The sequence below is a fragment of the Rana temporaria genome, chromosome 9 (genome assembly GCF_905171775.1).
Source record: "Rana temporaria chromosome 9, aRanTem1.1, whole genome shotgun sequence".
In the NCBI taxonomy this organism is placed as follows: domain Eukaryota; kingdom Metazoa; phylum Chordata; class Amphibia; order Anura; family Ranidae; genus Rana; species Rana temporaria.
In genome coordinates this window covers 39196494-39255782 of record NC_053497.1, presented here as the reverse complement: position 1 = coordinate 39255782, position 59289 = coordinate 39196494, and the positions used below count along the sequence as shown (strand labels likewise).

The window sequence follows — 59289 nt, the reverse complement described above, 5'->3', positions numbered from 1 at the left end:
CGACAGCGACAGTGAGAGGGATATCTTGGGGGAGGCCATGCATCAGGGAGACCTTCAGCTCTGTCCTGATGGTCAGGACCTTTTTGAAGGGATGGATGAGGAGGATGGGATACCTGCTGGCAGTATCCCAGAGACATCCCTTCAAACTGGTGCTGCTGTTTTGGTGCAGGAAACAGCAGCACCTAGTCAGACCCAGGCGTGGGTGAGGGGACAGCGGAGCCAGGCTAGAGGCTCCATGTCAGTTGGTTCCCTCAGACCAACACATTTCAGCCCTTGGTCTGACATCTCTGGGGGCGAAGAGGGTGACCCATCATGGTTGCCATCTGACGCGTCGGCTCACTACGTCAGTGACGACGGGGAAGGTAGGCACCCTGGTGAAACGGTGCGCCAGGTCACCACCAGGGAGACCATCATCAGGGTCTCCACTGGTGATGGCAGCAGGAGGTGTCAGGAGGAGGAGCAGCAGCAGCAGCAGCAGCAGGCAGCTCCACCTGTGCGCACCGAGTCCCAGCAGGTGCAAGTAAGCGTCACCCCATCTGACAGGAGGGTGGTGCTGAAGTCACCTGTCTGGAATTACTTTACCCTGGTGGCAGACAACCCTACCGTGGCCATCTGCCGGATTTGTAAAGTGAGGGTGAAGAGAGGGAAGTGTTTGGCTCGGGTGGGTACCACAGCCCTGAACCAGCACCTGAGGATAAACCACTGGGCGGTGTTTGACGAGATGAAGCGTGGTGGTGGTAGCAGCGCCACCACCACAAGTGAGCAGGGTACAGCAGCCCCTGCCACATCTTCATCTCTTTCCAGCAGGTCATGCCCCCCCGCTCCCTCGAGTAGAGGTACTGGTACCGGCAGCCAGACCTCTACTTCCACAGCACCCTCCACGTCTGTGTCCTGCACTGCCGTCCGGCGCCAGGCGTCGATTTCAGACGCCTTTGACCGCACCACTCCCTTCCCCCCTGGAGACCGACGTGTGCGTTCCCTCAATGGGCTCCTGGCAAGGGTTATTGCCCAACATCTGCTGCCCTTCAACATAGTTGACAGCAACCCCTTCAGGCAGATGTTGGAGCAGGCCCAACCCCAATGGCGTGTCCCCAGCCGCCATTTCTTTGCCAGGACTGGTGTCCCTGCCCTACACCAGCACATTGTGCAGAATGTAACCCTGTCGCTGGATCACGCTGTCAGCGACAGGGTTCATCTGACAATGGATGGCTGGACCAGCAGGCATGGGCAGGGGCGCTACATCAGCTTCACGGCCCATTGGGTTTCCCTCCGAGGCGTCGGTGAGGGATCGGCGGCAACCGATCTTGTGGTGCCGCCCCGGGGTGTCCAGGGGAGAACTGCTGGTCTCCCTCAAGCCACTGTCTCCGCAGCTGCTGAGCCTCCCAGCAAGCGCCTCCGTAGCTACTCAAGTGTGGGGCACGTGCGCTGTCAGGCCGTGCTCCAGCTTGTTAGTTTAGGGGACCGGAGACACACTGGAGAAGAAGTGCTGAAAGCACTTCAGGCTCAGGTCCAGAAGTGGCTGACACCCCGAAGGCTCCAGGCAGGTATGGTTGTCTGCGATAACGGCAGCAACCTACTCGCCGCCCTCAGTGCTGGCAGTCTGACCCACGTGCCCTGTCTGGCACATGTCCTCAACCTGGCGGTGCAGAAGTTCCTGCGCACTTATCCAGGGTTGAGTGACATTGTGGCAAAGGCGCGTAGGATTGCCAGCCACTTCAGGCGCTCCCCAACCGCTACCGTGTCCCTGTCCAAGTTGCAGCGGAAGTACAGTCTGCCCCTTCACAGGCTGATTGTGGACAGTGTGACGCGGTGGAACTCCACCTTCCACATGCTGAAGAGGTTGTGGGAGCAGCAAAGGGCGGTGAGGGAGTACCTGATGGAACTAGGCACTGAGAGGGCTTCACCACAACTCCCTTTCATTGCCTGTGCGGAGTGGGGGCAGATAAACCAGGTCTGCCAAGTGTTGTCCTCCTTCGAGCAGGCGACCAAGATGGTCAGCAGTGAGCACATCGGCCTCAATAGCGTGCTGCCAATAGTGTTCATGCTGGAGAGGACACTAGATCGCCTGCTCGAAGCTGGGGAGAGTGCCTTGGTGGAGCAGGAGGAGTCAGCAATGCTCCACCGAGACCAGGGCCAGGACGAGGAGGAGGAGGAGGAGGATGATGATGATGAGGAGGAGGTAGGTTGCTGGTGTCGTCCCGGAGTCAGGGCCTGGTCAGGAGGGAGAGCCGGTGTTGGGGGCACCGATAGTCCGGGGGTTGGGCATCTCTGAGTTTGACCAGCAGCGCCTCAGGGATGAAGAGTCGCACCTCATTCACCTGGCCAGCATTGAGGAATCACAGCGGGCTGTGCTCTTCCCCATGGCTGCCCACATGCTGAGATGCCTCAGGAGGGACCCCCGGGTTAAGACCATCAAGGCGAGGGATGATTTCTGGATGGCCACCCTTTTGGATCCCAGGTGCAAGGGGAAACTGGAGCAGTTCATCCCAGCCAGCCGGAGGCAGCACCGGATGGAGGAACTGCAGGCAGGCATTGTCAGACGGTTGGAGCAGGCAACTCCCCGGCCTCCAGTTGTCCCCCCTCATCTCACCCAGCAGGTGACTGCACCCAGCAGCAGCCGAGCAGGGGACCTAATGGAAGAGATGAGGATGTTCTTCCAAACCGAGCGACCCAGTACCAGCACCAGCAGCAGCAGCAGTCACCACCAGCGGCTGGCCCACATGGTGGCAGACTACATGGCGTCCGTCGGTGCTTCTGACAGTATGAGCACCGACGACCCCATGGAGTACTGGGTTGCCAGATTGGACACCTGCCGCGAGCTCGCTCAGTATGCGCTGGAGTTATTGTCTTGCCCCCCCTCCAGCGTACTATCTGAGCGGACATTCAGCGCGGCAGGTGGGGTGGTCACGGACAAGAGGACCCGTCTGTCCACAGACTCCGTGGACAGACTCACATTCATAAAGATGAATGAGTCCTGGATCGGCGGTGACTTTCTGGCACCCGTCGTCGGTTCAGGGCGCTGAAGGGTCCCTTGTCATGCATTCCCTGATGGAGCCCCGGACCTGATGTATTTACAGTGCTGAATATAACTATTTTAACACCTGAGAAAATCAATGTTAATATTTGGTACAGTAGGCTTTCTTTGCAATTACAGCGGTCAAACCTTTCTTGTAGTTTTACACCAGCTTTGCACACACTGGAGGAGGGATTTTGGCCCACTCCTCCACACAGATCTTCTCTACATCAGTCAGGTTTCTGGGTTCTCGCTGAGAAACACGGAGTTTGAGCTCCCTCCAAAGATTCTCTATTGGGTTTAGGTCTGGAGACTGGCTAGGCCACGCCAGAACCTTGATATGCTCCTTACAGAGCCAATCCTTGGTTATCCTGGCTGTGTGCTTTGGGTCATTGTCATGTTGGAAGACCCAGCCTCGACCCATCTTCAAAGCTCTAACTCAGGGAAGGAGGTTGTTGCCCAAAATCTCGCAATACATGGCCACGGTCATCCTCTCCTTAATACAGTGCAGTCACCCTGTCCCATGTGCAGAAAAACACCACCAAAAAAAAAGATGATACCACCCCCATGCTTCACATTAGGGATGGCGTTCTTGGCATGGTACTCATCATTATTCTTCCTCCGAACACGGTTAGTGAAATTATGATCAAAAAGTTATATTATGGTCTCATCTGACCACATGATTTTCTCCCATGACTCCTCTGGATCAGTCAAGACACCTATGTCAGCAGTTATTTCACACCCTATATACTCTTATTAAGACTGCTGTACATCATGGCAACTCCTGCCCAAGTGATATGACTCTGTGTCAACTACTACTGTTAATACTACTACTGCTGCTTCTGCTGCTGCTGCCGCCCAGTCAATACACCTATGTCAGCAGTTATTTCACACTCTATACACTCTTATTAAGACTGCTGTACATCATGGCAACTCCTGCCCAAGTGATATGACTCTGTGTCAACTACTACTGTTAATACTACTACTGCTGCTTCTGCTGCTGCTGCCGCCCAGTCAATACACCTATGTCAGCAGTTATTTCACACTCTATATACTCTTATTAAGACTGCTGTACATCATGGCAACTCCTGCCCAAGTGATATGACTCTGTGTCAACTACTACTGTTAATACTACTACTGCTGCTTCTGCTGCTGCTGCCGCCCAGTCAATACACCTATGTCAGCAGTTATTTCACACTCTATACACTCTTATTAAGACTGCTGTACATCATGGCAACTCCTGCCCAAGTGATATGACTCTGTGTCAACTACTACTGTTAATACTACTACTGCTGCTTCTGCTGCTGCTGCCGCCCAGTCAATACACCTATGTCAGCAGTTATTTCACACTCTATATACTCTTATTAAGACTGCTGTTCATCATGGCACCTCCTGCCCATGTGATATGACTCTGTATCAACTACTACTGTTAATACTACTACTGCTGCTTCTGCTGCTGCTGCCGCCCAGTCAATACACCTATGTCAGCAGTTATTTCACACTCTATATACTCTTATTAAGACTGCTGTACATCATGGCAACTCCTGCCCAAGTGATATGACGCTGTGTCAACTACTACTGTTAATACTACTACTGCTGCTTCTGCTGCTGCTGCCGCCCAGTCAATACACCTATGTCAGCAGTTATTTCACACTCTATACACTCTTATTAAGACTGCTGTACATCATGGCAACTCCTGCCCAAGTGATATGACTCTGTGTCAACTACTACTGTTAATACTACTACTGCTGCTTCTGCTGCTGCTGCCGCCCAGTCAATACACCTATGTCAGCAGTTATTTCACACTCTATATACTCTTATTAAGACTGCTGTTCATCATGGCACCTCCTGCCCATGTGATATGACTCTGTATCAACTACTACTGTTAATACTACTACTGCTGCTTCTGCTGCTGCTGCCGCCCAGTCAATACACCTATGTCAGCAGTTATTTCACACTCTATACACTCTTATTAAGACTGCTGTACATCATGGCAACTCCTGCCCAAGTGATATGACTCTGTGTCAACTACTACTGTTAATACTACTACTGCTGCTTCTGCTGCTGCTGCCGCCCAGTCAATACACCTATGTCAGCAGTTATTTCACACTCTATATACTCTTATTAAGACTGCTGTTCATCATGGCACCTCCTGCCCATGTGATATGACTCTGTATCAACTACTACTGTTAATACTACTACTGCTGCTTCTGCTGCTGCTGCAGCCCAGTCAATACACCTATGTCAGCAGTTATTTCACACTCTATATACTCCTATTCCTACTGCTGTTCATCATGGCACCTCCTGCCCATGTGATATGACTCTGTATCAACTACTACTGTTAATACTACTACTGCTGCTTCTGCTGCTGCTGCCGCCCAGTCAATACACCTATGTCAGCAGTTATTTCACACTCTATATACTCCTATTCCTACTGCTGTTCATCATGGCACCTCCTGCCCATGTGATATGACTCTGTATCAACTACTACTGTTAATACTACTACTGCTGCTTCTGCTGCCCAGTCAAGACACCTATGTCAGCAGTTATTTCACACCCTATATACTCTTATTAAGACTGCTGTTCATCATGGCACCTCTTGCCCGAGTGATTTGACACTGTATTGTCAATGTCTACTACTACTATTACAGCTCAGTCAAGACACCTGTGTCCCAATTTTTTGGTACACTATTGACTACTATGACCACTACTGATGCTGTAAAGTATTCCCCAAGTGTTTTTATGCTATCTATTACTATTACCACTACTGCTTGTAAATCATGCCTGTGTGATACTTAGTGGGAATGCTTTAATAAGCATTCCCAGTATGGATACCCGTAAATGTATTAATCTTAATTACTGTGAATGCTTTAATAAACATTTCCAGTATTGATATACGTAAATTTAGTAATCTTATTATTCCTTACGTTTTTTGGTTCTGCGTAACTTCGGCATACTTTCAGCTATTGAGACCATTCAACTGTAAAAATGTTCGTCTCGTTCAGCTAATGATGGGACTTCTTCAAGTTTTTTTCTACTTTTTACACTTTTATAAATTTTAAGCTTTTAGACCCTTTTTTTTAACATTGAAGTCAATGAGAACATCCTTTTCCCCTTTGAATTCACATGCCCTGCCAAAAGTTTCAGCTACTTCATACTTTCACTTACAGACACTGCAAAAACTTTAAAGCGGTCACAAAATATTTAGCTATCCGGCTATGACTTTTCAGATCGTTATCGTTTACAATTTTTTGGTGAAAACGCAATTTACGTTTTGCGAATTTTTCACAAAAATGCAATCGGTTATAATGTAATCCTATGGAGGGGATTTAGAGTCTGTCATGTGACCTTAACATTGGAGATCTTTGTAATTAAAAATATCTTTACAAAAAGGGGAAACAAATTGGTCTCACGCCCACAAGATCTACTTATCATACACAATTTTTATATCAAAACGTAGCTATGCTTGTCTGGTTTATGGCAATGTGATCAATTCTGCGATACGTATTTTAGTTTTAGTTATTGGAGCAACAGCCAGAAATTATGTCTCATAGACTCTCATGTTAAATTATCTAAAAAATGTTGCTGCAGAACTCACAAAGACGCTCTTTTCTAAATCGCAGACATGGCCACATTTTTAAGTTTATCTACATAAATTTCATATCGATGCGTTTACAAGGGCCGTGTATTTCAAACGGTGTAGTCGTTGTATCAATTGCATGTACGTTTGAGGATTTATTAAGCTTTGTTTGGAGGCTTAAATCATGTATTAGATCTGTGAATTAAAAGTGTTTGTAATGTTATTTCTTTCCATAAATAACTTTCCTGACCTCAGTGCAATATTCCTCCTCACTGACCTGGGGGGGAGGGGAAACCTATTGAGGGGGAGGGGCGACCAGGAAGTCAGCATACTCTATACTTTTCAGATAGAGAAAGAAGCTGTGTGTCCTAAAGATAGTGTAGTGGTTATGGTGAATGTCTTTGGCAAGGGGCTCACCAATTAAGCTATTCAGCATTCCCACTCGCATTTTCCTCAGGAAATGCATTGTCTAGTTATATTATATTTTAATACTCCTGCTGCTGCCTCCATGCTGAGTAAAGCTTCATGACCTCTCTGGCAGAGCGGATCCACCAACAGCCTCCGCTACAAGCTACCAGACCGGATCTAAACAGCAAGTGTAACTATAACAATGAACCTTACGTTAAACCCTGTTTTGCGGCATTTATACTGCAACCATTGGGCTGTCTGCAAGAGCTCATCTGCATTCTCTCTCTTTCTTGCTCTCCCTCTCTCTCTCTCTTTGTATATATATATATATATATTGTTGCTTTTGTTATGTTCATTTTTCAACAGTTTATTTTGTGTTCGTCGTGTCTGTGTCGTGTGCTTTAGTTTGTCCTAGGTTACTGTTAAATAAAATAATAGTATAAAATGTTTTTGCTTATTATGAAGTTAAATGTGTTGATGTTGATTTGTTTGATGTGAAGTTAGATGTGTTGAAAAACCTACAACTCTATCTCAAAAAGAAATGAAACATTTCCAAAAAATAAGATTTTTTAATACAAAAATAAATTCAAATATAACTATCAATGCGTTTCTGAATGCGGTGCAGTTCCGCAATATGATCCGATAGCTGCTGCTCTAGCAGAGCATTTTGTTGGGTTAGGTAGCTCATCTTCCGCTGGTTTTGCAGGATCCTCTGGTGGGTCTTTTCGATGAGTCTGTTCTGCCTTCTCAGATCTCTTGATGCTTTTAGGATATAATAAAAAAACATTTGGATTTCAAAGAACGTTACCAAATAAATAAAATATTTTTTTTGCTTATTAATCAATCATTATCATGTGTATACACTTGTTATGTGTCTAACACATCCCGGGAGTGCAGAATTATTAGGCAAATGAGTATTTGGACCACATCATCCTCTTTATGCATGTTGTCTTACTCCAAGCTGTATAGGCTCGAAAGCCTACTACAGATTAGGCATATTAGGTAATGTACATCTCTGTAATGAGAAGGTGTGTGGTCTAATGACATCAACACTCTATATCAGGTGTGCATAATTATTAGTCAATTTCCTTTTCTTTGGCAAAATGGGCCAAAAGAAGGATTTGACAGACTCTGAAAAGTCCAAAATAGAGAGATATCTAGCAGAGGGATGCAGCACTCTTAAAATTGCAAAGCTTCTGAAGCGTGATCATCAAACAAAAGAAGCGTGTGGAAAAACAAAGGTGCAAAATAACTGCCCATGAACTGAGAAAAGTTAAGCGTGCAGCTGCCAAGATGCCACTTGCCACCAGATTGGCCATATTTCAGAGCTGCAACATCACTGGGGTGCCCAAAAGCACAAGGTGTGCAATACCCAGAGACATGGCCAAGGTAATAAAGGCTGAAAGACGACGACCACTGAACAAGACACACAAGCTGCAACGTCAAGACTGGGCCAATAAATATCTCAAGAAAGATTTTTGTAAGGTTTTATGGACTGCTGAAATGAGAGTGAGTCTTGATGGGCCAGATGGAAGAGCCCGTGGCTGGATTGGTAAAGGGCAGGGAGCTCCAGTCCGACTCAGACGCCAGCAAGGTGGTGGTGGAGTACTGGTTTGGGCTGTTATCATCAAAGATGAGCTTGTGGGGCCTTTTCGGATTGAGGATGGAGTCAAGCTCAACTCCCAGTCCTACTGCCAGATTATGGAAGAGACCTTCTTCAAGCAGTGGTACAGGAAAAAGTCACCATCCTTCAAGAAAAACATGATTTTCATGCAGGACAATGCTCCATCACACGTGTCAAAGTACTCCACAGCGTGGCTGGCAAGAAAGGGTATTAAATAAAAAAAAGTAATGACATGGCCTCCTTGTTCACCTGATCTGAACCCCATTGAGAACCTGTGGTCCATAATCAAATGTGGGATTTACAAGGAGGGAAAACAGTACACCTCTCTGAACAGTGTCTGGGAGGCTGTGGTTGCTGCTGCACGCAATGTTGATGGTGAACAGATCAAAACACTGACAGAATCCATGGATGTCAGGCTTTTGAGTGTCCTTGCAAAGAAAGGTGGCTATATTGGTCACTGATTTGTTTTTGTTTTGTTTTTAAATGTCAGAAATGTGTATTTGTGAATGTTGAGATGTTATATTGGTTTCACTGTTAAAAATAAATCTTTGAAATGGGTATCTATTTATTTTTTGGTTAAGTTGCCTAATAATTCTGCACAGTAATAGTAGTCACCTGCACACACAGATATCCCCCGAAAATAACTAACACTAAAAACAAACTAAAAACTACTTCCAAAAATATTCAGCTTTGATATTAATGAGTTTTTGGGGTTCATTGAGAACATGGTTGTTGTTCAATAATAAAATGAATCCTCAAAAATAGAACTTGCCTAATAATTATGCACTACCTGTATACTTCTAGCATCAATACCATATTATGGTTCTACAATCTGACAGGTGCGCTTTATATGTTGTCCATTTTTATATCTACATTTTATTGTTGAAATGTTATTAATCATTGTGCACATATTTACCTTCCTGAACGAGGCTCACAGGACCGCTCTCTTCCTCCTGCTCTTCTGCTTGAGAAGTTGGGGTGGTGGGGGGGGGAAGCTCCTCAGCTTGCTCCTCAACAGGAGCTGGGGTTGGGGAGTGGGAGGGCCCTGGCTGCTCCTCCTCATCCATCTCCTCCTCTGCCGCATTCTCCTCTGCCGCATGCTCCTCCTCCTCCTCCTCATCGGCCTGGCGCCTTCTGCGCTTGGCTCGCACAACTGGTAGCGGAGCTCCTATAATAACACAATGTTCATATATTATAAAAATGTTTTCTAATGACGTATGCAAATTCTGTGTACTCTGCTGTATTGTATATGAATACAAATTGATTTATATAGACAGTTAACCAATGGGACAATGTTATATTAAAGGGTCTTGTGGGCACTATAGGGGACTGAGCGTGAGCTGGGATGCCACCATGTTAAAATGAGCTGTTTTTGTCTCCTTTGTTTTGTTCAGACCATCTCATGTTAAAAAAAGGGCCTGATGGAGCACACGGGATTACTATAACAACCCCACTCCTAACACAGGAATTTAGTGGTAATCTATATATATAAAACTCAACGTGTGTGTGCTTAAATGTATGTATGTATGTATGTATGTATGTTCCAGCATCACGTACAAACGGCTAAAGATATTTATATGAAACTTGGCACACAGGTTACTTATATGTCAGCCACAAACATAGGATAGGTGGTTTAAACCTTACCCACCCCCATTTGCCATGGTCGGGGTTTTTCTTTAAAGTCCCATGCAAAGCAATGGGAAAAGTATGTTCCCACATAACTTCTGTGTTCCTGTCTGCTGTCCCATGTCTTTTTTCAACAGTACTATGAATACCTTGGCTGGTGGTGATATATGTTAGCACAACATGGCATCTTGGTTAACAACATCTGACCTTACATGAATTACATATGACCTTACATAACTGTCACCAAAGGACCTGTGGTGGCTCCACGCGATTGCCACTGCGCTGACAAGTGATTCACCTCTGCAGCTAGGGGTTCGGATCCCGCTCTCGGCTACATGTGAATTGAGTTTGGTGGTCTCAGCCCCGCCCCTGGTGGGTGTGCTATGCGAGGTTGGTTTGGGAGGACCCCCTCACACCCGCCATTGCCAACCGGGGCATGGAGAAAGGTGGCAGATTGCCTCTGGGGGAGACCTCCCAACTCCTGCAGGCCGGCTCCTCTCTCTTTCGAGTTCACGCACAAAATACACTTTTGAAAAAAAAACATAACTGTCAACAATAACTTACCTGGATGATATTTAGCCCGAAGACGTCTGACCTGATCCATTTGGCGCCTCTTCAGGTCAGACCACTTCTTCACAATCGCCTTGTGGTCGTGTTGGCCGCCAAAGTCAGCGATTAGGGCGCTGACCACAGCCCTTTTCTCTGGCTGCCTCCGCAGCTCATCGTATCCTGTTTCCAGGAACTTCTGCAAGATGAAGAACAAAGTATATTGTAATACTTCTGTTGACAGCCTTATGGATATATGACGTAAATGTATGCTATTCAACAATTGGAAGCATTCTCGCCTTATTAATCAATGACAGGGGTAACATGACAGATTTTATATCCTGCCATTTCGGTCGCCACCTTTTTTGCATAAATATAGCAGCCATTATCATTTGCATAATTATGAATATATTATTAACAACACAGGATACACGTATAGGGGAGATATGCATTGCTAACTCTTTTCCCTGTCAGGAGCCTAACGCCCCGGGGGGTCAGAGACGGGACCTTTTCGGAGGACCACTGACGTATGTACCCGTCGCAGTTTTTTGTGATGTCACTCTTTAGGTGTGTGCACATTTTTCACTGCATCCGGGTGGAGTTTTTGGGTTGTGTTTTGCACGCTACAGGCTTTTCAACAGAAAAAAACCAGCTGGAGGCAGAATGGTTTCAAAACACTACGGGTTTGTTACCTAACTCTGGGTTTCAAGACCAGTCCACCTCCAGCTGTTGCAAAACTACTACTCCCATCAGCCACGGTCTGTCAGTGCATGTTAAGAATTTTACTTTTGCTGCATCTAGGGTGCCACAGTTTAGAGACCCGTGCATAAAGGCCTGAAAAACGGGGGCCTGCAGAACTTACAATACTAGAAGTGCCAGCATTCCCAGGCATGCTGGAAGTTGTAGTTCTGCAACATCTAAAGGGCAATATGTATTCGAACGTCCTTGGGCCTTGAGGACACTGAAGTCAGGACGTTCGCATACGTCCTATGTCCAAAAAAATGTTAAATTCATTATGCTAAATAATAAGGAAAAGTGCCTAAATACACATTTGCCAACCAGGGTGTCTGCAGCTGTCCAGGCATGCTGGGACTTGTAGTTTTGTAAAAGCAGGAGACACATTTTTTGTGAAATACTAATATCTGATCATATATACTAACTTTTAAACTAGACTAAAATGCAGTTGAAGATGATGAAATAACAGTGGTCAAAATACTTACACAAATCAGCAAATTTTCCTCAGATACAGTGAAATTACTTCCAACCATCTTGCTCTGCGATTGCGTTGCGATCATAAAGTTGGAAACTGGCAAGGGTCCAGGAAATGGTCGCGTGTTGTTCGCGTGTTGATTGCGCTGCTTGGACCGAGATGGGTCCATATGGCTTCGGCTGTATGGACCACAGTAACTCTTTTCCCTGTCAGGAGCCTAACGCCCCGGGGGGTCAGAGACGGGACCTTTTCGGAGGACCACTGACGTATGCAACCGTCGCAGTTTTTTGTGATGTCACTCTTTAGGTGTGTGCAAATTTTTCGTTCCACCGGGTGGAGTTTTTGGGTTGTGTTTTGCACGCCACAGGCTTTTCAACAGAAAAAAAACAGCTGGAGGCAGAATGGTTGCAAAACACTACGGGTTTGTTACCTAACTCTGGGTTTCAAGACCAGTCCACCTCCAGCTGTTGCAAAACTACTACTCCCATCAGCCACGGTCTGTCAGTGCATGCTAAGAATTTTACTTTTGCTGCATCTAGGGTGCCACAGTTTAGAGACCCGTGCATAAAGGCCTGAAAAATGGGGGCCTGCAGAACTTACAATACTAGAAGTGCCAGCATTCCCAGGCATGCTGGAAGTTGTAGTTCTGCAACATCTAAAGGGCAATATGTATTCGAACGTCCTTGGGCCTTGAGGACACTGAAGTCAAAAAAAATGTTAAATTCATTATGCTAAATAACAAGGAAAAGTGCCTAAATACACATTTGCCAACCAGGGTGTCTGCAGCTGTCCAGGCATGCTGGGACTTGTAGTTTTGTAAAAGCAGGAGACACATTTTTTGTGAAATACTAATATCTGATCATATATACTAACTTTTAAACTAGACTAAAATGCAGTTGAAGATGATGAAATAACAGTGGTCAAAATACTTACACAAATCAGCATCTTTTCCTCAGACTTAGTGAAATTGCTTCCAACCATGTTGCTGTAATATTGCGCTGCGATCATAAGTTGGAAACTGGCAAGGCTCCAGGAAATGGTCGCGTGCTGTTCGCGCAATTGCGCATGCGCGATCGAAAAAAATCGCAATCGCAATATGTTTTTGGGTTAAAATATCATAAATATTCGATTTCAGAGTGCTGCTACAGCAGTTTTCGAAATATCTGCAATCAATTTCGCATTCGCATTTTGTGAAATTGCGTTAAAATATCTCGAATATTCGATTTCAGAGTGAGCCAATCAGAGCGCTTCTCCAGCATATCTCGAAATTGCGCAATAAATATCGCATTCGCATGTTGCGATATTTCGATAAAATATCAGGAATATTCTGAGCCAATCAGAGCGCTCCTCCAGCATATCTCGAAATTGCGCAATAAATATCGCATTCGCATGTTGCGATATTTCTATAAAATATCACGAATATTCTGAGCCAATCAGAGCGCTCCTCCAGCATATCTCGAAATTGCGCAATAAATATCGCATTCGCATGTTGCGATATTTCGATAAAATATCACGAATATTCTGAGCCAATCAGAGCGCTCCTACCGCAGTTATAAAAAAAAAATCGCAATTATTTTCGCATTCGCAGTAGCGAAAAATCGCAATCAATTAATTTCGATAAAATATCACGAATATTCGAATTTAGCGAATATATCTCGAATATTCGAATATATATTCGAGATATATCGCGAAATCGAATATGGCATATTCTGCTCAACACTACTCCTTAACAACCTATTGAATATCCCGCCGAGTGCACAGAAAATTCAGGTGCTGATAGCAGAAGAAGGAAACAGCAGACAAAAATTACACTTAATGCTCTTAATTGACAAACGTACACACCATAGAGGGATATGCTTTTTGATATTTCATGTCTGAGGTTTACAACCAATTTAACAGATTTTTTGGGGTGATTACGTGAACATTCAGTTCCTATAATACAAAACAAGCAGATGAAATTTAAGGAAGGGCAGAAACAAGGATACAAAAAAGCAAAATATGTAGTTTGAGACATTTTTAGCATTAGTTTAGCTCAGGGGCGGATCCAGAGGGGGGGGGGGGGCAATGGGGCAATTACCACCTGGCAAACTAAATTTGCTAGCAACCCTGCCTAAACACCAGCGTGCTACACTACTATAGGAGATGACCAACAACTATGAACACACTATAGGTGATGGTCAAAGACTGCAAACTTGCTATAGGAGATGGCCAAAGACTATATTTTGTTTCCCCGTGTACACGCGGCCGGGTTTCCCGTTGGGAAAGCTGCAGGGAGAGCTTTGGCCGGGAATCCGCAGTGCTCCGCAGTGCTCCCTCGCAGTGTTTCTCCATAGGAAAACTGCCGGGTTTAAAACCGCCGGGAATCCCGATGCGAAAATAGGGAGCAGGTTCTCTATTTTCCCACAAGGATTCCCGCAGTTTTCCTGTCGGGAAAACTGCGAGGAAGCATACACACGGCTGGTTTTCCCGGCCAAAAGCTCTCCTGGCAGTTTTCCTGGCAAGAAAATCAGTCATGTGTACGAGGCGTCAGTATTTTTTATCTAGAAAATTACTTAGAACCCCCAAATATTATATATATAATGTCCAATAACGTGCATATAAGCCTTTAAAATGGGGATTTTAGATTTTTTTAAGTTCGTGTCCCATAGCCTTTAATATGGATTGTGGTTTGGGTTTGAACTTTTTCCGTGTTTGGGAGTTCTGGTGCGAACCGAACTGGGGGGTTTTCGGCCCTACTCTAATCCTGATGTGCTGATGGCCTATCTCATTTCTTGAGGCCTGAAAACACCCGGGGGTAGATTCACATAGATTAGCGGATCTTTCGATCCGCGTAATCTATCTGATTTACGATCCGCCGGTGCAATTTTGCGAGGCTAGTGCAGTATTCAGAAAGCACTTACCTCCAAACTTGCGCCGGCGGATCGTAACTCCCCCGGCGGAATTCAAATTCCGCGGCTAGGGGGAGTGTACAATTTAAATCAGGCGCGTCCCCGTGCCAATTTAACTGCGCATGCGCCGCTGGTGAAATATCCTAGTGCGCATGCTCCAAATGACGTCGTTAGGACGTCATTGTTTTTGGCGTGAACGTAAATTGCGGCCATCCGTATTTGCGACCGACTTACGCAAACAACGTAAAAATTCAAAACTCGGCACGGGAACGACGGCCATACTTAACATTGGATACGCCACATATAGCAGGGGTAAGTATACGCCGGAAAAAGCCGAACGCAAACGACGGAAAAAAAAGCGACGGGCTGGCGTTCGTTTCTGAATCGGCGGAAATCGGAATTTGCATATTCGTCGCGTAAAAAAACCGAAGCGCCACCTAGAGGCCGGCGGGAGATTGCAGCCTTAGATCCGACAGTGTAAGTCACTTACACCTGTCGGATCTAAGGGAGATCTATGCGTAACCTGATTCTTATGAATCAGTCGCATAGATCCGACTGTCGGATCTCAGAGATACGACGGCGTATCAGGAGATGCGCCATTGTATCTCTTTGTGAATCTCCCCCCCGAACAGTACACATTTTCCCCTAGATGACTTTTTTTTTGTAAATTAGACCGTTCAAAGGCATTTAGTAAGAGGCATGGCAAGTTTTTTGTCATAATATTTTGGAAAATAAATAGATTTCTTCATTGTCTTTATTTATTCACTATCATCATTCCAGTCCAGCGTTATCATATAACTAGTGTGGCGGTGATCTGGGATACTGACTTTGTGATTGGTGATTTTTTAACCACTTTATCTCCAGAAGGTTTATGGCACTTTAACTGACAACTGTGTGATCGTGAGACGCTGTAGCCAAATACAATTGATTGCTTTTTTTCCCACAAATAGAGCTTTGTTTTGGGAATATTTGATCTCCTTATTTTTTGCGCTATAAACAAAAAAAGACAATTTAGAAAAAAAAAAAAAAATTTTTACTTTCTGCTATAAAACAAATAATAAAATCGAATCTCTTCATCGATTTAGGCCAATATGTATTCTGCTACATATTTGTGGTAAAAAATCCCAATAAGCGTATATTGATTGGTTTGCACAAAAGTCTTAGCATCTACAAACTCTGGGATATTTGTATGGAATTTTTGTTCTTTTTACTAGTAATGGCGGCGATCAGCGACTTATAGTAGGTCTGAGACATTGTGGCAGACAAATCGGACACTGAAGCCCCTTTCACACTTGTGCGACTTTTCTGCGACTTTGGACATCAGAGTTGTATGACAAGTCTTACCCCATGATTCCCAATGATAACCATTCATATCTGTGCAACTTCAAGTCGCACCGACTCCAAAGTAGTCCCTGTACCACTTTGGTCCCTAGACCTCAAGTTTACACAGGCATCCCCTGAAATTGTGTCAAAATCAAGTGACTTTCAAGTTGCTGCAGTGTGAAAGGGGCCTAAGTGACACTTTTTTTGGAGACCAGTGACACTAAAGAATCGTACACACGGCCGGTTTTTATCGGCAAGAAAACTGCTGGCAGAGCTTTTTGACGAGAAAACTGGTCGTGTGTATGTTTTCTCGTTGAGAAAACTGCCCGGGAATCTCGACGACAACCTGCTCTCTATTTTCAACGTTTTTTTCCCGATGAGATTCCCGACCGTGTGTATGAGGCCTAATACAGTGATCAGTGCTAAACAATTTGCACGGTCACTGTACTAATGACACTGGCAGGGAGGGGGTTAACATCAGGGGTGATCAATGGGTTAAATGTGTTCCCTGGGAGTGCTTGCTCATTGTGTGGGGGTGCTTTGACTGGGGGAAGCCAGAGATCTGTGTTCCTGCTTAGCAGAAACACAGGATCTCCATCTTCCCCTCTCACAGAATGGCGATCTGCCTTGTTTACATAGGAAAACCGCCGTTCTGCCTCTCTCTGGAACGTTTGCCGGTGGTTGTACCAGGATCATGGCTGCAGCTACAGGTATGTTATATTACAGCTGGCAATTCTCTTTCATGAAAAAGTTATTAAGTGGCTATACAGGCCAGGTGGTCTCCCCACTTCTGTTGCCACCTTTACCGACACTCCCATTCCACCAGGGAGCTGGTTCTAATGTGACCAGCTGCATACGACACTGTACACAAAGTTTAGAGAAACTTCCATTGTTCCTCCCCTCTGTGATGTCAGAAGCCAGGAGCGAAGAGGATTTTGTCACGTTTCAGTTTGTTTGTTTACAAACTGTTACTGGTTTTAAAGCATCTGATCAAACCATTCTCAAACTGTTCTGTTTCATCAGGTGTTTTGAAGGCCAGAAGAGAGATCTGGGGTTTAATAGACCCCAGATCTCTCCATAAAGGACCTGTCATGGCCCATGCTATTACAATGGATGTTGTTCATCCCTTGTGATAGCAATAAAGTTGATTAAAATTTAAAGGTACAGTGTAAAAAAAAATACATTTAAATTAAATAAATAATACAAAAAATAAATAAAAAATGTAAGTACCCCTGTGCCCACGTGCAAAGGCTAACGTACAAGCAGGTCCTGCATGCATTTGTAGATGGCAATCGCACCACACATGTGATGTATCACTAATCACATCACTATTACTCAGCTCCAGCAGTGCTGGTCCCTGACTGGTTTCACCAATGTCACTCAACAGGGTGTACTTATTGGAATGTTTAAGCCCAGGACCAGTCACCCTGGCACTTTCCCCTCTACCCTTCTTGACTGTCACCAATCTACTCTGCTTTGGTGCCTGCCTCTCATCTCCCCCTGCCTCTGTGCTTGCCCCTGCCGGCACCTGCCTGGTGCGATCTCAACTCTCCTTTGGTATAGAGAGTCTTTTCAATGTTGACAGTTGCTTCCCTAGATTCAGAACCTGGGCTTCCAGGGAAATAATGTGCTTACATTTTGCACAGCAGTATTCGCCCTCGATCGAATGATCAAGGAATGCATAAATGCCGCAAGATGTACACCGAGTCTCCTCTCCACACCTGCCGGGCATCGCACCTACTAATTTGATGGGGATTGGGGGTTATACCCTGTCCAAATAACTAACAACTACTGTAGCTTCCTGACATTAATACTCAACAATACAATACACAGGTTCTCAACAAGACAATACACAGGTACTCACAGCACACGTGCATTCACAGTCCATGTGCACTCACAGCACTCGTGTACTCACAGCACACGTGCACTCACAGTCCACGTGCACTCACAGCACTCGTGTACTCACAGCACACGTGCACTCACAGTCCATGTGCACTCACAGCACTTGTGTACTCACAGTCCACTTGCTCTCACAGTCCTCATGCACTCATAGTCCATGTGCACTCACAGCACTCGTGTACTCACAGTCCATTAGTTAATATCAGTTATATGACTAGTGACAGCAGGATCCCAAATACATGCCCCATGTATCTGACAGTCAGTGTTGTATAATCAAGACAATCTTTAAAATTAGGTATAACTGTTTCTGTGTAATCTTTACATGCACACAACTTCCCTAGTGAGGCCCCTTTGGCTCCAGGCCATAAATAAATTGTGAACAGCACCAATCCCTTGCACACTCCCTTGTTTTATGTCATACCCATTTTTTATGAGAAAGAGTTCCGGAGTCCAAAGCTCATAATACAAACAGGCAGGACAGGACAGGACTCAGACACTTGCACTAGTTACCATAAGCATGGCGCTGGGAGTGGGGACGACACTTCTGCTGGCTACTGGAGTCACTCTACTAATTTACCTTGTGTCATGGTGGAGAAGGATAAAGCACAGTAATCTCCCCCCAGGGCCCACACCTCTGCCTCTCCTGGGAAATGTAATACAGCTGAGTATCTCAGAAATGCCCAAAGCTTTTGTAAAGGTAGCACTTTTTTGTATGTTCATTATTACTGGTGATGAAAGGAATGATTAACAGCAGTCTTTTCACTTTATATTCTTTCATTCTGGGCACAACATATCCTATCCTGGCACACAGATAAGTGAGACCTATGGACCTGTGTATACCTGCTACCTGACCAACATGCCGGTGGTTGTTCTGGTTGGATATGATGCGGTGAAGGAGGCATTGGTGGATCACAGTGATGTGTTCAGCAACAGGGGAGAATTTGATATCCTCACTTTGTTATTTAAAAATTATGGTAAGTAAAGAATTATGATAAACATTTTTTTCTTTAAATATCTTGTGGTGCATGCTTCATAGAGGGTACCTCAGTGCTCATGCATTTTATGTAGTCTTTGATTGGGAAAGCTTGTGTAGGGCCAATGTGTGCCTATATTTAAAAAGGGAACAAAGTCTTTACTGACTAACTATAGACCTGTTAGTTTAATGTCTATATTTGGGAAGATACTGGAGAGTTTAAGAAAAGACCACACAGATGAGTTCTTGCTGGAAAAAATATTTTAAGCAACAGACAGTATGGATTCATGAAAGACCAAACAAATCTGATTTATTTTTATAAAGAGGTAAGTGAAACCTTGGATAGCAGCGGCGGTGCGTCCATAAAGGGTGCAGGAGCGCCACCCCCCTCTTCTGTCACTCTCTAAATACCATAGATAGATTCATGCATCCTCATTCATGCATCCAGCCCTGGATCAGCTACCCATCTACTATTTTCTTGTGCCTGCACCTCTTTGTCTCCACCCGTCTCTGTGCTGGCCCCTGCCGGCACCTACCGGGTATGTTACCGGCTCTCCTATAGTATGGAGGGTCTTCTCAGTGCTGACAGTTGCTTCCCCATATTCAGAACATGGGCTTCTAAAGAAACAATGTGCTTACAATTTGCACAGCAGTATTTACCCTCGATGACACATGAGTCACTTCTCCACACCCGCCGGGCATCGTACCTACTAATTTAATGAGGATTGGGGATTATACCCTGTCCAAATTACCTAATAACTAGCTTCCTGACACTAATACACAGGTACTCAACAAGACAATACACGCAGACCGACATGCACTCACAGACCAACATGCACTCACAGACCCATGAGTTAGGAACATTCAGTGCCTACCAAGGCCTACATATTAACCAACTACTCTGTTAGAGAATAGGTGAAAGAACTTCAAAGTGTTTGTTTTGTTTGTATGTAGAGTTGCACATTACTGGGACTGTGGTAGCGGGGGATTAAAGTTAGTGCTTTGACGGAATCCTTGCCACTCCTCTATACCTTTTGGCCTGTAGCCATAGACCCTGTACAGGGTTAAATTCTACAAATGGTATGTTTGACGTGTTCCAATTGCCTACTTCTTAATTGGCTTCACCACCAAGTTTATTGGCTGTGTTTTACCTGTTGCATGTTACAAACTCTTTATTGCTGAGCTCATTATCTTTAATCTGCCAGTAAAAAAATCGATCTGGTTTTCTTTACATGTGTGTGGGTCTTTAAGTTCTTGTTTATAAAAAGAAAATGTCAGAACCCAGAGTGACAGAGGTGTCAGAGGACTTGCAAGGTCAAGGCAACCAGTGCCCGGGGTTGGTTCTACATTGATTTTTGTTAACAATTCAGAAAATGAATACAGCCTTAATACTGTAAAATAATAAAACAATTATAATTGTAAAATTTCATATGTAGGGCCACCCCTGAAAGAGACACTTGAGAACGTTAGGTTCTTTGCTCTGCCTCTCGACTCCATGAACAGTCTCAGCCCCTCTGGCACACCCGGTAAATACATTTTACTGTAGACCCAATAATAGATGGACACAAGCTGTAGTGAACCAAAAAGTATTTTTACTGAAAGACTTTTTTTTATCATAAAGCAAACATACTAATAATATAATCAAGTTAGTTAAATATAACCAACTCTTTTATTGAGCAGTATATCACAAATACACATGCAAATTACAAATATCACAGTTTCAACCAACTTAGCTGGCTCAGGGGTGATCTATCTGCTCAGGTATGAAGGGAAATAGGGATGACTTGTTGTAGGTCAGTCTATTTCCCTAAACCCTACAATCACGGCCCCTGAATGTGTATACAGTATCACACAAAAGTGAGTACACCCCTCACATTTTTTTAAATATTTATATCTTTTCATGTGACAACATTGAAGAAATTACACTTTGCTACACTGTAATGTAGTGATTCTACAGCTTGTATAACAGTGTAAATTTGCTGTTGCCTCAAAATAACTCAACACACAGCCATTAATGTCTGAACCGCTGGCAACAAAAATGAGTACACCCTTAAGTGAAAATGTCCAAATTGGACCCAATTAGCCATTTTCCCTCCCCAGTGTCAAGTGACTTGTTAGTGTTACAAGGTCTCAGGTGTGAATGGGCAGCAGGTGTGTTAAATTTGGTGTTATCACTCTCACTCTCTCATACTGGTCACTGGAAGTTCAGCATGGCACCTCATGGCAAAGAACTCTCTGAGGATCTGAAAAAAAGAATTGTTGCTCTACGTAAAGATGGCCTAGGCTATAGGAAGATTATATGGTTAAAAAAAAAAACTCACGCCTTGGTATTATGTATCAATAAAATTGGGCTGCTGCTGTCCAATATTATCACACTAGTAGGGCAAATTTAAAACTGAATAGCAAATGGACTGCACCTGCCCCTCCTATATACTGATTGCTCTTTTGGCAATACTGGTATTATACTTTTAAATCTATAACCTTTGATGAATAAATAAAAACACAGTAAATTTACATTGCTCGCTTTTGTGCATGCTTATATGTACCAATTATATTTACATTGTATTATTAAAGTGCAAAGATAAAGTGCATTCATAAATAGAGGGACAAAGGTAAAGTGCATAAAGTGTTAAAAGTGCAATATAGACCTTATTAGTGCAATGTCAATACTTCCACCAGCTAGAGTGGTGTAAAAACCCAAACTCACCAGATGTGCGGGACTCCTTTGCCTTATAGCAAAAATAGTGTTCTGTGCTTTTAAGTCATTTACTGGGGACCAAACCCAATACGATGTTCCCTGGTGCCCTCCATTGACTCTTCTGTGATGGATTCCTTCCGTTATGGAAGGAATCAGTGCTTCGGGTTTGCAATGGATCAAAGAGTGAGCCTGTCCACAGACTCCATTGATAGGCTCACATTTATAAAAAAAATAATCAGTCCTTGATCAGCAGCTATCAAGCACCTGATGCTGATATAACTGATTGAATTTGCTATAGATCTAGGATCCCTTAATGGCTGCCTATGCTGCCTATCCTTTTCCTCCTGAATCTTGATGATGCTAGCTTCCAACAATATTTTTGGTTTAGGGCACCACCAACACCCAAGACCCAATTTTTTTGCCCCTGTAATTTTTGAAATAATATTTAACAGCAGGGCCCTATCCTGCGCCCCAACAAGAGTAACATCATATCATCATATGCAGCCTCACTGTGCCCATCAATTGCAGCCTCAGTGTGCCCATCAAATGTGGCCTGTAGGGGGTGGGTGGTATTAATATATACAGGAAGGAAGGGGGTGTATATAGCTGTATACAGGATAGATTATGTATATCTGCAGTCAGTGATGATGGAGGAAGATCTGTATATACAGGAAGGAAGGTGGGTATATACAGCTACCTGTATATAGAGACCTTCCTCCATCATCACTGACTGCAGATATACATCATCTATCATCTATTCTGTATACAGCTATATATACACAGGACAGGTGATGTATATCTGCAGTCAGTGATGATGGAGGAATGCAGGAAGGAAGTTGGGTGCATATAGCTGTATACAGGACAGGACAGATGATATGATCTTTCCTATATCTGGCATCCATCTTCACTGATCATACCTGTATGCACTCAGCTGCCCCCTCATCTGTTAATATGTCAGGCCCCCCCACACACATCTGTAAACACACCGATCTACCCCCCCCCCTACACAAACAGCCTCCTCCCTTAACTCACAGCCCCCATTTGTAAGGTGATCTTTCTTCTCCCAAGTCCTGTTTCCACATGTCCCTGTGAAAATACAACAGGCAGCAAAGCAAACACAAGGGGTACACATACAGGAAGCAGCCAGAAGTGGCAGTAAAGAACTCTGTAAGCTCAATGACACAGATCTCAACACAGAGAGCCAGCACAGCTACAGATGCGGCCCCTTGCTGATTCCAGGGGGGTCACTTGTCCCCCCCCTTACCCCTACCTGCGGACACCCATGGTTACAGTGTTCTGGCACCACCAACACCCAAGGTCCAATTTTTCGACACCTGTTGACTGAGTCATATTATTACATTTTTTTAAATAATATTTAACAGCAGGGCCCTTCCTGCACCCGTTAATATCCCATAGACTTTAACGGTGTTTGTATACATTTTTGGTTTGTTCGCATGTTCTAGTGAGAACCAAAACTTGCAGCTTCTTCGAGCAGTGGGACATATAGGGGTTTACTAAAGGCATATAGACTATGCACTTTGCAAGTGCAGTTGCTCCAGAGCTTAGTAAATGAGGTAAAGCTTCACTTTGCAAAAATTACCCAATCACATGCAAGGAAAATTAAAAAAAATATGCATTTTTGCTTGCACATGATGGAAGTCAGCAGAACTTCTGCTCATTTACTAATCTTAGGAGCAACTGCACTTTGCAAGATGCAAAGTCTGTTTGTCTTTAGTAAATCAACCCCATCCACTTTGGTTAGCTGCATTTTTTTAAGCTGCGGGAAATAAAAGGGTGATTGGGTTGTAATAAATAACCACAAATATTCAATCTACCTGTAAATCCAGAATCTGGGCACCATTAATATGTTCTAATTAATATATTTTAAAAAGGGGCCACTTGTCTAGTCTCAGGAGCTGCATCTATAAAATTCACTCAGCCAGATTTCATCAATTTTTGTCCAGTGCAATGTGTAGACAACACTCTCCTGCATTGTTCTAGGGATTGTCATGGTTAATGGAGAAAGATGGAAGACGATGAGACGCTTTGCTTTGATGACCTTGAGAAATTTTGGAATGGGGAAAAGAAGTATTGAGGAAAGGATTCAGGAAGAAGCTCAAAACCTGAGAGAGCAATTCATGAAAGAGAAAGGTAGGTGGCAGAAATTATGTCAATTTGAAATTATTCCCAGCTGTCATTCTTCAGATGCATGGTAGAAAAAAAAGGAAATCAATTGGTTTCCTTTCCTTTCTTTGTACCTTAAGACATACATTGCCCATTTCCCACAACTCACTGGCTTCCTGGACATGCCAAGTAGGTATCAATTCCTCACCCTTCATCCCTCTGCAGCTCAGAAAGGCCACATCTGATGAGACAGAGGTAGCTGGGTAAATGATCTGCAGCCAGGTGAGAGGCCTTCCACAGTCAGAACTGGTGTGTGAGTAGGCTAGGTCAGAACTTAATAACACCCAGCATCTCGAGGAGACCCGTTCCTGATTTTTACCAGAGTACTCCAGTTACAGTGGGGCCATCGCTCTTTGGTCTTGGATCCCTCCAACTGTTCACCTGTGCTGCCAGAGCTCCCTGGACTTCACTGTGAGGGATGCTGTTTATGAGGATAATCACAAGTAGCCATTCTCCGCTATTTTACTGAAGTGGTGATTCTCAGCTTGCTTTCTGTTGTAAAAGAGTCTTATAGAGACTATGCCATGCAGTGATTGATTCACAGAGGCATGACTGGTGAAGAGTCCATGTTTATGTTTGTCCAGCTGTCATTATTATGCAGTGTATGTATGTTCCTGAACCTATACCTCCCAACTTTTTGAGATGGGAATGAGCGACACCTATCAGGAAAAGTATGCAGGTATTAGGCACACACCCTTGCCACGCCCCCTTAAAGGAGAATTGTACAAAAAAAACAAGATTGGTTAAACCCACAAGTGCTTTTTTTACCACTACTATTCCTTTATATTGGCTTTTTGAATTTACAAATGCAGCAATTTAGAAATCAGATGAAAGGTTTAGCACTGGGAAACACTTTTTGATAGATAAAAGTGCATTTTATATAAATCTACATAGATCAGATAAAAATGAGGGACAAATGAGGAGGAATGAGGGACAGAGGGACATTGCTCCAAATTTGTGACAGTCCCTCGAAATCAGGGACAGTTGGGAGCTATGCTGAAGCTCATTTGCAATATTGCTTCTGACTAGGGATGGGCGAATGGTTCGGCCCGAGCATGAGTTTGGGCGAACATTGGCTGTTTGCCTGTTCACTGAACAACTAAATTATCAGGGCGTTTGACAGTTTGTTTGGCCTGCTGAATGACCACAATGCATAGCGCCACCACACAATGCATTGAAAGCCCTGATTGGCTAAAGCAATGAAAGTTTTTGCTCTAACAGGGCACAGAGCACTATCGGAGCCATGATTGGACACTGTCATGCGACCATTCATCTTTACATTAGTGTGAATGTAGGGATATTTCAGTCAGTGTGACTGTTTAACACAGTGTATTTTATTTTGTTACTGTGAGTTTAACACTGTATATTTCAGTGCATTACTGCAAGTTTATAGCTGTATATATTTGAGTGCGTTAGTGCATGCTTAACGCAGTATATTTTAGTGTGTTACTGCAAGTTTAACACTGTACAGTTCAGTGCCTTACTGCAAGTTTAACGCTGTATATATTTGAGTGCGTTAGTGCACACTTAACGCAGTATATTTTAGTGTGTTACTGCAAGTTTAACACTGTACAGTTCAGTGCCTTACTGCAAGTTTAACGCCTTATATTTCAGTGCATTATCTTCTGTTTAACGTAGTACAGTTCAGTGTGTTACTGCAAATTTAATGCTGTATATTTCAGTGCGTTTTCTTCCGTTTAATGCAGTACAGTTTAGTGCATTATGGGGGGTATCAGTGATTACTTCATATAGTGCTGCATCCTAAACTAGAAACAAGAAACACATTTCCCCTTGGAATTGGACATTAGGGGCACTTAAACTCATATAACAATCGTGAAGTAGAGTAGAAAAATAATTTATTAATAACACATTATTAAAAATAGTATATAGCAATAAGTAACTAAGAGTGCACCAATATAAAGGTTGAATGAAGGATGGATGGCCGCACTCCAAAAACCGTACAGGTTGTCTTTTATTAAATGAACAGCAAAAGCATTACCAGATCACAGCAACAGAAACAGGGGACAGCCGAAGTTTCGCACAAAATCAGTGCTTATTCATGGCTTAAGAGTGCACCAACTGTAAAATGATTGACAATACAGAAGAGATATCCTTCAACCAACACGTTTCAGAGTCTGTTTTATCTCCTTCCTCAGGGTTGGGGAAGATTTCAATTCTCAATCTCTATATTGCAAATGCAGAAATCAATAATGGTTCATATAAATACATACTGTTCAAAAATACTTAATTCCGCATCTACAGTTTCCTTTAAACCCTGCCCCAAAGAATTGCTGCTTCTTTCCATCTCCACCAAGTGTCAGGCATTTTATATTGTAGATTTGAATAAAAACAAAGTTCCAGATTCACAAAGAGATACGACGGTGTATCTCCTGATACACAGTCGTTTCTCTGAGTTTCGTCGGTCGTATCTATGCGACTGATTCATAGTAACTGTGTTACACCGTCGGATCTTAGGCTGCAATTCCAGGCCGGCCGCTAGGTGGCGTTTCGGTTTATTTACGCAACGATTATGCAAATGAGGAGATACGCCGATTCCGAAACGAACGACCGCCCGGCGCTTTTTTGTTACGTCGTTTGCGTTCATCTTTTTTCGGCGTATAGTTACTCCTGCTTCTATGAGGCGCAGCCAATGTTAAGTATGGCCGTCGTTCCCGCGTCAAATTTTGAAATGTTATGTCGTTTGCGTACGTCGATTCACAAAAGCGCTGGACGCAAGTTACGCTCACGCCGAAACCAATGACGTCCTAGCGACGTCATTGGGAGCAATGCACGCCGGGAAAATTCGCGGACGGCGCATGCGCAGTTAAATCGGCGTGGGGACGCACCTGATTTAAATACTACACTCCCCCTAGCCGCGGAATTTGAATTCCGCCGGGGGATTTAAGATAAGATTTTCATGCTGGATAATTTTGCATAACCTCTCGTGATCAGCTCCCAAAAGCTGTGTACCAATGATCAGATTATCGTATGATCGATTTGAAAGCAGTATTTTTTTGTCTGATTTTTACTCTCTATTTGATCATTTGGAAGATTATCAGTTCTTTTAACTGCTTCCCACCCAGCCTATAGTAAAATGACATCCTCCCCAAAACAGGCCGCAGATATATGTCACCCAATGCTGCCAGCTACAGGTACCATGTGTGACAGAACCCACTATCACTGTGTGTTTTGGAAGAGACTGTGGGCTAGACTGTTACCCACAGATTATGGCCCAGAAGAGACTGGAGACAAGCTGGCTTTGAGATAATGTAATGTAATGCTACCGTACATCCCTTCTACCCCATCCCCCCCCCCCCTCTTGTTCCTGTGTCTAATTGTGTTGGTTCATGGCACATAGACAATGGTCTGGACTGGAGACACCTCTCCGCGGGGGATGTGTATTGAGAGGCTGCCTGCTTACCATAATCTCATTATGTTTAACTGTAGTCTGTTTCAATGTACAAGTGTTCTGTTCCCATTGGTTCTTTCTTGTCCCCTACCCCCTCCCCTCTATGACAAGGCTAAGGGGAGTGTCCCTAACCATATGTAAAAGTGTATGTTTTGTATTTAATAAACAGTTTATGCTCTGCATGTTTAACCCTCAACACCTGTGTGGATTGTCTCATGATTGAGGGGTTAAGGGCTGGTTATGGCGAATCTTCAGGCTGCAGGTGCATTTGGAGGACAGGAGACACAGGTCTGGCGGATGTGCCCACCTGGGGTATCCGAGATCCGTCACACCATGTGATTGGGGTGACCAATCACAGCAGATCACATGACAATTGTACACATTGAAAGACTTCCATTCATGCCATTTATTGGGTACTTTGTGTCGATCTCTGTGGTTGGTCACGTGATACAGACAAGGCCAATCACAGCCCATCTGTACCAATTACAGCTAATCACAATAGTAAACATTGAACTAATTGATTTATTTCAGAAAAATGTGTTTGTTCATAACAGTGCTATTCACTGTTAGCAATCACAGTATGTAAAAAAAAAAGTAATAATAAAAAATGATATATATTTTTTTACATGTCAGTCAGCGTTCCTTATCACCTCCATTATGGGTATATGATAACTCTGGACTGCACTTGTGACAGCATGAAAAATTATGTGAAAAAATACAAATAAAATTTTTCCAAAAAAGTGTGACAAAAATTAACAACTTTTAAAAAACTTGCCATGCTTCTTACTAATAACCTTGGGCTGTCTAATTAAAAAAAAATGGTCATTTGGGGAATATGTTTTACTCTCCTGACATTTTGGGCCTCAAGAAATGAGACAGGCCATCAGTGCATCAGGATTGATTGACTTTCAGATGCAGTATATACCATACTCTCTAACTTTCCTACAGGCTAAATAATAAACATTGATTTGGATTATTTTCACCAAAGAAATGTAGCAGTATGCATTTTGACCTAAATTCATGAAGAATGATTATTTATTTGCAAAATTTTATAACAAAAACAAAGAAAATGCGTTTTATTTTTCTAAATTTTCAGGCTTTTTTTGTTTATTTAGCAAAATATAAAAACCCAGTAGTGATTAAATACCACCAAAAGAAAGTTCTATTTGTGTGAAAAAAATGATAAAAAATTCATACAGGTACAGTGTTGCATGACCGCGCAATTGTCATTCAATGTATGACAACACTGAAAACTGGCCTGGGCAGGAAAGGGGTGAAAGTGCCCAGTATTGAAGTAGTTAAATACATTCTGTGAATGTTGTATGAGTTGACGTCTTTCTGCATATGATCCAGATTTGCCTTGTTACTAGATTTAAACTAAAAACAAAGATGGGTCCTCTTGCTGCCTGGTAAAGCTGAGTACTCAGGAATTTTGTAAAGTTTTGCGCACTTGCTTTCATCTTCTTCAACTCAAGTTTATATGGCGGTATATCCCTTTAAAGAATGACTAGCTTTTTCTCTTTCACAACAGACGCTCCATTTGACCCAACATATCTGCTGGGATTAGCTGTCTCCAATGTCATCTGCTCTGTTGTGTTCGGAAAGAGATATGACTATGAGGACAAGAAGTTTATGACCCTTCTGGAATATATCAGAGAGGTCTTCAGTGGTATAAACTCCAGATCTGGTCAGGTGAATATATAGAGGCAAAGCAGGAGGACAATCTTGGACATCTGCAATGTGTTTTCCATTGAAGTGCATTTTATAAACCCATGATACTTGTTTTAATGTCTAAAGTCTACTGAGAAAAGTAAAGTAATTGTCACCTGATCCATATTATTTTGGTTTAGAATCCATCTTCGCATCTATGGGTAGCAGCAGAAACTGCAGGGTGACCATGGTTGGAAGAACTAGCAACTGGGTGTGCTTGATTTTTTGAGATGAAACCAGTGTTAGAAGTGACTGTACATTAACACTCCATAGACATCATTTATAAATGGAAAAAAAGAGCTTTCCCCCCACACACACCCAAGCACCTTGTCCCATGTTGATAGGGACAAGGGCCTCTTCCCCACACCCTTGGGCGGTGGTTGTGGGGGTCTGCAGGCAGGGGGCTTATTGGAATCTGGAAGCCCTCTTTAACAAAGGGCCCCCAGATCCTGCCCCCCTATGTAAATGAGTATGGGGTACAAAATACCTCTACCCATTCACCAAAAAAGTGTAAAAAGTAAGTAAAGACAGAACACAAGTTTTTGACAAGTCCTTTATTCAAAAATGTAAAAAATAAAATGCCCCCCCCCCCTGGTGTAGATCCATTGTCATGGAGAAAGCGGGATCTGGGGGCCCACTTTTTAAAGGGGGCTTCCATATTCCGATAAGCCACCTACCCGCAGACCCCCACAACCACCGGCCAGGGTTGTGGGGAAGAGGCCCTTGTCCCCAACAACACAACAGGGGGACAAGGTGCTTTGGGGTGGAGGGGCAGGAACCCCCTGCCCCAAAGTGTCTCCCGATGTTGAGGTCATGTGGCCTGGTATGGTTGGGGGGGTTTAATCACCCCCCCTTTCCTGGCCTGCTGGCTGCATGCTCGGAAAAGAGACTGGTATGGATTTTAGGGGGGACCCAACACCTTTCTTTTTAAAAAAATTGGCGTAGGGGTTCCCCTCAAAATCCATACAATTTTTTTCACTTTTTTTGTGGCAATGTTTTTTTTACATAGACAAATGACTGGTGCACAAATAAAAACATGAATACACAAATAGATACTGGTCCATATAACACTGTGCTCAGTGATACCATACGTATTATACAGTTAGATGTGATAATAAACATCCAAAAGTAAATAAATAATTTTTTATATTTATAAATTATTTATTTATTTTCCTTTGAATGTTTATTATCACTAACATCTCACTGTATAATGTGTATGGTATCACTGAGCACAGTGTTATACGGAACAGTACACGGTATCTACAGTATTTGTGTATTCACGTTTAAATTTTTTGAACAGCGCACCATTATTTTTTCTATATAATCACTTTGAGTGGTAGGTGGTTTACCATTGACAGTGGTGCAGCGGTTCCTTTGATTGCACAATTTTATTTTCTATCTTATATAGCAGCGCATAAGTAATCATGCACCACATTCAACTGTCAGTGGGGAACCCAGCTGACAGCTAATGAGTCATCCGTTGTTAAGAACGTGGAGACCGGCTTCCCAGCCCGCTGCTTAACAACTAGCTAATGATAAAGACACTGGTGGCCACCAACTCCAAAAATTTGCATCTGAACCACATTTAAATTGTAGCTAAACCACTGAATAGCTGCTTTGGAAATTCACAGTGAAAACCGAGGGAAAATTTGCAAAGAACGTGTGAATCAAGCCTGAGAAAGAGGTTTTTAGTGGCCTTGAATCATCACAGATTTCAGTTGGTGACATTAAAATATCCTGTCTGTTTACTTAAACATGGTGTGCTGGTGATATCTTGGATTCATACCAAACACTTGTCCTAAAACTGGCCAAAAATCTATCAACCTTCCTCAATAGAATCTAATAAATCATCCAATCCAATGTATCCAATGACATGACACCCTACAGAGAAAGTGCCAACATTGTGATTTTATTTATCTTGTTAAAATAATTCAGAGCAGGTGGATTTATTAACATTCTAAATTAAAACCACATTTTTGTTTTAGATTGTGGGCATGTTCCCAAAATTGGCCAGCAAACTTCCTGGACCCCATCAGAAAATGTTTATGAATTTTGAAAAGCTGAGGGCATTTATAAGGGAGACAGTGAAGTCCCACCGAGAGGTTCTGGATGAGAACAATCCACAGGACTTCATAGACTGTTTCCTCATAAAGATGGAAGAGGTGAGTCTAGGAATTGACTGAAACTGGTGATGGAATGATCGGGAAACATTTGTCTTTTATGTTGGGTCTAGAGAAAAATTGGAACTAGTAATATTTTAGGTAGTAAAAATACTTTTAGCAGATAACCTATAGAATATTTTCAGATGGCAGACAAACTGTGCATGGAAATAGAATTTTTTAAATACGTTGATGGGATCTGTTGATCTTTTAACTAATTAAAGATCTACAGATATAGTATTCAGCAAGGTTGCTGACTTCCTGCCGAAAGCAAGCCATAGATGATGTGATTTTCTTTCCTGCAACCTTGGGTTTGCAGAAAAGAAAATCGCTTGATTCCCCCATCAACACAGTCAGTGTTGGTGGAGGAATTGCTCCCACAGAGCTATTGTGTTCTGCCAGCGGCAAGCCTTCCTGGCCAGCACAGCATGACGACTACTGCTGGTGGCTATATCCGCCTGCAGTAATCACATTCAAAAAATCCAACAGTATGGAAGTCAATAAATGTCTGGACGAAATTCGATCCATCTATGGCCGGCTTAAGGCTCACATCTATGCTTGTGCGGTTGCTGTGTTTTTGCTGCATTTTTTTTTGTGGCATGTTTTTTATGTGTGTTTTTTTATATGCATTTTTTGTTTTGGCCAATGGCAAGCTATGCATTGCTGTTGTTAGGAGCACGTATCTGTTGTCATGCAGGAAAATACATGACTAAGGCATACCAAATATCATAAATTACCTGCCTCATTAGACCACTATGACCCTGTGAAACCCACCTGCCCCTTATAACTAAATAATAAGACGACACACTTTTGGAGTTAAAATTAGCCGTAGCGGCCATTTATTAACAATACACAACATATAAACATTTCTTTGAACAGAAATATAACAACGATAATGACCAAGGTTGCCGATCTTTGGAAGCACTACTTAACCAACTACAAATTTGTGTCTGCGGAACCACTTAAAGGTCCTCAGAACCACTTAAAGGTCCTTGGAAGCACTAATGAACCAATCACAAATTTGTGTCTGCAGAACCACTTAAAGGTCCTCAGCTGAAGTACACCATGTCGAGGACAATCCCAAGTTTCTGCAGACACCTTCATTTCCACAATTTCCCGGTAAACCCACTGTTAACTGAGATTACACCGAGGACGCCATACCATACAAGGGTCCTTACTCTGATGTTGCACAAAAAATGTGGACGCCTCCAAAGACCCCAATCGCCATGCCATTACAACCACCTACAAGTCTATTGTCCACAGGGTGGGAGGGTGGGAAGTTTTTTTTTATAGTACGTTGCCTCTAAGGCCTTGTACTCACGACCGGATCTGTGCGCTGGAAACTGTCTGCCCGACAGTTTCCGGCGTACAAGGCTGATTTGTGTTTTGTTCCGCTGGCGTGTACACACCAGCGGACCAAATTCCCGTCGTACCGGAACGCGTGCACGTAAACTACGTACGACGTCACTATAAAGGGGAAGACCAAAGTTAATGGCGCCGCCCTCTGTTCCTCTTTTGCTAGTTACGTGTTTGCTCGTGTTAGTGAAGGTTTGGTTAGAGCTGATTCGCGCTTCTCGGTCTCCAGGCTTTGACAGCGTGTATTCACGGGTTCAGTGCGTGTGCTTGCGGTAACGTAGTTGTCATTCGGCTATAGGCAAGCAGGTTGTTTCTGCTTTAGCAGTTGCATCCTGTGCGCTCGTATCTGTTTGTCACGCGTTTGTCGCAGGTAGTGCTGGATTTGCGAGTGCTTTCTGTTTCAGTGTGTTCTTGACTGACCAGCCGGCCGGTTTGAAGCCATGATGGAGCAGCAGCGTCAATTTTCGCGAGTTGGTGCTGTTTTTGGGATGGCTGCTGGATATGTTCATTTGTCCAGTACTTTGGCCAGAAACAGGGGGCGGAGGCGTTTCTGGACCAAGAATTGGTTGCGCCAGCGTGACCAGTTCTCACATATGCCTCTGCTTAGGGAACTCCAGGAGAATAATCCTAATGACTTTAGGAATTTTCTCCGCATGACGGACCCCGTATTCAACCGTCTGCTGGATCTTCTGTCCCCCTATATCACGAGGCAGGACACTGTGATGCGCCAAGCCATCACGGCCGAGCAGAGGCTTATTGCCACGTTGCGGTACCTGGCGACTGGGAGGAGCCTGCAGGACCTCAAGTTCTCGACAGGCATCTCTCCGCAGGCGCTTGGGGTCATCATACCGGACACGTGTGCTGCCATCATCAAAGTTATGCATGAGGAGTATATTAAGGTAAGTTTCCTGGCTCTAATAATGTGGCCAACTAACTTTATTTTTATTTTCCCAGATATGCTGTGTGTTTAACTAACGTTACCTTTTCTCCCTATGCATGTTGATATCAGCTTTACATGTTTTATTCTTGGCCTACCTGCATATTTGTCCCTTACCCAATATTAACCTGTCCAGCATGCTATCCTAGGGACAAACCCACCTTGCCATTTTTTCAAACAGGACTTTTTGGTTTTTGTGTCCCCCCCCCCCCCCTTCAAACTTTTATTGTCCCCATCAGAGGGCTGTGGAGTCTCTTAATGAAGTGGCCCTATATATTTCATTTCCCAAATTCTCCATGCACATTTTTCTAATGCAATTTTAATACTGTGAACTGTCACAAGGATGCTTGTAGGATGTATTTGTTACAAAGTACTAAATCTCTTTTTTTGTTTGTCCCCACAGCTACCCTCCACACCACAGGAATGGCAGTCTGTGGCTTCCCAATTTGCCCAGCGGTGTGATTTTCCAAACTGCGGTGGAGCAATAGATGGGAAACACGTCCGCATTGTGCCCCCACCCCGCTCGGGGTCCTACTATTATAATTACAAGGGTTATCATAGTATTGTGTTGATGGCGGTGGTGTCGGCACAGTATGAGTTTCTATATGTGGACGTGGGGAAGAACGGCCGGATGTCTGATGGGGGAGTGTTCGCACGGACTGATTTCTATGATCGTCTCCAAGCTGGTGGTCTGGCATTGCCACCAGATGAAGATAATGTGGAAGGACTTCCGTTTGTGTTCCTAGCGGACGAGGCTTTCGGGCTTGGTCCTCACCTCATGCGGCCTTTTCCCCAGAGGACCCTCACCTCAGAGAGGAGTGTGTTTAATTTTCGGTTGGCCAGGGCTCGGAGGGTAGTCGAGAATGCCTTTGGGATACTCACCAACCGGTTCCGCCTGTTCAGGACATCGATACATCTGGCGGAATATAAATTGGACACCGTTGTATTTGCCTGCTGCATTTTGCACAACTTTTTACGCAGGCACTCCCAGACGTACCTACCCGACATCGGTTCTGAGGCAAGACTACCCTCAGATCCCCTTCCCGGGCTGGACACTGGTCGCGCTGGCTTGGCCCCCCAATCAGCTCGTGAGGTACGCGACAAATATGTTGAGTACTTCATGGGTCGGGGGGCCATTGCTATGCCAGATCATATTTCTTTCTAATTCGGCCCCCAAAGAAAGGAATATTCTAAAAAATAATAAATAATTAGACCATTGGACTTTATACAGTTGTTTGTCATTAATGCTTTTTCTCTTTTTCTGTCTTCCTGGTTCTCTAACTAACTTCTTCAATTGTAATGCATAATTGATTTCTCCACTTTTAGTAACTAACCACATTTTGCACAGTATTCACTCATCTACAAACAGGGTATTGAGTCTAGAAATAAGAAGCAACTCCATTTGTAAATGTTGAGGTCAAGTTTTTTTAATTTTTGCTTGTTCATGACCCCAAAAATAATTTTATATTTTTTTCATTACTCCCTGCTTTTGTACTTAGGAGTCTTCAAAAAATTTTTAAACTTTTTTTTTTTTTTCAGGTAATTCAACCAAAAATATTATGCAGATTATACATTTATTAACAAGTTCACTTTTTTTTTACTCAAATATAGTTAGATTTATTGTTTACATATATATATATATATAGATTATATTTGGTGGGGTGTTTACCGCCTTAAATTTTTTTTTGGCCATATTTTTTAGGCACAAAAAACAATAATTTTTTAACCATTTTTTTTGTTTTTGGTGTGTTTTTCTAAAAGAAAATTTTTAGGTGAGAATTTGGAGTCAAATCTCTACTTCACTAAATTCAGTGATTAGAGAGATTTATAATTCTATATATATATTTTTTAAAATTTTTGGCGTTGTTTATTCTTTATGGTCTAAACTTTATAGTATCCCAAAATGTTCAACATGGTCAAAAAGTAACAAAATCCAATTCCAAAAATATAAAAACTCACAACAGCAGTCAGTCATGGTGTGCTTTCACACTGGAACACGCCAAAATTGGAAGATACACACATTCAGTGCAAACTCGCCAAATGTCATTGGTTCAACAGACAAATGGCCACATGTGCTATCTGACATCATGGGTGATCAATGTCTGTGTTTTGTGGGAGCAAACCCTTCCTCTCAACTACTTGAGGATGGAGGAGGGGGTTGGACCCACAAAGCACAGACATTAGATATTCTGTGATGGCAGATAGCACATGTTGGCACACTGTGTGTGTATCTTCAAATTTTGGCGTATTCATTATTCAAACTGTAAAAATGTTTGTGGGGGCGGGGGATGGGCGGGGGGTGTTTCAGTCTTTGACACGGCCCATCATGTCAATAATGTTCTTAAAATTAGATTCGATGACCATCATTCTTTGCCGCATATTGTCCATTTCCGTGCTGCATTCCAAAAGGACATTTGTTACATTCTGTTCCATGAGAAACATCCTTTCACGCATATTGTGCATTTCAGTGCTGCACTCCATTACCTGCTGAATAATTATAGCAGCACTTGCACGTGAAAATATTGGCACACCATCCTCCTCCCCTAAAACAAAAAAAAAAAATGGCATTTACAATATTATTTTTCAATGAGGCCTATCTACATATGTTTTTTTGAATCAAGCTAGGGTGACACTGACCTGATGGGCTTCTCCTTTCCACCTCTTCGACATCTTCTATCACTCCTCCTTCTTCCACCACCTCCCCATCATCTTCAATCACTCCTCCTTCTTCCACCACTTCCCCATCATCTTGGACTCCTCCTTCATCCATCAATCCACCTTCTTTCAATTCGCCAAATTGTTCTTCCGCCACTTGCCCTTCATCTGCTATGACTTCTAAGTCCAAAATTACTTCTTCCTCCTCTCTTCCTTCCTCCTTTCTTCCTTCCTCCTCTCCTTCCACATCCTCCTCTCCTTCCACATCCTCCTCTCCTTCCACATCCTCCTCTCCTTCCACATCCTCTTCTCCTTCCACATCCTCCTCCTCCTCCACATGTTGAGATGGCAGATTTTGGCCTTGTCTGGCCCTCTCTGCCTCCTCCAAATGCTGGCGACTTCTTTCCCCTGAAATAAACCAAAAAAAATGTAGACTCATCAGCACACAGATATTGGAGAGCATAAATCGCACACATTGCTTAGAAGATGCTTTCATTTAGTTACTTTTATCTTTCACCAAACCTACATTTTGCAATTACTTCTATATGGCAAGCTCTGATCCTGCCCCTTTTTAGCAAAGTGACACACATGGATGTCCCCCCTAAACTGTATTTCTGGAAACCCTACCAAAACCCATTTTTGATTTGGGGAGACACAGGTGCTCTGCATTGCAGATGTGAAAACATCTGCTTTATTACCACTGTTTTTAGAATGAATCCTGTTTGCCTTTCCCATTCTCATACTTTTTTTTTCTAGAACTAGCTTTTACACAATGTTTACAAACAAAGTTTTTGGCCAGTGAGCCATGTCCAGGTGTGTTGTTCCTGGAATAACCGAGCCTTTCTGATAAACTATGTGATGTTACGTTGTTTACTAAGAACACTGTTTGTAAATATGTAGTTATTTATGTTCTAAAAAATAAATAACAACATGTCTTTAAAATTACAAGCAGGCCAAGGAGGCAGATGGTGAAATATACATGGCAACACATTATTGCAGACAATCACCACCCCCCCCCCCCCCCCAACCCCAATATATATTTACTTACTTTTACGCAGAATTTTAAGTATTTTCTTCATCTGATGTGGCTCCCTCAATTTTAAGTCTGACCATCGTTTCCTCAGCTGTTCCTTGGACCTGGTGATCCCAAACATCCTCTGCATTCTCCTCGCCACCTTGTCCATAATATGTGCCTTTCGGCGGTTAGGGGTCTTGTATGGCCCTAATTCACCATCATAGTCCTTTTTTCGCATGATGTAAACTAACTCCACCATTTCCTGGAACCGCATATTAGTGGCTTTATATCTTCTTTTCCTTGATCGGGACGTCCCTGCCTCTGTCCCTTCACTTGTGGCATGAGAGCATCGTGCCCACTCGTGTGACATCGCCATCTTTCCTTTCCCACAGAGATTATGGGCGTGGAAAAGATGAATTCTTACGCCATGGGCGGAGAAGAGGGCGGCGTTTAATACATACGCGGAGTGTAGAGAATGCAAACAACGTGTTTACGTCCGTTACGCGGAGAATCTTCGAGCGCATCCAGAACATACACAGTTAACGCCATATTTCCTAAACTCATTGATTAGGGGCCTCGCAAAGGTGACGAGGGCGGGGTTTCATAAATACGCGGAGTGTTTAAAAGGTTTACGCCGTGATTATGCATCTTACGCGGTAATTAGGCGAGCGTGAGAAACGAGGAGCGAGAGACAGGAAGGTAAGGAAATTAAAAATGTGATCAGCAGAGGCCTTGAAAATGTAGACACATGGGATGGGGGTTTGGGCTGTTGGTTGCACCCTTTTTAAGCTATTCTGTCTATGGGGTACCACAATGTTATTTTGGTATCCAAATGCTTTTGGACACCTCACAAAATAGAGATGTGAACAATGCTGTACCTCATTGACAAGTTTTTGAATGGTGTATTCAGATCAGGCAAAGTATTGTTCAAGTGTTGGTTGTACAGAGGTCATTAGGAAGTGTCTTTTATGTCATCCATTGTCAGGGGTATGAGATTTACACATGAAAGAGTGCCTAGATGAAAACTGTCATTTGTAAGCATTGTTTAATTTAATATATTTAAAATATTTACTGCAATGTGAACAATGGCTCTGCATCTAGCAAATCAATGTTTGGTACAAGCAATGCGGCCGAGCTGCCAATCATTGTTTAAACAAGAGAGACTGTGTTTGGAATTAGATATAGGTAATAAATTTGAAGACACATATTAGATCAAGGTCAACGCTGATCCTTTGGAATATTTATTTTTCTGTGGTTTATGTTTTTGTAATCTAGACTCAAAAAGAAATATAATTTTGCAAAAATTGCAATGGACCTCCTACAAAGCAAGGAATCTATAGAGGCCTTACTTCAAAAATACCAGGACACGCCCATCCTGTGGAATTCAAAACACTCGTTATATTGCAATAAAGAGGTACGAGCGGCAGCACTAGAAGAGCTAGCAAATTATATGCAAACTTGGGTGCCAGGATGCACTGCCAACATGGTGAAGGATAAACTTGCCAACCTCAGAAGCACATACAGGAGAGCATACAAAGCTAATAAAATCAAAAAATCGGGAGCAGCAGCAAGACAAGCAAAGGAACCCAAACTGTGGTATTATAAACAGATGGCTTTTTTGCGGGACGAAATGGAAGGCAGGAAAACGATGTCCAGTCTTTCTTCCAACCTTTCCTCCATGCTACCTTCCAGCGGACATTCCCCAGATGACCACAGCCCTGCAGAGTCGGAGGAAGAGGGCCTGGCTGACAGAGATGCAGATCTGCCACCCTTCGATGAGGAGGTATAGTAGTTTCCTCTATATTTATGGCGTAAATAATTCTTGGTGGATTAATGATTAGATATTGTAAAAAAAAAACCAAGCTGGAAAAAAGCAAACAAAAAGGTGTACAGACAAATAGGTGTCAGGGATGACAACTGCAGGGGTCAGAAGTAGAGTGTATTCAAGTAATAATGAACAGAAAATACTGAACGAAAAACATGAAAATGAGTGTGGTTTTATTTAGCGAAATTGTAAAAAAATTCTTTTTTTTTCCACACAGGAAGAAGAGATCAGCCAGGAGGTGGCAGATCCTCAGGTGTCTGTCAGCCAGGAGGAGGCCGGGGTCAGTGGCAGCCAGGAGGAGGCCGGGGTCAGTGGCAGCCAGGAGGAGGCCGGGGTCAGTGGCAGCCAGGAGGAGGCCGGGGTCAGTGGCAGCCAGGAGGAGGCTGGGCCCAGTGGCCTGCAGCAGGTCCACCCGGCCAGGAGAACCACCACCAGCCAGTCTTCTCCCCCCCAGGTGAGGCCATCAGGCCGAAGGAGGCAGTTGAGGCCTGTGGAGGAGGCAAGCCTCCGCATGATCCAGGAGGCAAGCGCCATCATGAGGGCCCCCCTCAACCCCACAGAGGCCTTCAGTGCCTCATTGGCCCATGATTTAAATGAAGGGGAGGAGGACCAGAGAAGACTGGCAAAGGCCCTGATGAACCAGGTCCTTTGGTGGATGCAGAGGGGCCTGCTGACCCCAGACACTGGGCTATGTGACCCGGCCCGGCTTGCGGAACACCATCCTCCTGCTGCCACATCAACCCCACCTGCAAGACCCCGTGTTCGATCCGCTGGAAGGCTGCCTGGAGGGAAGGCTGGAAAGAGGAGGAAACGTTGATTTTCTGCCTTCCATTTCCTTCCACATAAAGGACATCTTGTTTGTACTACCACAGTTTGGGTTCCTTTGTTTGTGTGCTGCTGCTTCATATTTTTGTGTTTGGCTCCTGAGGCTTGGAAGTTTATCCTTCACCATGTTGGAAATGCAAGTTTGCATATAGTTTGCTATCTATTCTAGTGCTGCTGTTCTTTTTATTTTTTGTGATGACATTTGCCTGAATAAAAGGCCTTTTGCTTTCATTTGAAAACATGTCTATTGTTTGATATACTGTGGGGATTATTAGGCAGCAAACCTTTAATAAATATACAATGGGTAATTTACAAAGGACACACTCCTTGGGGGGGGGGGGGGACATTTGGTGTGCCAACATGGTTTAATATTCTCTAATGAAACACCAAAAAAAAAAAAAAAAATTTAAAAAAACATGTAAAAAAAAAAAAGTTTAAATGGTGACATAACTAGAAACAAAAAAAGAAATTAAAAAAATGCACATTCCTTTACAAAAATGACTACTCTAAATTATGGAGGACCACCAACCAAAACACACGTCTGGCATAGAAAACATTATTAAAGGATTACATCACAAGCAAGAAATGTGACATTTCAGTATGGGACAACTCTATTGAAATTGCATCAGCAAGAGAACGGGGTTATTCTAGCAAGAGAAGAATTAATAAAACGAGGCTTTAAAATGTGGTTTAGTGCGCCTTTTTAAGACATTGTTCTCTTGCTAGAATAAAAGGTTTCTAATGACGAATGTGCCATATCCCAAAGAAACGCGAGTTTTACCTGAACGAGCGCTCCCGTCTCCTCATTTGGACTGAGCATGCGCGGGGTTTTTGTACGCTGCTTTTGTGTACAGACGACCGAACATGTCTGACGGACACGATTCCAGCAGACTGTTTTAAAGCAAGACCAGGAAACAGTTGTTCGTTGGAAAACGGTCTGGCCGACGATTGTTTGCTGGAATTCTGTACGTTACTGCCTACACACGAACGAACATGTCCGCTGAAACTGGTCCGCGGACCAGTTTCAGCAGACATGTTTGGTCGTGAGTACGAGGCCTAAGAGATTGCAGCCCTTTATGTCCCCACTTCAACACTGTTGCTGTCACACCACTAAGCTTCCATCCCACCAATCAAGGTAGTTAATACTACCTAACACTTGACCATGCAGTTTTAACCCTAAAGGCTCCTGTACTTCCCTGCTAGCCCAGTCATGCCTGCCCTTCACCTATTGTTTATTTTTATTTTTTACTTTGGGTCTATCTGCAAAGACACATAAAAAAACGTATGTATATGTATTTTTTATGCAGTTCTATTGAAGTCTATTGTACCAAAAATGCACCTCGCTGAGTATTAACAAGTTCCTGCAGCTCTCCAAAAAATGCATTGCAGATGTTAATGTGACCAATAGGAGAAGACGTTAAATGGTGGTGTGTTTCTGCATATCTAAAGGCGCATTAGAAAATGCATAGATGTGAACCTACATTAATACACAGATACCCACTAGGGAGGACCTAAAGCAGTAAGCATATACTGTACTTATACTGTAGGTATCATGGCTGGCAGCCCTTCCGCCTGCTTTTTTAATTATGTGTGCATGTGTTTATATTATACAATAAATGTATGCATATATAGACATCTACCTACAATTGTGTGTTTTTCTTTTAGGAGAAACATAAACCAAATACAGAATATCACGAGGAGAACCTATTAGGATCAGTACTCGACTTGTTCTTAGCTGGTACAGAGACTACAAGTAGTACTCTGAGATATGCTTTCCTAATAATGCTGAAACACCCAGAGATACAAGGTATTACCTTTGCCCTTTATACATTAATTGTTGCTTTATATCCACCTTTGGTGCTATTGTACACATAATAGCTTTGTTAAAAAAAAAAAAAAAATGTATACTAAAAAATTTATAAAATTAAGGTTCATTTAAATTGGAAACAAAAACCATGCCATCATCAAGTGCTTGTTTTCACCTGCTAATCATATGTCATATTTGTAAATCAAAAGGTACTGTTAGAAATGCGCGATTTGTTTCGTTCCAAATTTTTAGGTATTCGGAAATCCCGATGTATCAGAACTTCTGAATTACAATAGTAACCAATTTTAACGAATCCAAAATAACAAATCAAAATTTTGGATGAAATTTCAATTTGAATCATTGTCAAATCAAATTCGAATTTCTGAAGAGGATAAAAAAAAAATTGAAAATAAAGGAATATAACAGAAAATAATATAAGAGTAAAACAGAACAGAATACAAAATAAAAGAATAAAAAATATAGAATAGAAATAAAAGGGGTAGAAATATATAACCGTCTTCTAAAATTCAAATTTCAAATAGAATACATTTTAATTTGAATAGAATAGAAAATAATAGATTAGAAAATATAAAAGATTTGGATAGAAAGCATAACAATATAACCGTATACCAAAATTCTAAGTTATAATAGAATACATTTAAATAGAATACGTTTGAATAGAATAGAAAAGCATAGAATATAATAGAATAGAATAGAAAAAACATTAGAATAGAATGGCATAGAAAGAATATAACTATATTCCAAAATTCTCAGAAGAGTCCGGGGCCGGATGGGTTTTCCACCTTTTATTATAAGAGATTTGGCAATATTCTGATACCGAGGCTGTGTAAATATTTTAATGGACTGGGGTTGGAATTCGAAACTAGTAGTGGAGCTATAGCGGCAGTGGTTGCAATAATTCTGAAGGAAGGTAAGGATAGCTCTCTCTGTTCGGGATACAGACCTATTTCTCTGTTAAATACAGACATTAAACTCTTTGCAAAAATTCTGGCGGGCCGCCTGAAAGGGGTTATGCACTTACTGGTGCACCCCGACCAGGTAGGCTTTGTCCCCAACAGAGAGGGCAAAGATAACAGTCTAAGGGCAATCCTGTTGCTCCAGACCATAAGGCAGAATGAGCCCCCAGGCCTATTCCTGTCAGTTGATGCAGAAAAAGCATTTGACAGGGTAGACTGGGGGCTCATGATGGAAACCCTTACTGTTATGGGAATAGGAAGCAGGATGTCTAGCTGGATTAAAACATTATACCACCACCCTACTGCGCAAATTAAAATTAATGGCTCATTATCGGAACCTTTTGAGATGAAAAACGGGACGAGGCAGGGGTGTCCATTATCCCCCCTCCTCTTTATCCTATCCCTAGAGCCGTTGCTGGCCACTATTCGTAATGACTCGGACATCAACGGAGTGAGAGTAGAAGGGGAGGAACACAAACTATCGGCCTTTGCCGATTATATATTATTTTATGTAACCAACCCAGTCAAATCTATCCCCAAGCTTTCGAGAGTGTTGCAACAATACGGCGCTATCTCCAACTTTAAAATTAACGTAACTAAATCTGAAATTCTGAACATTAATTTAAATAAAAGAGAGGTATACTTAGTCAAGGAAGCATGCGCGTTCCCCTGGACTAAAGAACTTAAGTACCTAGGAATAAAACTTGCCAACACAATGCAGAAGATGTATAAAATAAATTATATTCCCTTATTAAATGAGATCAAGAATGAATTAAAAAGAACGATCAATAAACCCATATCATGGATTGGACGTATAAATTTGTTGAAGATGATGGTAGTTCCTAAAATTCTCTATAAATTCTTACTAGTTCCAATTGCTCTCCCCCAGCAATTTCTGAGAATCCTTAACACCTTGCTACTAAATTACGTGTGGAAAAATAAAAAGCATAGACTATCCCTCTCCATAATAAAACAGGCCAAGCCACTCGGCGGCCTGGCAGTCCCGGACATCAAAAGTTATTATAAGGAGGCGGTCTTGTCGAGAGCGGTAGAGTGGGCTAGGGACAGGATAGATAAAAGGTGGGTGCAAATTGAGAAGGCGCTAACAAACAATTACCTGAATAACATTATTTGGATCCCTGCACAACACAGAGCACTAGATCACAAAACACACGATATTACACGGCATACTTTAAAAATGTGGGATAGGACGCAGGCACTATTAGAAGGGAAATTCAATTCCCCATTAATGAATCTAAAAGAAAACTCTTACTTCCCACCTGGGGAAAAAAAAATAGGAGGGAACTGGATTAGGAGAGACACAGTGCACTTGGGGGATATTATAAAAAACGGAGAGATAATGACCTACGAAGATTTGAAGGCTAAAACTGACTATTGGAATCTGGATAGGTGGCATTACTCCCAGTTGACTCACTTTGTGCGGCACCTCCCCCGCCCACTACGGACGGAGGCGGAGCTGACTTCACTTGAGAAAATTTGCAAATCTATGTATTCTAAGGGCACAATCACTAAATTATATGGGTTATTGGTTAAGCTGGGAACTCGGGGTGAAGCACCTTTTATAGACAAATGGGAAAGAGAGTTAGGGGTCACGAGGGGGACTAACACTTTTTCAAGGATCACTCAATTAACTCACACATCTGCAATAGATATACGAACAGCCGAAGCAAACTATAAGTGCCTCTCAGGATGGTATATTACCCCCGACAAAGCAAACAAATTTAAAGTAGGTCAGACCGCAGACTGCTGGAGGGGCTGCCTAGAAAGAGGTACGATGGCCCATCTATGGTGGCTATGCCCTAAAATCCAAACGTATTGGGACACAATACTGAGCCAAATAAAGATTATCACGGGAGAGGAGATCAAGAAAGACCCATGGGTCGTCCTCTTTCATGGCAGCCAAGAAGGCGTTAAAAAATACAAGCAGTCCCTACTTCCCCACCTTTTAAACGCAGCCAAGAGACTTATACCTAAGAAGTGGCAGGAGACGGAAAGCCCACATATCTGGAGTTGGATAGATGCGGTGGAGGAAACGTATAGATTAGAAGAACTAAAGGATAGTTATCTGGAGAAGAATAGTGAATTTAGGGAGAAATGGGGAAAATGGAAGGAATATAAAAAAACATGGAGCTATGCAGAGAGAGTTAGGGTCTGATTACGCAAGGGTCTTGCAAATATTTGAATCCCTCCCTCTCTCACTCTAATGCGAGACACATATATTTTTTCTTTTTTTTTCCCCTGTTCCCCCTTCGCATCTCTCCTATTTACATCATACCTATTCTCTCCCTAGCTATCCTTAGCCGAATAGAAGAGGATAAGTCTTCTTCCTTACCTCCGTACTTCTTAATTTTTCTTATTGATTTCCTTTTTTTTTTTTTTTCTCTCTTTTCCTGGGGACGGGCAGGAGATTCCTGGGAGCCATGAGGGGAGGGAGGGGGGGCGCAAAAAAAAAAAAAAAAGGCGAAAGACAGTTAACAGAATATATACCACACATGATGCAAACCGCAAATAGAGACGTAAGAAGCATCGAATCATGAGCGGGTCTCTAGTATTTGGTAAAAAGCTGAGGTGGTGAAAAAAAAAAAAAAAAGAAACAAAAAAAAAAAAAAAAAAAAAAAAAAAAAAAAAGAAAGAATATAACTATATTCCAAAATTCTCATTTCAAATAGAATAAATTCAATTTTGAATGGAATTCGAATAAATAAAATAAATTCCAAAAATAAATTAAACAAATTTAACCAAATTAATTTATGTAAATAATGAATCGAAATGAAACACAACACATTTTTTTGTTCCGCACGAGTCTACTGTTAGTTATATAGCCATCCGGTGTGACGTGTCTTTGTTATGTACACATAGGAGTTACCCTCATCAGCAAGTTTAAAAATTACATTCCCAGAATCTCTTATCTGCAGGAAAATGCATGTATGCCTTCAGTGACTTTACAGATCAAGCAATAAAATAGAAAAGGTGAGGGATCTGTAAGAAAAAACCTTATAGTGTTGTTTCTTTCGGTGGAATTTTCATGTAAATTGTGTTTAAAGCTCCATTTGAACCCCTTGACGCCTAAGGGTAAAACAAATCTAAATGCCTAAGCACAATTTAGCAATTTTGACAGGTTAGTAAAACTGTACTCATGTATCTCTTTTTTTGTTTGTCTTGTCTCTGGCTGACTTTCTAGTTTTTCACCACCTACTTGTCTGACTAGCCACTGAAGCTTTAAACCTTGGTTCTCCCATGGATCTCACATCATGTTTCTGTCATCTGCCTCCCTTGCTCCATCCCATGCAATTTCTAAGGCAGTTTAGAAGTTTACCCTGCAACTTCTTTATTTTCTGACAGATCCCCTTGAAATATATGAGGCCATAGGTATGGAGCATATAATGTATACATGTCTCCAGTCTTACAGCTCTTTCCAACCAGGGTGCCTTGGCAAAATGCCTAAAAATTGCCCAAAAATTGTATACAAGCCAGCGTGTGGATGAAGGCTGCCTTTTAGTTACACTAAGGCCGTGTACACACGGTCATTCCAAACCGATGAGAATGGTCCGACGGGCCATTTCCATCGGTTCACCGCTGAAGTGGCCTGATGGTCTGATGTGCGTACACACCATCGTTCCAAAAACAGATCGGGTCAGAACGCGGTGACGTCAAACACACGACGTGCTGAATAAAACGAAGTTCAATGCTTCCAAGCATGTGTCGACTTTATTCTGAGCATGCGCGGGTTTTGAACCGATGCTTTTCTGTATTAACCATCGGTTTGGACCGATCGGGCAGCGGTCCATCGGTTCGATTTTGAAGCATGTTTTAAAATTTTGGACCGAAGGAAAACAGACCGATGGGCTATACACACAGTCGGTTTTTTCCGGCCTAAGTTACAGGTTTTCATTATGCACCATTACAACATTCTAGCTGCCAGCATCCTAATGACCAATGACATCATCAGTTGATAAGATGGATGTCAGTCGTCTGCATAGCATCCTTGTTTGCCCCTCTTTATCAGCGGTCGGGGTCACATTAGTTGAATGATGGAGAAACATTGGAATACCAGTCAGCACCAGTTTACAAAAGTGTATTTGCTTTGTAAGAATAAATCACCTCTCATGCCACGTACACACAATCGGAAATTCCGACAAGAAAAATTTAATGTGAGCTTTTGGTCAGAAATTCCGACCGTGTGTGTGCACGCCATCGGACTTTTGCTGTCGGAATTTCCGCCAACAAAAGATTGAGAGCAGGTTCTCTATTTTTCCAACGGAAAAAGTTCCTATTGGAAAATCCGCTCGTCTGTATGCAATTCCTACGCAAAAAAACATGCATGCTCAGAATTAGGGATGAGACGAACACCCCCCCTGTTCGGTTCGCACCAGAACTTGAACACACCAAATGTTAGTGTGAACTTTAGAACCCCGTTAAAGTCTATGGGACTCGAACATTTGAAATCTAAAGTACTAATTTTAAAGGCTAATATGCAAGTTATTGTCCTAAAAAGTGTTTGGGGACCTGGGTTCTGCTCCAGGGGACATGTATCAATGCAAAAAAAGTTTTAAAAATGGCCGTTTTTTTCGGGAGCAGTGAATTTAATAATGCTAAAAGTGAAACAATAAAAGTGAAATATTACTTTAAATTTCATACCTGGGGGGGTGTAAAGTTAGCATGTGAAATATTGCATGTTTCCCGTACATAGAACTGTCTCTGCACAAAGTGTCATTTCTGAAAGGAAAAAAAAGTCTTTTAAAAAACGGACTTGCGGCTATAATGAATTGTCGGCTCTGGCAAATCAGAGAAAAAAAAAAGCGTGGGTGTCCCCCCAAACATCCATTCCAGACCCTTCAGGTCTGGTGTGGATTTTAAGGGGAACTCCACCCCAAATTTAAAAAAAAATTGCGTGGAGTTCCCCCAAAAATTCACACCAGACCCCTTATCCAAACACGTTAACCTGGCCGGCCGCAGAAAAGAGGGGGGGACAGAGTGCGGCCCCCCCTCTCCTGAACCGTACCAGGCCACATGCCCTCAACATGGGGAGGATGCCCCAATGTTGATGGGGACAAGGGCCTCATCCCCACAACCCTTGCCCGGTGGTTGTAGGGGTCTGTGGGCGGGGGCTTATCAGAATCTGGAAGACCCCTTTATCAAAGGGGACCCCCAGATCCTGGCCCCCCCTATGTGAATTGGTAATGGGGTACACATTGTACCCCTACCATTTCACGAAGGAAGTGTAAATAGTTTGAAAACACACACACACACACACACAAAAAGTCCTTTATTAATAAAAAAAAAAAAAAATCCAGCAGTGGTAATCCACTCTCGGTCCCGGCTTCCTGCTCCAACGTTGTCTGTATCCATGTGGCCTGGTGCGGTTCAGGAGAGGGAGGGCCGCACTCTGTCCCCCCCTCTTTTCTGCGGCCGGCCAGGTTAACGTGCTCGGATAAGGGGTCTGGTGTGAATTTCTGGGGGAACTCCACGCCATTTTTTTTATTTGGGGTGGAGTTCCCCTTAAAATCCACACCAGACCTGAAGGGTCTGGAATAGATATTTGGGGGGAACCCCACGTCTTTTTTAAATTGAAGGTGGGGTTCCCCTTAATATCCATTCCAGACCTGAAGGGCCTGGTAATGGAATTTTTTTTATAAATGAATTCTCTCTGAATTGCCAGAGCCGACAATTCATTATAGCCGCAAGTCCGGTTTTAAAAGACTTTTTTTCCCTTCAGAAATGACACTGTGCAGGGACAGTTCTATGTACTGGAAACATGCGCTATTTCACATGCTAACTTTACACCCCCCTAGGTACGAAATTTAAAGTAATATTTCACTTTTATTGTTTCACTTTTAGCATTATTAAATTCACTGCTCCCGAAAAAACGGCAGTTTTTTAAAATGTTTTTTTGCATTGATACATGTCTCCTGGGACAGGACCCTGGTCCCCAAACACTTTTTAGGACAATAATTGCATATTAGCCTTTAAAATGAGCACTTTAGATTTCTCCCATAGACTTTAACAGGGTGTTCCGCAGCTTTTCGAATTTGCCGCGAACACCCCTAATTGTTCGTTGTTCGCCGAACAGGCAATGTTCGAGTCGAACATGAGTTTGACTCGAACTCGAAGCTCATCCTACTCAAGCAGAAGAGCCAAACTGCCTATTGAACTTCATTGATCTCGGCTCATCGTACATCACCGCGTTCTTGACAATCGAAATTCCGACAAGATTTGTGTGACCGTGTGTATGCAACACAAGTTTGAGCCAACATTCCGTCAGAAAGAATCCATAGTTTTCTTGTCTGAATTTCCGATCGTGTGTACGCAGCATTATGTGTCCTACTTGGACTTGTAGATGTTGCTGCATTATGTAAAACTATTAGAATAGTTTTTACATTTTAGAATGGGGTACCTCAAGACTATCCATCATTTTTAAAGGGTGCATTGACTGAAAAAAAGTTTGAGAAACACTGTTCTAGCATGTGTTCTGCCATTTAAACTATGTTAAAGTTCCCATACTTACAAATAGTCACAAGTGCTGGTCATAATTGTTATTTTTGTATGAGGACAATTTCTTATAAATTTATTTCATGATTTTTATACAATTTACAGAAAAGGTCCAGACTGAGATTGACAATGTGATTGGACAAGATCGCCTTCTGTCTGTGGAAGACAGAAACAAGATGCCATATACAGATGCTGTTTTACACGAGATCCAGAGATTTGCTGATATTTTTCCTGTAGGATTATTACATGGTACCAGCAAAGACACCACCTTCCGGGGATACCACATTCCCAAGGTGATTTCAGATATGTGTGGGACTAATGGTCCTAAAGAACATAGTGCAAAGTGCACTCATGTGCATAGTTAGCGATCAGTTTTTTTTAGAAAAAAAACTATATAAAAGGGCTAGATGATTAGTTGATGATGCAGTACTATGTTTTTCCTATTGCTCTTTGCCAAAAGCTAAAGTGTTTGCTCGTACATTTTATCATATAATACACAAATGGGATTCTGGCAGCAGACCCTGTATGTGCTGAGTAGAGTTGGACGAACGGTTTGGCCCGAGCATCAGTTCGGGCCAAACATTGGCTGTTCACCCGTTTGGGGAACACCTGAATTTGCAGGGTGGTCAGCGGGTGTTTGCCCCACCAAATGCCCTGCAATGCATTGCGCGCTTCACAGTGCATTTTGCGCCCTGATTGGTCAAACCTTGTTTACATAGGCAGATCACCGTTCTGCCTCTGTGTTCGCTGGACCCACTGATTGGCTCCCCCTCTGCTATCTATCCCCCCGCATGTTATAATTGCTATAAGCACATTAACCACTTGCCGACTGCACACTGTGGTTTTACTGCTACAGTGCAGGCCAGCTGTGCACAATCACACACATATACACACACACATATATATATATATATATATATATATATATATATATATATATATATATATATATATATATATATATATATATATATATATATATTTATAGTCGAAGCCCTATGTCCGATACCGATATGAACAAGATAGATAGACTTAACATAAGACTTACCAAATGAAAGAGACCTGAAGTGTGCCCTGATCTGATGGACGGTATGCCAAGATAAGGGGGCAAAAACATTCAGGTAGGGGGGTGTAGTTTTATTGGTTTTAGCTTTATTCATTTAGCAAGTTTGGTGAACGGTTGTGCCATTTCCACCTGAGAAATGGGGGATGTGCTGGGCGAAGCAGGCAGACTTCCATCCATCAAGTCTCTTAATTGTCATGATCTGGGATCCCACACCGGGATGTGGCAGAGGCCGCTCCAATACGATAAGAGCGACTGGAGCACTGACTGGGGTTGAGGTGTAGGTAGCGTGGAAGAGTGAGTAAGCAAGTGTGAAGGTGACAGGACCCAAATTGACCTAACCGCCCCCCCGTTGATCCAGGGGAAGGCGAAAACCCCAGCCGAGCCTAGGCCAATTGCTACAGCAGGGAAGAAAATTCCTTCCTGATCCCCTGAGAGGCGATCGGGTGAACCCTGGATCAACTTCCGATGGTTGGTTGTGCCCCGATGAATTCTGACATGTTTGACGAACTGGCAGGCACTCAAGGGTTTGATCGGGAAAGGTATTAGGGGATAAGAGTTTGACTGTTCAGGTAGGAGTGACAGAAGGCGATCGAGTATGGTTACTGCACAACGGACATTGTTTGCTTTAGAGTTGGATGTCTACCCCAGTGCCTGATCGCTGGGTTTTGGATAGTGCCAGGTGGAGAATGAAGTAGTCGTGGTAGCGAGCCAAGTGAGGTCAATGTAGAACTTGGGCGGCAGGGTAGCTGCGGGTAAACTCCCTAGGCCGCAGGAACCCATGGTAGGCTGAGTAGATGGTTGCTTGAATGACCAGACTGGAAAGAAAGCCACATGGGGAACTAGCCAAGATAGTGGACATTTAACTGGTGCTGTGGGGATAGTTGTATGGGCCTGCGTAGGAAGGACATAACTTAGACTTGCCTTTACTAATAATGTCGGCCGTGGCCTGGTGTCGGGAAGTGAAGGCCACGGTTCGTCCTGTCCAGATATGACCCCAGAGCTGAGCGGCTGCCACGATCAGGAATTGTTCAAACATGGAAGTCCAGGTAAACCCTGGGATTAAGAGTGTCTCTGGAGGCTATGGTCCTGCAAACTAATATTGGTCAAAAATTGCAGCGAAGCCTGCGGAAGCTGCGGCATCTGTCACTACCTGCGGTGATGGGGGCGATATTGATGGTATAGCGTTGATACTGTTTAACGTAGTGAGAAACTCCTCCCATATTGACAGGTCCGCTACTGCCGCGGTGTCCAAGTTAAGGATCTGATCGGAGTCCTGTGCCTGGGAGAGGAAGACCAGGAGGCATGATACAAAAGATCGACCCTGGGGAATGATCCCAACAGCAAATTGAGCATCCCCGGGAGAGATTGAAGCTGCTTCTTAGTACACCCCTTGTGCGGGTGAAGTCTTGGAGCACTGACCTGATGCGGGTCAACTTGAAGGAACAATAGGCGTAGTGAAAGCTAGTTTGCGTGTGAGCACGACAGAAAATAGGTGAGCAGCCGAGTTGCTACTGGAGATGAGTGACCGATTTGAGCCACAATTGCAATTAAGCAGCTTTATTAGAATAGTGAAAACAAAGTTTAGCAGAAATTTGAAGTATGTAGGAATGACCGTGCACAACACTGTAAATACAGATGGAGTGAGATGCAAATGTTTATGCTTGACAACAAACGTAAGGCCCGGGATCGGAATCATAAGTAAGTACCACTGTATTCGTATCGCCGATGCGAATAGTTCGAGGTGTGAGCATCGGTGGGGTTGTTTTGTGAAGGATCTGAAACATTGGGCCGGTGCTGCGACTGTACTCGGGTTGGTTGGTGAAGTTTGTATTGCCGAGGATCTGAATCGTTGCACCGATGATGTGATTGGATTTGGATCGGCTGTGGATGCAAGTCGACGGGGGGGGGCTTGTGTGCCGGATCCGAGTCATTGCACCGATGATATGACTAGACTCGGATTGGCTGATGGTGTTAGTGGTTGAAGAGGTTTGTGGTTACTGAGGATCTGAATCATAGGGCCGATGTTGCAACTAGATTCAGATCGGCTGTTGGCGAGTGCTTGGGTTTTTTTTTTTTTTTGGGATATGCTGAGACGAAATCGGTGCATGAGGATGCGACCGGATTAGAATCGGAACATGATACATGACAGTGAAATGTGCAAGAGTAGTTCCTGCATTACTTATGCAGGGATGAACCGGCGAGTCGCTGATGTGACTAAATTCGACCGGAGGGTAATGTAAAGTAAAATAACTGGAATGATAGACAGTGCATTTCTAAGTGACATGGGCCTACTACGTGGCATGTGCTCATGAATTGCACGATAAGACCGTGGTCTTGCACAAGGCTCAAATAAAGGCTGCATATGGAGACTTGACGAATGACTCGCAAGTTCCACAGTGGGGTTTTGACGGCACAGGTGCAAAACGGTGCATGAAAAAAAGAATTTGTACAAATCCTACCTGCGACAGTTTGAAAAAAAAAAAGACTTGATCTACGAAAAGCACGTTGGGTGTGCAAGACATCTGAAGAGCATGGTGTTTCCCTGTGGATGACGCACACAAAATTACTTTGGTTGGTAAACAAAGAGAGAAACGTCTGCAAACGATTTGTAAGTTCCACTGCAGGAACTAAAACACACAGCATGGGGGAAAACAGGAATGGCAACGGTAGAAAGTATGCAATGTGTGATCCGAATCAGTTCGTAAATATATGAAATGAATCCCATACGAATCAGAAGGATTAAATTGATCTGATATGATGAATTGGTTGTAGAGTGTATGTCACCCCTTACTCTGAAACTGAACACCAACCAACCACCCCTCCCCCCAGGCTAACCCAGTGCAGAGAAGGCATCAGGTGGGCCTAATTATCAACTCAATCAGCCACAGAAACCTGTACAAACAATACATGCTTTTCTCTAAATGGAAGAGACAGCAAACCCATGGACAGTGAATCTTTATATCCAGTGAAATCTACAGCGAGTGATATCGGACAAAGACCGACAGCGACTCAGAGGTTTGGAATTATACATTAAACGTATGTTTGGCAGACCACAACTCAGAAGCAGGCTTTTTTTTTTCTCTTTACGAAAGGATGCGGGACAGGTAGCATAACAAATTGCAAGATCGCACATGATGCGAAAGATTCGGAAAGTACCTGCGACAGTGAGCGGGAACCGCCGACGAAGAGCACGAACTAAGAAGCTGAAATGCAACTGCGATCAAAATGCCAGGACTCACAAACGTAAGGTGAACTGGGACCAGTCAGCCCAGTGATGTGTGGTATCGCTCACTAGACATGGTCATTCGTTTTCGTTAGAATGCATTTTCGTCCGAAAATCTGTTTTTTTCGTTATCGTTTTAACAAATGATAACGAAAGTGCAAGAAACGAAAACCGAAAGATCCAACATAAAAAATGCTTTATTTTCGTTTTCGTTGCGGTAAAAATTCGATATAGAGAGATTCGACATTATAGGGAAAAGATTCGATATCATAGAGAAAAGATTCGACATTACAGAGAATAGATTTCGATCTATGAGAAAATAGATTCGACATGATAGAGAATAGATTCGACATTATTACTAGTCATACAACATTAGAATTCTTGTAGGCGGAATATTCGAACGGAAATGTACGATGCGACGTAAAGATTCGACGTTCCGTCTAATATTTTTTGCCCATTAGACAGGAACCAACAAAGATTCGACGTTCCGGCGAATATTCTTTTGACCATTCGACAGAAACCAAGTATTATTGGATTTTCGGACGAAAGCTATTCCCCAACGAAAAACAAAATAAATAAAAACGATTTTCGGGAGTAACTAAAATGTATTTTCCAAACGAAAAAACGAAACAAAATATTCCAGTCTGCACATGTCTATCGCTCACAGGAAACCAACAATGACCACAAGGGAGTGGGCTGGTTAAATACCCCCGGGCTCCTCCCATAAATTCAGGCCAGCATACTGGCCTTGTTACATATATATATATATATATATATATATATATATATATATATACATGATTCTGCATTTCCGGGTAAGGGGCGTTTGTGCGCACCCGGCTGTACATTCACTGGCTCCAGCACATGCCGGTCAGCAGTTCCCAGCCAATGATGTATGCCCGGAACCCACTGATTGTAAGAGAGCTTTGTGTATGTAATGAACACAAAGCTCTCTTCTGGCAGCAGCAATGTTCTGTTTTTTGTTTACCTACAAAGCAGGGAATAAAAAACAGCACATTGCTCAGCAAAATCAGCAGATATTACGCATAGGAAACATAGTTAGTCACACATTTAACCCTTTGATTGCCCTAGATGTAAACTGCTTTCCAGCCAGTGTCATTAGTACAGGGACAGTTTACATTATTAGCACTGATCACTGTATTATTGTCACTGGAGATGTCAGTGGCAGTTAGGCAGCTTCCACAGTGTCAGTTAGTGTTAACTTGCCGCTGTCCCACTATAAGTCGCTGATCACCGCCATTACTAGTAAAAAAAAAATGGCAGAACATATCTCATAGTTTGTAGATGCTTTAACTTTTACGGACACCAATCAATATACACTTATGAGGCGTACACATCCAAAAATGTGTAAAAATTGTCCGAAGTGTCCGCCATAATGTCGCAGTCACGAAAAAAATCGCTGATTGCCGCCATTAGTAGTAAAAAAAAAATTGCAATAAAACTATCCCCTATTTTGTAAACGCTATAAATTTTGCACAAACCAATCGATAAACGCTTATTGCGATTTTTTTTACCAAAAATATGTAGAAGAATACGTATCGACCTAAACTGAGGAAAAAAAATGTTTTATATATGTTTTTGGGGGATATTTATTATAGCAAAAAGTTAAAAATATTGATTTTTTTTCAAAATTGTCGCTCTATTTTTGTTTATAGCGCAAAAAATAAAAACCGCAGAGGTGATCAAATACCACCAAAAGAAAGCTCTATTTGTGGGAAAAAAAAGGACGTCAATTTTGTTTGGGAGCCACGTCGCACGACCGCGCAATTGTCTGTTAAAGCGACGCAGTGCCGAATTGCAAAACCTGGCCTTGGCATTTAGCTGCCTAAAGGTCCGGGGCTTAAGTGGTTAAAACAAACACAAACTTCCTATGCTTGTATATACAAATCATCTGCATGTTATATAATGATACTTGTATAACTTAGTCACATTAATGCATGATGTAAATGTATGAAGAACTGTGTTTTTAAAAAAAATGTATTAGATATGTTTTTTAACAGAAAGTAAACGGATGAAGTTTACATTTGCCAGCTAGAGTCCTTAACCACTTTAGTCCCAGAGCCATTTTTCATGCAAAAATTGATTGTTTGTTCGTTTACATCCGTTTTTGTTCAATCTTTTTTTTAATTAATAAGAAAAATAGGGTTTTGATCCACTCCAAAACCCCCGATGTTGACGGAAACGGATGTAAACTGATGCAAATGGGTGGTCATCCATTTACATCAGTTTTCCCTTAGAGATGCATTGATATCTGATTTTCACCCGTCAACAGATGGTCAAATGGTCCGTATGTGTGAAAAGGGCCTAAAAGAAGGAACAATTTAAGGAATTTACAGACTACTTTCAATCATCTAACTATATGAAGAACATAGCATGGCTTGGGTGTAACCTCAATTAGTTAATAAAAAAAAAGGTACTTTAGAGGTTTATATAAAGAGGTATCTAAAAAAATAAAATAAACACAATTTAAAAGAATTCTAAGTAAAAATCTAAGAAAATAATTGAGTTCTTATTTTAATTTCAGAACACTGCGGTGGCTACTGTACTAACATCGGTTTTGAAAGACCCTAAATGTTTTAAGAACCCAACTCAGTTTGACCCAGAGCACTTTCTTGATGAGAATGGGGCCTTTAAGACGAATGATGCCTTCATGCCATTTTCTGCAGGTACCAGAGAAATTTGTAATGATTAAAGCGGCAATCCATTTTATGAATACCAAAAGCTAACGAGGACTCATACATAGTTATTTAATTTAAAATGTTGAAAAAATACAAAGGTCCATCCCGTTCAAGCTGTGTGTATGTGTGATTTTTATTACACAGTGGCTCTAATCCATAAAAGCAATTAAATCCATGCCTCAACAACATATCCTCTCCATCATAGCATGGTATGGATGTTAAAATGTAATATACATATAAATGTGAAGAATAAAAATTTAAATCTGTATGAAAATGAATCTCTCAGGGACAACATTTAATAGGGCATTTATTCATTTGCTTTGATTTTTTTTTTTTTTTTAAATCCTCCTCTTCAGTTCAACTGTGCCATGATATAAGAAACTATCTGGACAGAACCGTAGTCTCATGGCAATCATTTTTGTTGTGTAGATGAACTACAGCCAGAGGGCTGCAGTGGGGTCAGATCGTGGGTGCCCTACAACCAGAAGGCTCCATTGGGGGTTGATCATGAATGATGCAGTAGGGTCAAATTGTGGGTGCCCTACAACCAGAAGGCTGCAGAGGGCTCAGATCGTGGTTGCCCTATAACCAGAAGGCTGCATTGGGGTCAGATCATGAATGATCATGAACGATGCAGTGGGGTCAGATCATTATCAAGAATGTGCTTTGTTAAGGCCCAACTCAAGGCAAAAAAAATTCTCATACATATGATTATATGACCATGGCTTAGGCCCCGTACACACGACCGGATCGATCTGCTGAAAACGGTCTGCCGGACCGTTTTCAGCGGATAGATCCGCTGCGACCGCTGCCGGATTTCTGTCTGATGGTTGTACACACCATCAGACAGAAATCCGCGCGTAAACAATACGCGGGGCGTGGCCACGCGGTCACCGCGACGATGACTCAGTGACGTGGGCGGCCCTGGAAGTTCAAAGCTTCCACGCATGCGTCGAATAAGTACGACGCATGCAAGGGATGGCGGTCGGTCGGACATGTCCGGTGAGTCTGTACAGACGACCAAATACGTCCGACGGACAGGTTTCCAGCGGACAGATTTCTTAGCATGCTAAGAAATTTTTATCCGCTGGAAACTGTCCGATCCGCGGGACAATTGTCCGCTCGGGTCTACACACGACCAGATCTGTCCGCTGGAACTGGTCCGGCGGACCAGTTTCAGCAGATCGATCCGGTCGTGTGTACGGGGCCTTAAGGTAAGTTAAAAAATTTAATTTAGAGAGTTTTTTTTAATCTTAACCCAGCGATCAGACAGAGGTAGGTGGAAGAGGGGTTTACATTTATCCTCAAGTTCTGTTTTAAGTTACAAAACTGTAAAAAAAAAAAAAAAATGTAATTATATTGTCTACAAAGAAATTCTAAATTGTAAAGCCCTAGCCATCAGCATCACAAGTCTAGAATCAGGCGTTCCTGGGCACTTGGTTGCTGACAAACATGATTTTGCACTGCAGGTTGGTCTTGTAATGGCATTAAAATGCTGATTTTGTTTTTGGTCCCTTCTCTAGGTAAACGCATTTGTGCAGGAGAAGGTCTGGCTCGTATGGAACTCTTCTTGTTTTTTACTACTATACTACAAAGATTCACTTTAAAACCTACAGTGGACAAGAAGGACCTAGAGATAACCCCAGAACCCAACACCAATGCTTCAAGAGCTCGGAAATATAAGATGTTTGCTGTTCCTCGTTGAAATACTCATCATGCAACCTCAAATATTTACTAAAATTGGAGTGTGCAAAATATGTTACAGCTCTACATAGAAACCAATCAGCTTTCAGGTTTTATTGTCACAGCTTAATTGAACAAGCTTTAGTTAGAAGCTGATTGGCTAGCATGTATAGCTGCAATAGATTCTGAGTGCTCCAATTTTAGTAACTTTCCCCCATAGTGTTACACTGGGATTTATTTACTAAAGCTGGAGAGTGCAAAATCAGGTTAATTTCTGCATAGAAATTATAAATTTTCCAGGTTTTATTGCCAAATAGTGATGGTGGGTAATTAGTGCAGTGCTAATGATCAACAATATAGAAAGTGCACACTGGAACTAACACAATGTGAATTGTGAAATGTAAACAAAGATGTGAGTAATATAAACTAATAATGAAAGTTCAGAGAAGTGAGTAGGCTTCAAATAACGATGTGAGAGAAGTCCATGTGAAGAAAACACAATGAAGGAAAATTCTTCCCATTTAGATGGCTCAGAGTGAGAGAAAAATAAGTTGTCTGCAGTTGCTCTCAAAATCTTCAAAACATGTACAGATTAGGTACTCTTACCAAATGGGGTGGACACATCTGTTATACAACAGTGGATCATACAGGCTTGTGATCCCAGATGGTCTGGATCAGTGTTAGATGCGTAGCCCGACGCATTTAGACTCTAGCGGTCTTCAACTTGGGCAAATAGTGATGGGCCCGGTCAGTTTGCATCAGAACTTCCGAACAGAAATAAAGTTGGGACCCGAGCCGCATACTCTATTAACCACTTCCCGACGGCCGTACGACTTTGTACGGCCACAGGGTGGCTCTAAATCTCTGGGAGGCTGTCTTTTTATGGCCTCCACTCCTCCTGGCCACTGGGGGCGCGCGAGCGTGTCCCCGCCGTATAACTGTGATGCCGATGCGCGTGCCTGGCGGCCGCGATGTCCGCCAGGCACCTGCGATCGGCGGTTACAGAGACAAGGACATGGATCTGTGTGTGTAAACACACAGATCCATGTCCTGTCAGGGAGAGAGGAGACCGATCTGTGTCCCTTGTACATAGGGACATAGATCGGTCACCTCCCCCAGTCAGTCCCCCTCCACACACAGTTAGAACACTATGCAGGGTACACATTTAACCCCTCCCTCACCCCTAGTGTTAACCCCTTCAATGCCAGTCACATTTATACAGTAATTAGTGCATATTTATAGCACTGATCACAGTATAAATGTGAATGGTGCCAAAAAAGTGTCCGATGTGTCCGCCATAATGTCGCAGTCCCAATAAAAATCGCAGATCGCCGCCATTACTAGTAAAAAAAAAAAATAATAATAATAATTCTGTCCCCTATTTTGTAGGCGCTATAACTTTTGCGCAAACCAAAACCTTATTGCGATTTTTTTTTTTTTACCAAACATATGTAGAATACG

The 59289-nt window shown here is 42.8% G+C and overlaps 1 protein-coding gene across 1 annotated transcript; it reads left to right on the top strand.

Annotated features, from left to right (window-relative positions):
* Positions 1-18583: 18583 nt before the first annotated feature.
* Positions 18584-57949, top strand: LOC120913362 (cytochrome P450 2C8-like). Its single transcript, XM_040323242.1, has 9 exons — positions 18584-18814; positions 18929-19091; positions 23790-23939; positions 28913-29073; positions 31077-31253; positions 41529-41670; positions 49263-49450; positions 55992-56133; positions 57669-57949. Exons 1-9 carry the CDS (start codon positions 18635-18637, stop codon positions 57848-57850), a joined length of 1485 nt encoding a protein of 494 aa, XP_040179176.1. The 5' UTR covers positions 18584-18634; the 3' UTR covers positions 57851-57949.
* Positions 57950-59289: the final 1340 nt, after the last annotated feature.

Excerpts from the sequence above, each read along its gene's own strand:
- LOC120913362 (XM_040323242.1), top strand. The coding sequence starts at position 18,635 with ATGGCGCTGGGAGTGGGGACGACACTTCTGCTGGCTACTGGAGTCACT. Across the intron at positions 23,940-28,912 it reads GCAATTCATGAAAGAGAAAG|ACGCTCCATTTGACCCAACA; the intron begins GTAGGTGGCAGA and ends CTTTCACAACAG. Across the intron at positions 29,074-31,076 it reads TAAACTCCAGATCTGGTCAG|ATTGTGGGCATGTTCCCAAA; the intron begins GTGAATATATAG and ends TTTTTGTTTTAG.